The 72089-nt window shown below is 40.0% G+C and overlaps 3 protein-coding genes across 3 annotated transcripts; 2 read left to right on the top strand and 1 right to left on the bottom strand.

Annotated features, from left to right (window-relative positions):
• Positions 1-53100: 53100 nt before the first annotated feature.
• On the top strand, positions 53101-55579 carry LOC145107909 (O-fucosyltransferase 36-like). Its single transcript, XM_079044868.1, has 3 exons — positions 53101-54814; positions 54907-55156; positions 55266-55579. Exons 1-3 carry the CDS (start codon positions 53562-53564, stop codon positions 55440-55442), a joined length of 1680 nt encoding a protein of 559 aa, XP_078900994.1. The 5' UTR covers positions 53101-53561; the 3' UTR covers positions 55443-55579.
• Positions 55580-57023: 1444 nt separating this feature from the next.
• LOC145107908 (26S proteasome regulatory subunit 7 homolog A-like) lies at positions 57024-60176 on the top strand. Its single transcript, XM_079044867.1, has 10 exons — positions 57024-57222; positions 58107-58188; positions 58274-58365; positions 58463-58540; positions 58617-58678; positions 58786-58930; positions 59019-59237; positions 59316-59497; positions 59569-59744; positions 59820-60176. Exons 1-10 carry the CDS (start codon positions 57136-57138, stop codon positions 59975-59977), a joined length of 1281 nt encoding a protein of 426 aa, XP_078900993.1. The 5' UTR covers positions 57024-57135; the 3' UTR covers positions 59978-60176.
• Positions 60177-62156: 1980 nt separating this feature from the next.
• On the bottom strand, positions 62157-66646 carry LOC145107907 (protein STRUBBELIG-RECEPTOR FAMILY 7-like). The gene is made up of 14 exons (XM_079044866.1): positions 66042-66646; positions 65549-65681; positions 65384-65455; positions 65227-65292; positions 65069-65140; positions 64916-64987; positions 64755-64826; positions 64614-64679; positions 64464-64526; positions 64078-64388; positions 63430-63991; positions 62878-63147; positions 62615-62771; positions 62157-62504 (listed from the first exon to the last, which is right to left on the bottom strand). The coding sequence occupies exons 1-14, from the start codon at positions 66121-66123 to the stop codon at positions 62364-62366; spliced, it is 2139 nt and encodes a 712-aa protein (XP_078900992.1). The 5' UTR covers positions 66124-66646; the 3' UTR covers positions 62157-62363.
• Positions 66647-72089: the final 5443 nt, after the last annotated feature.

Genomic DNA, 72089 nt, shown 5'->3' with positions numbered 1-72089 from the left:
GCGGGCCCACCAATTCTAAGTCGATTTCAATTCAATTTCATATAACTCTAACATGTACACTCAGCAATTATAACTGAAAACTAACAATTCTAACGATATGTAGTTTTAATATCATAAAAACCATTTTTGTGTGAACCCGGTACTTTGTATTTGTACCCCGTTTTGTATAAATCTGGTACTTTGTATTTGTACCCCTTTTTGGTGTGAATCCGGTACTTTGTACTTGTACCCCTTTTGTGTGAACCTGGTACTTTGTATTTGTACCCCTTTTTATGTGAACCTGGTACTTTGTATTTGTACTCCTATTTGTGTGAACCCGGTACTTTGTACTTGTACCCCTCTTTGTAAATCCTTTGTAATGAGTTTGAAATATAAATGAAACATAAACTATACCTATTATAGTTTATCAAAATGTTTGTAATGTATATGCAACCTAACTATACCTATTATAGTTTAGCGTGTTTGTTTGTGGTGTATAAGAACTCTTTTCTATGAAAGTCGAATGTATAGCAAAAATATAACCATGTTTATCATGCCTTGTTTTGTAATATTGGTAATGGTGGAGAATTCTTACAATTCAGTGAGTATTTTCTAATATATATAATTATACCACAACAAGAAACACATGTAAAATATGAAATCCTCAAAGATTAACACTTTGCTCAACAAGTTACAAAGGGTGATGAAAGTTATAAGTTGTTATCTAAATTTTGACTTTTCTACACTGTTTTAGAAAAATCATAGAAAAATCATACGAAGTTGAAAACTAAATCCGTGAATTCTGAGAGTTCATAAAATGTGTATAGTTTATTCATAATTTTCATTATGATTTTGAGAAGTCTTTAACTTGTGTTAAAATGTTCATATTCACAGACTGTCCGAATTCGTTTCTGAAATGGTAGGCAGTTTTGTAAAAATCACCATAAATCGTAGAAAAATCGTATGGTGATGTGAAAATAGTCATTTTAAAGGTATGAACCTCAACTATTTGCACCTAATACAGTTTTGAAAACTAAAATGTTTAAGTTGACCAAAACAGTCCGTGAATGGAGTTAAACTTTTCTGATGAAAGCTGTTAAATGAGTTTAGTTGTGTTCTTGGTGTTTTAACTTGTATTCTCCCCCCCCCCCCCTTTAAAACTTAAGAAAAACATGAAAAGATAGGGGTATGAACTCACCTTTTGTGTTCTTAGTGGATGGATATTGAAGAAAAGGAAGTGTTCAACTCAAGAACACTTAGAAGATGCCTTGAAGGTTCGAAGATCAAAAGTGAAAGAAAACTTGATGATCAGCCCTTGAATCTCGAATTTGAGAGAGAGAGAGAAGTGAGAGAGAAAGGTGTTTGTTCTTTGGTGCAAATGAGAGAAATGAGAGAGGAGAGATAATGATTCTACCTTTTGTTCAAGTGTATGGTTGGACGAAAATGATGGGAAGGACAATGGAAGTGACTAGGTATGGTGGAAGGACAATGGTTGGTCATGGAGTGGGCATGGGGTGGTTGCTTGTGTCATACACTAAGGCAAAGTCAACACTCCACCACAAGATCTAAATTAATAGATTTTTATTCTTAAATAAGGATTTCCCTAAAAATATGCTTAATTTATGAATATATGGGGTCTTATATGTCAAAATATAAGTTTGGGTGAAAATCCCTCGTTAAAATAATTAAAAACGGGCTTAAAACAGAGTCGTGGTCGAAAACCGGGTGGAAAATGGGAAAATCCGCAGTCAGGGGCGAGGTTCCGGTCTTAGTAGCCTTAGAACCGGAGGGATGGTTTGGTCGGTGTATTGGAACCGAGGGGGAGGGACTTCGGTCCGAGCAGGTACCGCATGCGGACTCATCAGAAGGGACCGCAGCTGAAGGTCAGATGCGGTGCTCCAGTTTCGGGTTCGGTTCAAGCTTCGGTCTTCATCCACCTCGGTCCTCAGCCGTTCCGGTCCTATGGCTGCGGTTCCTTAAGAGGCCTTCGGATTTGGTCCTTGGAGCTTCGGCTCAAGGAGGGTTTGGTCCCTATAGAGAGACTTCGGCCCTAATAGGCTATTTTTCAAGGTATCATCCCATTTCGAATAGTTTTTCACCAAGTCAAGTGTCGGGATGCCCCAAATGATTACAAAAAAATCAAAAGAGGTTTTGAGAGAGATTTGGGAGAGATTTGACATACTTGGAGAGATTTGGGAGACATTTGTCATACTTGGAGAGATTTGGCATACTTGGAGAGATTTGGGAGAGATTTGACATACTTGGAGAGATTTGGGAGAGATTTGAGACACTTGGAGAGATTTGGGAGAGATTTGAGACCGAGAAAGATAGAGTGAAAGAGATTGGGAGAGACTTCTTTTGTGGCCTTTTTGAGTGTTTGGCTTTGTAATGCAAGGTTTGCTCATCTCGTTATGTCTCGTTATGAATGTTATATGCCCCCGAGGGTTAAGGAATAATGTTTTATTGAGTAGTTTCGTCTCTTGCCCTGATTAGGGTTCAGAATTTCCGAACACGTGAAAACTCTAAGTGATACTTTGTATTAAGATTGCGAGTTGTACAATAAGAAACATAATGGAAACCCTAATGTACAAGGGTTAGATGAGTTGATCGGTTTGACTTGTTGACTTTAGTTGACTTTGACTTGGCCAAAAATTGACGGTTGTCACATTATCTGTTATCGATTGAGGTAAGTCTCATCACTATACTGTAGTACACTAGGTGTTATTGGATTGCTCTTGTCTTTGTGACTCTTGCATGTTATGTATGTTGTGCGGGGCCCATTATGTATTCCAGGTGGGACGTGTTAACCGGGCGGGGCCCGATGAATGTCGAGTGGGGCCTGATGAATGTCGGGCGGGGACCGATTTATGTATGATATGCGTTATTTTGGGGAACTCGGTAAGCTTTGTGCTTACGGTTTATGTTTATGTTTCAGGTACTTTTGGTTCCAAAGGGAAGAGCTCAACGTGATTACATTGCATCCATCGGTGTTCCGTATTTTATGACTTCTTTTGTACTCTGATAACTATTTGATACATTTCTATACTTTGACGGGCTTTTGGAATGAATGAATGGTTTTTTTGGTTGACTTAAAAACAAAAAGTTTTACTTTGTATTTTTTGGGACGTTACACGTTGGTATCAGAGCCTTGGTTTGATGGATTCGGGCACACTCTCGAGTGTTTCTAAATTCAAAGTGAGGAATTTTCAAAAGAAAATGATTTTCTAAAGGGTTTTTTTATAAAAGAAAAGGAGGTATGATGCATGCAATCAACTGAGCTCAAGTAAGTATTTCCCAAAATATCCACACATGTTTATTTGTTTCAGTATGTGTATATATGTATAACATGCTATATTAGGGCTAAGGATCTTCTCAGAATTGCATGGTAGAATGCTAGGAGAGATGCCTTTGTATGCCTGTTATATGAACCTTTAGAATTGCATGCTAGTATGGGTTGCAAAGTTGGAAGGATAGGATTGCCAGATTAGGCGATGCACTAGTTTAGATGACTCGATGCTTGAATGTTGCTTGCTTTGTGCTTTTAGAGACCTCCATTAATATCATTGAACTATTAAGCGAATATTCTAGGTTACATGTTACATGGATTAGATCATTTTAGAATGTTAGGTTTAACTCTATTGCACAACTCTTATTTGAGTCCAACCGTTGTAGCGTGAGACCTTGCAGTCGACGAATTATATAGTGTTTGTTGCAAGTAATTATATTCGTAAGGTAGGTACCGAATATTATTGGGAGTTTGTTCTACAGCTGATGGCAGAGAGAGGTGTCAAGGGAATCCTATGAGAACCTAGGAAGTATGTCAGCATGTCGGATGCATTGTTTAGCAGGATTGGCGGGTGTTCGGCCGGAAGGGAGTAACTTAGGGAATCGGGGTGATCCTTACAGATAGGTGTGGAAGGTAGTATTGGGGCATACTACTGAAAGCACAAGATTCGTACTCAAGTCAAGGGAAGTCACGAGGATACTAAGGAAATCGTAGAGTGTGGGATTGTTCAAGTGTTTTCTAATTGTTTGCATTGTTTATTTTCAGTATGGAGGTCACTCGAGGAGGTTCTGGTTCTGGCGATGGGTCGGCTTTGGGCGCTGTGGCCGAACCGATTGATGAGCGGATGCAAGAGTTCATCTCATTTGAGATTACTCGTCGTATTCTGAAGCAGACTCCTATGATCTTTGGTACGATCAAGGAGGGCATTATGGAGATTCTGGATGAGCGTCTTGGCGCATTCCGTACTGATATGGTGACTATTTTGGGAGCACACACTCTTACTTTTTGATAGTTTCATGCATGTGGGGCTCCTAAGTTCTTCGGGAAGTAGGACCCCAATGTTAGCAGGAGATGGTTGGCAGACATCGCAAATGCCTTCCATACTAACTTCTTCCTCGAGGGGTCGAAGTCAGATTTTCATCCTACCTTCTGAAGGACATAGCTCATGATTGGTGGGAGGAAGTAGACCCTACCTTGGGAGGTGAGACGATTGAAACGGTGACATGGGAGGATTTTGTGACGAGATTCAGTGCTGAGTTTGCACCGGTGATCGAGGTTCAGCAGCTGGCAAGGACCTTCGTCAGACCACTGAGACTATGGTGAAGATCACCGCCATGTTCCGTGAAAGGGATTTACTGGTTCTTCATGTAACACCCGATTCCCGTTACATATTCTAAATTTAAAAGTTGTATGTTTTTACACTAGGACTCGGCGAGTTGGAGGCCCAACTCGTTGAGTAGACTAGACTTTGGACGCGGGTTTTAAGTGACCTACTCGATGAGTGGGGAGCCTGAATCGGCGAGTAGGACTGTCTGGATGAAACCCTAATATTTAGGGTTTGCGCCTTATTTAAGCACCTTATCTTGTCCCAACCCAGCCTCCATCGTTCCTCCCAGTCCAGAAAAGCCCTAACTCGAAACCCTAATCATTTATTGAGTGTTCTTGAGCTTTTTGGTGCCATTTTTGTGTATTTGAAGTTTGAGAAGGAGAAGGAAGCTTGAGAGATCAAGAGGAAGCAAGAAGATCCAGAGGTTTTGGCACATTTCAAGCTCATTTGAGGTATAAAGCTGAAACCTTAACCATCTATCTCTTAGATCTCTATTTAGGGTTCATTTCTACCTTTTCTAAGACTTAGAAGTTCCATTTTCGGGATTTTGTGGTTATAAAGGGGTATGACTTCAGATTTGGAACCATTGAGGGTTCTTATAGCATAAAGGTGCCAACTTTATTGCCATAAGAGCCCCATGCATCTTGCAGACTCCATTTTAGGGCCATTTGGGCCAAATACCCCATGCATAAACGTCAGGTTTGTAACTTTACATGTATTATGGACCCTAGGAGGCCAGATCTATGTTTTGGATGTGTTAAACCCGACTGAAATCAACTGTATGGACATGGATTTTGGGGGACTTGGCGAGTTGTTCTTGGGACTCGACGATTCGCGGTATGGTTCCCCAACCCTTTTCTGCTTGGATCGAACTGGTTGAGTCTAGAAGAGGACTCAACAAGATAGATGTGAAACTGGACCTGGAAATCATGGAACTCGGCGAGTTCAAGAATAGAACTTGGCGAGTTCAAGGCAATATCCCAAAAATATGAAGATGAACTCGACGAGTTCAAGGATGAACTCGGCGAGTCAAGGACTAAACACCTTAACTCAGATGAAGATGCACTCCACGAGTTCAAGGATGAACTCGGCGAGTCAGTTGTAGAAGGTCCCGACTTTGTTTGAAGGAGAACTCGGGGAGCCCTTGTAAGGCTAGGCGAGTAGGATTGAGTCTTGGCGTTTTCATGATTTAGGAACTCGACGAGTTGTGGGGCCAACTCGGAGAGTTGAGTCAACTGGATGTTAATTTTGACCAAGGTGTTGACCTTGACTTTGACTTTGACCAGAAAATGGTAATTAAGGAAGATTGTTATGTGTAGGATCTGAGAGGGGTTGATTCCGGCAGCAAGGACAGTTCATACACGTTACGACATCGAGTGAGTTACCTTCCATTAGGAGTGGGTCTATGGCCACAATGCCGGCCCACTAGTAGGGATTGGTTGTCGATTAGTTGTCTTTGTGATAATTACTTGGGTCTGTCACTATCTGATGTGTTTTACATGCTAGTGTAATATGATGTTATGTGATAGAGGTAGTAAGGGGAATAGTCCTCGGTTACCGGTCGATAGGGCCGAAGGGGTAGTATAGTACCCAGCTATGCTAGACAGTATGATTATGTTATGGTATTATGTGGTAGTAATAGGGGTGAAAAAGTCCCCGTAACCGGTTGACATAAACTGGAGGGGTAGGTCGGGCCCCCCGGTATGTCTGACAGGGGTATGTTAGGCACCACGGTATGCCTAGCAGGGTAGGTCGGGCACACAGATATGCCTGACAGTATGTTTATAGTATGGTATGTGGTATGGTGAGGGAACTCACTAAGCTTCGTGCTTACAGTTTTTAGTTTTGTTTCAGGTACCTCTTCAGCGAAGGGGAAGGAGTCGGCACGGTAGTAGCGCATCGCACACTTATGATTTTCGCATTTTGAGATCCATAGTGACATTATTACTATTTCATGTTATGGTTTTTGAGACACGTGACTATGGTTTTATTAAATGATATGAATCGTTGATGTTTTCCAGTAAACTGTTTTATAAGTTACTTAATTAAAAACAAAATTTTTGGTCTTGAAAATTGGGATGTTACAAGTTGGTATCAGAGCCCTGGTTTGAGGGATTCGGGAACACCTTCGGGGTGTCTGAACTCAAATTGAGGGTATGAAATATTTTTACAAGAAAATAGTTTTCTAAAAGTTTAAAAATAAGGAGTTTTGAGAAAGAACAAGGTGTGTGATGCGTGCAACCGGCCGAGCTCAAGTAAGTTTTCCCCAAGATACCCATACATGTTATGTTATGATGTGATATGATTATGAGAACTGCATGCCAGATTAGGGCTAAGGATCTAGGAAGGATGCCTTGTATGCCTATTATATGTGTATGGGAACTGCATGCAAGCTTAGGACTAAGGATCTAGGAAGATGCCTTATGTGCCTGTTATATATGCCTACTGAGTTACCGACTAGAACTGATTAGTCAGTAATATGATGGCCGAATAGGACATGCTTGGTATGGTTACTCAATGCTCGAATGTTGCTTGCTTTGTGATTTTAGGAGTTCTAGTTATCTTTAACAAACTAGTAAACGAATACGTTAAGTTACATATTGCGAGGATTAAATAATTTCAGAAGGTTAGGTCTAGCCCTATTTCGCAGCTCTTGTTTGAGTCCAGCCGTTGTAGGGTAGGACCTCTCATTCGAAGAATTATCTGGTCTTAGTGATATGTAATGGTATTCGCAAGCTAGTTAGGTAAAGGTAGCAGGAATTTCTTATGCAACTGATGGCGGAGAGTACGTCGGAGAGCTACCCTAGGGTAAGCCTAGGATGAGATTAGTGTAGAGGACAGTAGCAGTAGTAGGTACTTGGTAAAGTCAAGGCAAACCTTGAGGAAAGTACGGATAGATATGGAATGTAGTATGGGCCCGTATTACTGAAAGCAGAGGATCCGTACTCGAGTCAAGGAGGGCCGAGATAGAACCAGGGAACTTGTAGTATGAGAGACCTTCTGAGGTTATGTATTACCCTGACGATTATTTGTTTTGTTTCAGAATGGTGATGATTACGCGACACGAAGGAGGATCAGGTTCAGGATCGGGTTCAGGATCAGGTTCGGGATCAGGTGCCGAGCCCGTTGATGAGGGACTACATGATTTCATTGCTTCTGAGATCACTAGAGGCATCCTTGAGTTGACCCCGGTGATTTTCGGGTCGATCAAGGAAGGGATTATTGAGGTGATGGAGGATCGCCTCAGTGCGTTTAGGAGTGACTGGGCGGCTAGCCAGTCAGGGGCGCGCACATTGTCCTTTAAGGACTTCAGGGGATGCGGCACGCCAGACTTCCATGGGGTGAAGGACCCCATTGTTGCCAGGAGATGGATTGCGGACATGGAGTCTGCTCAGTTGACTAGCTTCTGCCCTGAGGGGTCGAAGGTTCGGTATGCTGCTGGATGTTTGAGGGACAGGGCTAGAGATTGGTGGGAGTCAGTTAGTGATTCTTTGGGAGCCTCAGCCATTGAGGCTATGACCTGGTCGGACTTTGTGACCAGGTTTAGGGCTGATTTCATGCCGGATGTGGAGCTTCAGCAGCTGGCCAGGGAGTTTCTTGATATGAGACAGACTACTGAGACGGTGGCGGAGATTACCGCCAAGTTTTGGGAGAGGGCCCTATTGGTGCCTCAGTATGTAGGAGATGAGGAGTTGCGTAAGACCCGCTATCATGACATGTTGAGAGCTGATATTCGGGAGCATGTCAGTTACTCAGCGTGTCCGACCCTAGATTTCATGATTTCCAGGGAAAGGGAGAGGGAGATCGATATAGAGCACATCCGGAAGAGGAAGGTGGAGACTGAGCAGGGTGTTGGGGTTTCGGGGAAGAAACCCAAGGGATTCGACTCTAAGTCGAAGGGCCATCAGGGCCGGAACGGTTGCGGGAAGTGCGGTAAGCCACATGAGGGGGCACGTAGACTAGGGTCATCGGGCTACTATAAGTGCGGCAAGACGGGGCACTTCAGCAAGGATTATACAGCCCCTACCCCCATCATTCTGACATCGGAGTTTTTGTGTTTTCACTGCAACCAGCGAGGCCATAAAAAGGCCAACTGCCCGAGATTGATAGCAGCAGCAGCGCCAGTAGCGGCGCCAGCTCCAGCGACCCTGCGGATCACGGATGGCCGACAGGGCAAGTTAGAGGCTCCAGTGGTGAGGAGCCAAACCTTCCAGTTGACTACCGAGGAGGCACGCGTCGCACCCAATGTGGTGACGGGTAAGATTTCTTCTCCCTAGATTTTATTATATGTCGTTTATGATATTTATATGCCATGTTATATGTTTTATTTAGGATCGTTCCATGTGAACGGTATTCCAATTCAGGTGTTGTTCGATTCGGGTGCTACCCGATCATTTGTCTCTCTTGCACTTAGCAAGAGGTTCCCTGAGTCTTCGGGCATGTTGGATTGCCCTATAGAGGTCGAGATTGCTGACGACCGATCAGTTCGAGCATCAGAGGTTTTCAGAGATTGTGTTTTGAGACTGTTCGAGGAGCGCTACCTGGTAGACTTGGTTCCCATACCATTGCGTGGGAACAAGGTCATCATCGGGATGGACTGGTTGAGCCCTAATGGGGCTGTAATTGACTGCGCGCAGTAGTTGGTACGTGTCAGGACTCTAAGTGGGGGAGAGTTGGTGATTCAGGGCGAGAGGCCACAGCGCGGACCCGCTTTATGCTCAACAGCGAGGGCTAGGCGCTACCTTCAGCAGGGTTGAGCCGGATATGCCGCCTACGTCATGGATACCCGGGAGGAGGGTAAGGCGACTGTGAGTGATGTGCCGGTGGTGCGAGAGTACCCGGATGTGTTTCCAGAGGAGTTGCCTGGAATACCTCCGGAGAGACAGGTGGAGTTTAGGATCGACCTGGTTTCTGGTGCGGCCTCGATAGCCAAGGCACCGTATCGGTTGGCTCCTCCCGAGATGCAGGAGTTGTCTACACGGCTACAGGAGCTGTTAGACAAGGGATTCATCAGACCGAGCAGTTCACTCTGGGGAGCTCCGATTCTGTTCGTGAAGAAGAAGGACGGGTCGCATCGGATGTGTATAGATTACCGGGAGCTGAACAAGGTAACGGTGAAGAACCGTTACCCACTCCTGAGGATTGATGATCTTTTCGACCAGCTACAGGGGGCATCATGGTTTTCCAAGATAGATTTACATTCAGGCTACCATCAGATGAGGGCTAGAGACGACGATGTACAGAAGACTATGTTCTGGACTCGCTATGGCCACTACGAGTTCGTGGTGATGCCCTTCGGGCTCACCAATGCTCATGTCGCGTTCATGGACCTCATGAACCACGTATGCAGACCAATGCTGGATCGGTCTGTGATAGTTTTAATCGATGACATCTTAGTTTACTCCAAGACGCAGGAACAACATGAGGATCACTTGTGGGAGGTGTTGGATACCCTGAGGAGGGAGAGCTTGTATGCCAGGTTCTCCAAGTGTGAGTTTTGGTTGTGCGAGGTGCAGTTTCTGGGGCACCTTGTCAACCAGAACGGGATTTTGGTCGATCCGGACAAAGTAGAGGCCGTGATGAGATGGGAGGTTTCGAAGTCTCCATCTGAGATTCAGAGTTTCCTGGGATTGGCAGGCTATTACCGGAGATTCATTCAGGATTTCTCCAAGATAGTCGTACCCTTGACCCGGCTGACGAAGAAAGTCGTTGTATTTCGCTGGGGGCCTGAGCAGCAGGCAGCGTTTGAGACATTGAGGCAGAGATTATGCGAGGCGCCGATTTTAGCCCTGCCATAGGGCGTGGAGGATATTGTGGTGTACTGTGATGCGTCCATTTTGGGTTTAGGCGCAGTATTGATGCAGAGAGGGCATGTCATCGCCTACGCCTCGAGGCAGCTGAAGCATCACGAGGCGAACTACCTGACGCATGATTTGGAGTTAAGGGTGGTCGTCTTCGCCCTCAAGATATGGCGACATTACCTTTATGGGGTTCGTTGTACCATTTACACGGATCACAAGAGCCTGAGGTACCTCATGGATCAACCGAATCTGAACATGAGGCAGCGTCGGTGGCTAGATGTGGTGAAGGATTACAACTGTGAGATCCTCTACCACCCGGGGAAGGCCAATGTTGTGGCTGATGCTCTTAGCCGCAAGGCAGCCCCGATCAGAGACGTTTGCTTGCGGATGACAGTAGTGACTCCGCTTCTGGAGCAGATCTGAGAGGCCTAGCAGGAGGCTATGAAGGAGGAACATCGGAAGAGAGAGCGTATTGTGGGTCAGGTTTCCTCCTTCAACTACGATAGTCGTGGGTTGCTGACACTACACCGTAGAGTGTGGGTTCCATATCATGGATGGGTACGCGAGATTTTGATGGAGGAGGTGCACAAATCCCGATTCTCGATTCATCCCGGGGCGACAAAGATGTACAGAGATCTTCATCCTGATTACTGGTGGCCCTGCATGAAGCGGGATGTGGCCTGGTACGTCGAGAGGTGCCTGACCTGCAGGAAGGTCAAGGCGGAGCACCAGCGGCCTCACGGCAAGATGCAGCCGTTGGACATCCCCATGTGGAAATGGGAAGATATTACCTTGGATTTCATCACCAAGCTTCCCAGGACCGCATTGGAGAGCATTTCCACATTTCCACATTGGTCATCGTGGATCGGTTGACCAAGAGTACCCATTTCATACCGATCCAGGAGAGCATTTCGGCTGAGAATCTGGCCGACATCTATATTCGAGAGGTTGTAGCTCAACACGGAGTGCCAGTCTCCGTGATTTCTAACAGGGATGTGCGGTTCACTTCCAGATTCTGGAAGAAATTCCATGACGAGTTAGGTACTCGTTTTCACTTTAGCACTGCTTTTCACCCGCAGACGGATGGCCAGAGCGAGCGGACCATCCAGACTTTGGAGGATATGCTGCGGACATGCCTTTTAGATTTCGGTGGTAGCTAGGATACCTCCCTTCCCTTGGTAGAGTTTTCCTACAATAATAGCTACCACGCGAGTATCGACCGTCCTCCCTTCGAGATGATATACGGGAGGAATTGCAGGACCCCGATTTGCTGGAGTAAGGTTGGGTAGAGAGTCACGAGGAGTACCGAAGTGGTACTCAAGACGACGGAGAGGATCCAGCAGGTTCGGATCAGGCTTTAGACTGCTCAGAGTCGGCATAAAAGTTATGTCGACAAGCGTCGTTCGGACCTGGAGTTCGAGGTCGGGGATATGGTTCTCCTGAAGGTGTCTTGGAAAGGTGTCATCCGGTTCAGGAAGAGGGGCAAGGTGGCATATAGGCTGGATCTGCCAGCCGAGCTTAGTCAGATTCATAGCACCTTTCACGTCTCCCAGCTGCAGAAGTGCCTGGTAGACGACTCTGCAATGGTGCCTCTAGAGGATATTCAGGTGGACGACAGCCTGAACTACATTAGGCGACCAGTAGCTATCATCGACCGGAAGTCGGAGGACTTGAGGAACAAGAGGGTTGAGTTGGTGAAAGTGCAATGGCAGCACCGTAAGGGCTCATAATGGACTTGGGAGTCGGAGGACGAGATGAGGGAGCATTACCCCGAGCTTTTCCTAGACGCAGCAGCAGACTTCGAGGACGAAGTCTAAAATAAGTGGGGGAGAGTTGTAACACCCGATTCCTGGTACGTATTCTAAATTTAAAAATTGTATGTTTTTACACTGGGACTCGGCGAGTTGGAGGCCCAACTCGTCGAGTAGACTAGACTTTGGACGCGGGTTTTAAGTGACCTACTCGACGAGTCGGGAGCCTGACTCGGCGAGTAGGACTGTCTGGATGAAACCCTAATATTTAGGGTTTGCGCCCTATTTAAGCACCTTATCGGCGAGTCCAAGGCAATATCCCAAACATATGAAGATGAACTCGACGAGTTCAAGGATGAACTCGGCGAGTCAAGGACTAAACACCTTAACTCAAATGAAGATGAACTCGAGGAGTTCAAGGATGAACCTGGCGAGTCAGTTGTAGAAGGTCCCGACTTTGTTTGAAGGAGAACTCGGCGACCCCTTGTAAGGCTCGGCGAGCAGGATCGAGTCTTGGCGTTTTCATGATTTAGGAACTCGACGAGTTGTGGGGCCAACTCGGCGAGTTGAGTCAACTGGATGTTGACTTTGACCAAGGTGTTGACCTTGACTTTGAATTTGACCTGAGTTGACCAGGAAATGGTAATTAAGGAAGATTGTTATGTGTAGGATCTGAGAGGGGTTGATTCCGGCAGCAAGGACTATTCAGACACGTTACGAGATCGAGGTGAGTTACTTTCCAGCAGGAGTGGGTCTACGACCACAATGCTGGTCCACTAGTAGGGATTGTTTGTCGAGTAGTTGTCTTTGTGATAATTACTTGGGTCTGTCACTATCTGATGTGTTTTACATGCTAGTGTAATATGATGTTATGTGATAGAGGTAGTAAGGGAAATAGTCCATGGTTACCGGTCGATAGGGCCAAAGGGGTAGTATAGTACCCACCTATGCTAGACAATATGATTATGTTATGTTATTATGTGGTAGTAATAGGGGGTGAAATAGTCCCCGTAACCGGTTGACATAAACCGGAGGGGTAGGTCGGACACCTCGGTATGTCTGACAGGGGTAGGTTAGGCACCCCGGTATGCCTAGCAGGGTAGGTCGGGCACCCAGATATGTCTGATAGTATGTTTATAGTATGGTATGTGGTATGGTGGGGGAACTCACTAAGCTTCGTGCTTATAGTTTTCAGTTTTGTTTCAGGTACCTCTTTAGCGAAGGGGAAGGAGTCGGCATGGTAGCAGCGTATCGCATACTTATGATTTCCGCATTTTGAGATCCAATGGATTGTACTCTGACATTATTACTATTTCATGTTATGGTTTTTGAGACACGTGACTAGGGTTTTATGAAATGATATGAATCATTGATGTTTTCCAGTAAACTGTTTCATAAGTTACTTAATTAAAAACAAAATTTTTGATCTTGAAAATTGGGATGTTACACTGCAGTATGTGGCAGACGAGGAGATGAAGAAGGCGGGGGTACCACGATATGTTGAAGGATGAGATACAGGAGTTTATGAGCATGTCCAGGTCCAAGACCCTGGATGACATGATAACGAGGGCCTATGAACAGGAGATTGATTTGGAGACTGTGAGGAAGAGGAAGTCGGTTCAGACTCAGGGATCATCGGGCTCAACAAAGAAGCCTTAGGTTATTTATTCTCGATCGAGGGGAGAACAGGGTTGGAGCTGATGTGGCAAGTGTGACAAGATGCACGAGGGGTTTTGAAGGGTGTGTGGTTTTGGCTGCTTCAAGTGCGCCAAGACTGGTTACTATAGTAGGGATTGTACCGTTACCACCACCACCCATGAATCGAGTATGATTTGCTTCCATTGCAATCAGAGGGGCCACAAGAAGACTGGTCACTATTGCAGGGATTGCATTGTTTCTCAGGTACATTTCTTTATGTTTTAAGTGTATTATTTTGAGAACTTTGGCTCTATGGAAGGGCATAGATAGCCATGTATGCAAGGTGAATTCATTAATTGGACCCGGGGGTTTTATACCCTACGTGGGGCGTAACCCAAGTTATGCAGGGAATAACCGCACAGGGTGAAAACCATAAATTCAGGGTCTTGAGCCCTATTTAAGGACATTAACCCCCTTGAGGCTGTTCTTATCATCATCCTCCACCCTCTTGAGCAGCTAACTCGAAACCCTAGTTACATAGAGCAAATCTTGCACCTTTTTGTGTGTTTTTGGAGCACGTGAAGGAGAAGTCTATCATTGAGGTTTGGTGTGGCTCAAGCATGAAGACCCAGAGCTTTCATCTCATTTTCCAACTTCAGGAAGTATAAAGTTCTCACCTTTATGTTTCCTTAGGTTAGATCTAGGATAGCTTACAAATGTGCATGCTTTTGGTCCCATGAGTTTGGCTTTGTGAGTAAGAGCTACTCCAAAGCTTAAGTTTGTCTTTTCTTGTTGCTTCTGAGGTTCATATGTCATAAAAATGGGATCTTGGTTGCAATCTTTCACACATGCAAGGGTTTGAGTTCATTAGAGGATGTTATGGAACTAGGGTTTGGTCTGGATTTCCATTAAGCCATGCAAAGATATAAAGTCAGGAACTTTATCAATCTAGACATTTATTAGGACCATATATGAGATTTATATGGGTTGTCTTTACGGATTAAGAGATAAAATGGAAAAAAGGACTTATCAACGTCTACGCAATGCGTAAAATAGGCTACGCACAGTGTAACCTTGTTTCTTCTCGACATCTATTAAGCCCTCTATGCATGGGCGTAGAGGCATGGTGAACGCAGGGCATAGGACCAAAAGGCATGTTTGGTTACTTTGGTACATTAGGTCATGTTTGGAAGGGTCAATCCTTGAACGGGTAAAATGGTATTTACGCTACAGAGACAAATTATGTAATGGACCCTTGATTATGGATTATCACCTTAATTGCTAATTAGGGTTGTTTTGGATATGTATAGTGTGAACAGATTCCCATACCAGCAGCTCAGGTGTGAGACTTATCTATTATCGATTGAGGTGAGTCTCCTCACTATACTGTAGGAAACTAGGTGTTATTGGATTTCTATTATCTTTGTGATTATTTCTTGTTATGTATGTTGGGCAAGGCCCAGTATGTATTTCGGGCGGGGATAGTTAGTCGGGCAGGGCTCTATATATGTATGGTATGCGGTATTTTGGGGAACTCGCTAAGCTTTGTGCTTATGGTTTATATTTATGTTTCAGGTACTTACGGTTCCAAAGGGAAGAGCTCAACTTGATTGCATCACATCCACCGGTGTTATGCATTTTATTACTTGTTTTATACTCTGATAACTATTTGATACATTTCAATACTTTGATGGGCTTTTGGAATGAATGAATGTTTGTTTTGGTTGACTTAAAAACAAAAGTTTTTACTTAGTATTTTTGGTACGTTACACTCTGCTTGTTCTTTTCTGATGAAGGCTCTAGGGTTCGAAGCATGACCCGAGCGCCTGATGGGATCTAGCAGGCCGAGGGTTTCAGCTTGTTCTGATTTTTTGATAGATATTCTTGTGCGTAGTGGCAAGGTCATGGGTTGGGCCCATGACAGTGGTGTAAGTGTTCTAAGAATACAGGGTAGTCGTAGCATTCACTAGGTTGGTAGGTAGTTGTGGAAGTGTTGTAAGACTTTGGGGTAGCCGTAGCATTCACTAGGTTGGTAGGTAGTTGTGGAAGTAGTTTAAGTCTACAACATGGACCGTAGCATTCACTAGGATAAGTTAGGCCATTGCAGAAATGGTTGTGAGACTATAGGTGGAGCACAACATTCGTAGTATTGGGATTGATCATAGGCCTATATGGGGCCGAATGTGAATTAAGGCTATAAATTAGCCGCAACAGTTACGTGGAGTGCAACGGACTTGTTGATGGTGCGTATGCTGGTCGGTTGAGTCATTATTTGTTTTGAGAGGATGACGGTTGGATCTGTATTGGCGGATAGGATAGGGTAGCCTTTGTCAGTTAGGCTCTTGGTCGGGGTCACGTTGTGCGATCGTGTGTGATGTTGTCAGCTCCAACAATCGGTCAAGGATGCTGCATTGTAGGGCAACGTGGAACTAAGGAGAATTTAGATAGATCGAAAATGCAAATGTTTGGTTAGCAAGATGTAATTTATATGTTTGTGTGGCACCAATGTTTGAGACTCATGTTGGGAGTCGCATTCATATTCAAGTGCAAGGTTTCCGGGATCGGCGAATGGTCATGTGTTTTGTTTTCCAGTTATCGGTAAGATATTCAGGGTCAGAGGGGTTTTGTTCGAATATGTAACATCCATAAAATTTTGATAAAATTTAAACTTTCCAAAACAATCCTTTATCTATAGAAGTGTTTACAAAACCATTGTTTCCAAAAACATTTATTTAAAACCGGAATCATTTACACATAGTTTTCAAAACATTCACATTATCAGAGTTTCCCAGAACCGTAAGTCCAAAACACGAGGATGTGTACGGTCACGCCTTCGCCTTGCCAAAACATCTGAAGCACCTGAAACAATAAACTGAAACTGTAAGCACAAAGCTTAGTGAGTTCCCCCAAAGTACCAACACACAAACAGATAACATATACCAACAAACAACATACTATGGATCCAATCATCCATCGGGATGGAATACCCCAGGCCCTCAACCATCGGGTTGGAATGTCAACATACTATGAGTCCAATCATCATCGGGATGGAATACTCTCGGCCCACAACCATCGGGTTGGAATGCCCACATACTATGAGTCCAATCATCCTCGGGATGGAATACTCTCGACCCACAACCATCGGGTTAGAATGCCCACATACTATGAGTCCAATCATCCTCGGGATGGAATACTCTCAGCCCACAACCATCGGGTTGGAATGCCCAGGTTTGTTGGCTTATGCACAAAGCAGTAAAGCCTCAACCACCAATCACACGTATGCACATATACCAGATAATCACATAACAGTCTACAGACAGTCAAACCGATCTACAGATCACTAAACATAGTAACATCCTATCTACTAGGATACCGATCTAACAGATCATAACAACATAGAAACATCCTATCTACCAGGATACCGATCTAACAGATCATAACAGCATAGCAACATTCATAACAGAATATCAATTCACTGAGTCGGCCTTGGTGCCTTCGACTAGCAAGTACAGTGAGGAAAACTCACCTCGAACGGCAGATAAATCCCACAATTATTGCAGCTGCTACGAACCGGCTTCCACGAACTGAACCAAACAACCAAACCATTCCTTAATATTTACCCATGGCAAACCACCAAGCACTAATCCCTTAAATGGTCCAACTACCCATGCCCACAATTGGCCCAAGCCCATTGGGCCCAAACAAGGCCCAACTCCATTGGGCCCACTAAGGCCTAATTCACTATTCAAGGCCCATTAGGGAAAGCCCAGCAAGGCAAGCCCAACTAGAAATCCATTTCCCTGAAAATCCTTAGTCCATTATGATCCCAAACCAAAGGATAAGTCCAAGACCAAGCTAGCCAATAATCAAAGAGTCCAAACTTGCACAAGAGGTTCTCACGTCGTGAGCACCTCATGCTCACATCGTGAGGTCGTGACTTTTGTCCAGAAAATTCCTCGAATACACTCTCACATCGTGAGGTCTTATCCCTCACGTCGTGAGTCTAGATCTGACGAAAAATGAGCATTAAGCTCCTAATTCATTAAGCCTTAACATGGGACAGTCTAGAGGGCCTTCCTTGACCCCAAGGACCATAAAAATCGAAGCTTTTTGGACATGCAAGTCCAATACATGTCCCAACATCAACCAGGGCACAAATGAAGAAATATGACATCAAATCTTATGCAAGAATCATAAAACTCTACCAAACTAAAGATCTAGCATTTATCACACTCAAGGGACCCTGGAGATCCATAAAGTTGGCAACTTTATGGATTCCAATAACCACATCAAATTGGATCTAGAGAAATAAGCACCAAAAATCTAGATCTAGGCTTATGGACACATAAATCAATGAACTTGAAACTCACAATAGGTCCATAAGGTGTCAAAATGGATTTTGGTGATGCTTGAATGAAGAAATGATGGACTAGATGCTCTTCATCTTCTTCTTTACACCTCCAAAACTCCACCAAATGTTCAAGAACACAAGGAGAGGCTAGGGTTAGGGTTTTACTGAGTTTAGGGGTGAGGGAGGCTGGTTTGGAACCCTAAAAAGGAGCTTATGGGGTTTAAATACGATGGAAACCCTAAAAGATCGTGGGCTTGGGCTGCAGTGTTACTCGCGTCGTGAGCCCTTAATACTCACGTTGTGAGCACAATTTAAATCAACATTTATGTTTAATCTCTTCTCACGTCATGAGCTCTAACTGCTCATGTCGTGAGCTCAGTTTTTCCCAGATCCTTTCCAACTTCGAACGACCATAACTTCTCTGTTTCAACTCCGTTTTCGACGTTCTTTATATCCACGAAAAGGTGACGGGAAGCCCTACACTTCTAGCAACTCATAATAGTCTTAAAGCTTCCCGAACGAGAACCCAAAATTCATAAAGGCTCAAACTAATAAATTACGATTATACCCTTGGCTCCGAAACGCCATCGAACACTCGGACTACTTAGACTTCAACACCTTCATCCAAAAAGGTCCAACTCCTTTCTTTCCCAAGGACTAAAAATGGCCTAATCACAACCCAGGGAATGAATTTGAAAATACATGAAAACCGGGGTGTTATAGAATAAGGTTGCGGCTGGAGTTTTTATGGATGTGGTTTAAATAGTTCTACCCGTTTGGAAGTCAGGCAGGGTATCAGTTTTTCAAATTTCGGGTAGAGTAGTTGTGGTTACTCTTTGTTGGCTAAGGTCGGTGTGTCACGGTTCACTTCTCATCAGGGTATGTGATGTCTTCTAAGATTTAGTTTTGGTAGCGATATGAAAGCAATCGTCTATGTGAGATGATTTCTTAGTTCTATTTTGAACTCAAGAATTCCAGACAGGGTTGGCTGGTGTAGTATAGTAAGTGGTAAGGAATGATTTTGAGGACGAAATCTAATTTAAATGGGGGAGAGTTGTAACACTCGTATTCTAGATGGATCGGTTTAGGGCATTAAGGATTCAAAAGCATGGTTTTTAGGGAAAACCAGGTGTCACAACATGGCAATAAGGTGGTCGTAATGTGACAATTCAAAGTGAAGAACACATATCTGGACTGTAGTCACAACGTGACACGTATGTAGTCTCGATGTGACACGTATGTGGTCACGGTGTGAGGATAGCTGCAGTCGAAGCCTGTGATCTTTTAGGGTTTCCTTCGTATTTAAACCCAATAAACTTGATTTTAGAGTTCATTATCAGCCTCCATCACCTTCAAACCTCAGAAACCCCAACCATAATCCCTATTGGTGGTTCTTGGCTCATTTTGGTGCTTCTGGTAGCTTAAAAAGAAGAAGAAGGTGTTCTAGTGTATTGATCCGGCAAGGAAACCTCGTCATCATCCTCTTGTGCACATTCTAAACCTTTGGAAGTATCCAAGATTCAAACTTTATGCTTCTAGGTTGCTAGATATAAGTAATTGTCCTTTTATCTTCAAGTGTGAGCAAGTTGAAGAGATGGTATTCCATAAAGTTAACAATTTTATAGATCCTTGAAGCCATTTGAGTGTTATATGGTTCAGATCTGGAATTTGGTTGTTTATTGCACCCTTGCATGAGTTTTGGGTCATTTTCTTAGCTTTTTACCTAGATTGGATAGAGGACATGCATGGAGAATGCATGTCCATAAAGTTGTCATTTTTATGAACCTTTGGAGTCTTTTAAAGCTTTATGGAAAGTGACAGTTGAAGACTTAATGTATTAAGGATTCAAACCATTAGGTTGTTGTCTCAGACCATGGTCATGTCGTGAAATTAGGGATGTCACGAAGTGACGATTGAAGTTTCAACGATTATCTTGTCTGTTTGTTCTCACGACATGAAAAAGGAAGGTTCATGTCATGATGCTTGCCGAGTGGATTATCGGTGACCGAGTTGGCTGAGTTGGAACATGACGAGTTGGAATCGGGTTGAGTGTGTTCTCACGATGTGACCAAGGGTGGGTCACGACATGAGGCTCAATGGTTGATATTGTCAGTTGTTTACTTTGACTTTAACCGTTGAGTTGTTGTCTTAGGTTGACTTTTGGTTAAGAGTTTGTTGGATTTAGTGTGTAGGGTAAGGTCGGGCTATGTATGTTTTGATAGGAGTGTGGTAGCATCTGTTGTGGGGCTTTGAACTGTGGTTTAGCTGTGTAACACCCCGATTTTAAGGTATTTTCAAATCCCTCCTTTGGTTTTAATTTATGTCATTTTGGTCCTTGGATTGAAAGGAAGTACCCTTGGGAAGCCCTAGGGACAAGATTGTAATTTTGGAGCAGGAGGTGCACGCTAAGCGTATATGTGGGTATGCAAAGCGTACTAGGGCGCGCCCTAGTACGCTGGGCGTACTCATGTCCGAAGGAAAACCCTATTTTTTATGGTTTGTGGAGTATTTAAGCATCTTTATGGACCATTTACCCCCCATCTTTTCAGCCTCCAAGCCCTTGAGTCGTTTGTAGCAAACCCTAACCCCATAAGAGTGTATTTTTGAGTTAAAAGTGTTCCCTTTGTGTGCTTAAGGAAGAAGGAGTTGCATCAAGGAGTTTAGAAGTTGAAGCAAGCTTGTGGATCTTGGATCATCACCTTCTTGGGAAGCTCCATAATGTAAAAAGTCTTCACCTTGATGTTTTGTTTGCTTGGATCTCATTTTGGTAGCGTTTTGTGCTTCTTCTTGTCCCAAAAGTTCCATTTCTATGCATCTTTGGTTTTGATCGATTTGGGTTGTCCTTTCAGACCCTAGGAAGGGTCCCAAGCCATAAAAATGAGGTTCCTTTAGCTAGTTTGTATCCATGTTTCTTGTAGAATGTCTTAATGGATTAATACCTTGCATTAAGGACTTTATGGACATGAAAAGTCATAAAGTTGGAGACTTTATGACTTTAGAGTATATTTGGACCATGGATCTAAAATTTGGGCTTAAGTGCTTAAGCCATTAAGCACTTAATGAAGATTTGAGGACTGCGAAGTTACGCCCAACATAGGTGGGAGTACGCGCCGCGTACTTGGTCAGCCACCCCGTAAGCTGGTCAATGTGAGGTTCCTTGTACGATCAACTTACCTCCGGATTACGCCCCCCGTACTCGCATAGGTCAGCTCATGTTGAGTTAACTCGGTTGGGTTGAATCGGCTGGGTTGACTCAGTGGGTTTATGGACTTTGACCAGTTGACTTTAAGTTTGACCAAGTTTGACTTTTGAGGGTATTTTGGGTATTGTTGGGATTTTGATGGAATTGATCACTTGGTGATTGTAGGAATTTGGGTTGAGAGCTGAGATTTGGAGTCGGGCCTTATCAGTTTTGTTCAGTCGTGAGGTGAGTTTTTCTCACTGTACTTTCGGATCGAAGGCACCAAGGCTGGTCCATTGGTTTGATAACATGATATTGTTGATATGCTGAGTATGGAATAGATATGCTATGCTAGTCTGGTAGGTCTGTAGGACTACCTGTGATACTGTCTGTTTATCTGTATATGATATTATCTGTTATATGTCGACATATTGTGTGGGTTGGGTTAAGGTTGTACTGCTCCGCACTAAAGTCAAAAAACACTAGAGCATACCAGATATGAGTTAAGTGTCGGGAAGGGCATTCCAGACTCATATTGAGGGCTCATGAGCATTCCAGATATGAGCTGAGGGTCGGGAAGGGCATGCCAGACTCATACTGAGGACTTAGTGATATTCAGTCTGAGGACTGATCAGGATGGGGAGCAAGCGAGACATAAGTTGTGGGCCTAGGGCAAGCCAGACTTATGTTGTGGGCTCAGGGGTAATCCAGTTTGTTAGTTGTGGACCCATTGCATGTTGTTATTATATTTGTGTTATTTGTTTGTGTATTGGTATTTTGGGGGAACTCACTAAGATTTGGGCTTACAATTTTGGATTATGTTTCAGGTACCTCAGATGATCGTGGGAAGGCAAAGGCTTGATTTTGGGAAAACTCTGATATTAAACATATTTTGAAAACTATAATGTAAACAATTATGATTTTTGGGTTGTTTGAAAAAGTTTAAACTTTTGTGAAATTTTATGGATGTTACAAGTTGGTATCAGAGCCTTCGTTTGAGTGAATTGGAGAAACACTCGTGTGAATCCAGTCCCAAACTAAGGAAAATGATTTTTAAAATGATTTTTTTTCCAAATGGTTTTCAAAATAATCAAGGAGGATGCGATGTGTACGAGCAGCCGGAGCTAGTAAGTAGACCCCAAAATACCATACTATTATTTGAGATTGTGATATGTAACACAACATGCTAGCGATAGGCTAGGAATCTTCAGGATTTTGCATGATAGAATTGCCTGATTATATGATGCCTGATAGCCTAGGGTTCTTCTCTAATGGAATTAACATCATTACAGTAGTTGCTTAGTGTATGCATCATGGTCATGCATAGCTAAGATTTTATAGCCTGAGAATGTTTGGTTTGGCCTTATTTACTGTTCTTGTTTGATGAAGGGCTTAGGGTAGGATCAGATATTCGACTGTTTATAGGGTCCAGTGTTATATATGGCTAGCATACACGAGTGCTGCAGGGTTGGTGGAAGTTTCATGGATGAGTGGTGTGGGGTCAGCCGGCCAGTTTTGAGATGCATAGCTTTCCTCTAGGGTGTAAGGAATGAGTGTATGGTTTTGTTAGAGAGTATTATTAGGGTGTTGTAATGATCCTCTGAGACAAATACGGGTACGTGTGGAAGGTAGTATGGGCACGTACTACTGAAAGCACATGACCCGTACGCGTAGCAAGGAAGTCACAACCCCTAGGGCTTTGTTGGGAGTTGGTTCCCCATCTTGATAGTGTGTTATTTGATATCTTCGTGCTTTATTTTCAGTATGGTGAAGACGCGTCGAGTTGAGGCTGGGTTCGGTTCGGGATCAGGAGATGGCCGTCAGGGTGAGTCAGCTACGTTGGATGACAGGATCAGGGAGATCCTGTAGGAGGAGGTTGTTGCTCGTTTCCGAGCTCATTTTCCAGAGATGTTTGGGTCTATCAAGACTGCCATGATTGAGTACTTTGATGAGCGATATGTTGCTTTGTCTGAGGTTGCTACTATTGCAGCCACTGCAGCCGTTGCGGCTGCAGGAGTTGGATCGGGTCGGGTTTTTCAGTATCGAGTTTCGACAATACGAAGCCCCTGACTTTCGATGGGGTGCAGGACCCGTTCATCTCCATGAGGTGGCTATCTGATGTGGAGGGATGTTTCTTCACTTGCTCTTGTCCAGCTGGCCAGAATATCATGTGCACTCTGAACCTTCTCAGGTCCGGAGCGAAGGATTGGTGGAGGCTTGCCACTAGTTCATATTCTGCTGAGCAAAGGGCTGTTGTGTCTTGGGAGCATTTCTCTGAGATGTTCCGCTCCCGATATGTGCCGCTGGTGGAGGGAGATAGGTTGGCCCAGGTGTACCTGGATTTGAGGTAGGGTTCTGAGACGATGACGAAGATCAGCAAGATGTTCACGGAGAGGGCTATGTTCTGTCCTGAGTTTGTTGCATCTGAACACGCTCAGATGACCCGTTACTTGAGCATGCTCAAGATGGAGATCAGACAGTTTGTTTCTACTTAATGTTATGGTTCATTCTTGGAGATGCAGGAGGCCATCAGGCGGCGTGAGATTGAGATGGATTTGCAGACGAGGGATCATAGGTCGGCCCCAACGTAGTTGCAGCCTGCGCCAAATCGGTTTAAGATCGCTGATGTCAGATCTAGGGGCCGGAAGGGCCGCACTTGTGGGAAGTGTGTCAAGGTGAATGAGGGTGCTTGTCGATCATCATTGGTTATATATGTAGAGGGCACCATGATGGGTTCATGGTTTTGTTCTACAGCTAGGGCTCAGCAGTATATTTAGCACGGGTGTGCGGGTTATTTGGCGTATGTGGTAGATACGCGTGTTGGGGATCGAATTTCAGTGTCAGAGGTCTTGGTTTTCAGGGAGTTTGCCGATGTGTTTCCGGAGGTGTTACCCAGTGTGCCTCCCGAGAGGCAGGTTGAGTTCAGAATTGACCTCGTGCCAGGTGCAAACTCGATTGCCAAGGCGTCGTATCGCTTGGCACCGCCTGAGATGCAGGAGTTGTCATCTCAGCTGTAGGAGCTGCCAGGCAAGCAGTTCATCAGACCGAGTAGTTCTCCATGGGGAGCGCCGATTTTATTCGTCAAGAAGAAAGATGGTTCACACCAGATGTGTATTGATTACCGGGAGTTGAACAAGCTGACGGTGAAGAACCGTTATCCCCTTCCACTGATTGATGATATCTTTGATAAGTTGCAGGGTGCATCTTGGTTCTCCAAGATAGATCTGAGGTTCGGGTATCAACAGGTCAGGGTGAGAGAGGAGGACATGGAGAAGACTATGTTCCGGACTCGTTATGGGCACTACGAGTTCGTGGTAATGTCATTCGGGCTCACCAATGCGCATACGGTATTTATGGATTTGATGAATCGGGTATGCAGGCCGATGCTCGATCGTTTGGTTATTGTATTTATTGATGATATCTTGGTATATTCAAAAACCATAGAGCAGCATAAGGAGCATCTTCACGAGCTTCTGGGGGTTTTGAGGCGAAAACGACTTTATGCTAAGTTCTTGAAGTGCGAGTTTTGGTTACGAGAGGTTCAGTTCCTATGATACCTCGTTAACCAAGACGGGATATTGGTCGATCCGGCCAAGATCGAGGCGGTGATGCAATGGGAGGTTCCGAAATCTCCCTCGGATATCAGAAGTTTCTTGGGGTTGGTAGGGTAGTATCAGATATTCATTCATGATTTCTCCAAGATTGCAGTACCCCTCACTCATCTGACGAGGAAGGGGTGGATTTCCGGTGGGGACCTGAGCAGCAGTCAACATTTGAGACCCTTCGGCAGAGATTATGTGAGGCCCCGGTCTTGACCTCCTAGAGGGAATTGAGGATTTTGTGGTATTCTGTGATGCATCCATCACTGGTTTGGGGGCGGTCCTCATGTAGAAAGGACGAGTGATATCTTATGCTTCGCGACAACTGAAGCCGCACGAGACGAGATACCCCACGCATGATCTGGAGTTAGGGGAAGTGGTTTTTGCCCTCAAGATTTGGAGGCATTTTCTTTATGGGGTCCACTGTAGTATATACACGGATCACAAGAGTTTGAGGAATATTATGGATCAGCCAAACCTGAACATGAGGCAGCGCAGGTGGCTGGACATAGTCAAGGATTATGATTGTGAGATCCTTTACCATCCAAGTAAAGTGAATGTGGTGGCTGATGCTTTGAGCCGCAAGTCGACTGGGTCTTCAGATGGGGTATCGTGTATGAGGATATCAGGGGTGAGATCTCCAGTTTTGTTCCGGATAGTCATGGATTGTTGACCCGTTGTGGTCAGGTATGGGTTCCTATGTCTGGTGGGGTCAGACAAATTGTGTTGGAGGGGGCTCATAAGTCTCGTTTTTCTATCCATCTTGTCACACCCCCGAACCAGAATGGCAGAAACGTCCGGAGGCGGGTGACTTCATTGTGCAGTATCATAACAATTGAATATAATTGGAACATAGCAAATCCAAACATCATACATTGAGATAACAAGCTTACATTGTTTTACATCTTGTTCATGTTCTTGAATTACACAAAAGAGACAACATTGAGTACATATCAAACTACTTCAAAATAAACTTGGTTCCACGTTCCATTAACCTGCTTGTTGCTTTCCTGAGAATACAAGTCGTTTGAAAAGCGTCAACATAAAATATGTTGGTGAGTTCATAAGCATTTTCGTATAAAATTTGATGATAGTTTAGAAATCCAGAAAATCCAATATTTTCTTATCAATGGTTGTAAGTCTTGTTTCAAATCGAGTATAGTTGCATGTGTGTCTTAGATTATCGTTTTCGAAATCGTAATAAATCGTTTTCTCCAGAAAATCCTATATTTTCTGATATATAAAATGGAGGTCTCAGACCCTAAGACTGGTGTGGTAAAAGCTCTGTTTGTAGTATCCAAATCAATAGTCGTTTATAATCGAGAGGTGTTGCTTGAGTAAATTTCTAAAATCATACTGTTATATTCTAAGTGAGTCGTTATAACCATACTAATATGACGGAGTGCCTGTTCTGACGTTCTTCAGGCGTCGGTTTTGTTTAAGACATTTGTCACCCTAGACTGGCCAGTCTAGCTGTAGCGAACAGCGAAGGTGCGGGGTGTCAACCCCGTATAGATCTATACACAAATTCCCGCTCCCCCTCCAGGAGACTCTGGTTATAACTCTTACAGGACTTAAAGCGTACACTATTGTTTATATATACAGGTACTGTGAAGATTCGTCTGACTAGAATACTAACAGATTTTTCCTTGGTGCAAATCGTTGAGATTCGTTATTTATTAAATAGATAACAATAGTTGTACTTGTTGACTATATATTTCGTTTCATTTCACTTGGTTTATCGAAAATTATCCACTTTGAGTATTTATCAAAATGACCCAATTTTGTCTGAAGGTGTCAAGTTATGACTTGTGTAAAACCATGACTTGTGTAAAGCTATGACTTGTGTGAAGTTATGACTGCAGTTTTATGACATGCGTTTTTCACCTTTATGACATCCAGCTTATTACTTGTGTTTCTGAAAGTTTTATGACATGTAATTATTTATGTCATAACCGCCCTATTTTGTACATTTTCTTGATAAAATTATTTATGTTAAATAGTTATAAAAAAATATCACTAATAGTTTGCAAGCAGAATATTCCTTATGTTGTGACTAAAATATTGTCCTAACATCATGGGGTTTGTAAAATTTCAAGTTTATGAGAAATTATCTTGAAATAACGTTTTGACACACACACACACTTAAACATACAAATACATGCAATTATCCAAGGATTTAGACAAGATTTGACTTGTATTCTCCCCCAAAAACAATAAAAACTCGAAAAATAGGGGTATGAAGCTCACCTTGATTTAGCTTGTTGTGTGATTTGAAGAGGTGTTAAGGAGTTTCCAAGTCTCAACACTTGAAAGGTTTGACAACTCTTTGAACTTTAAAATATCCTAGGAATATATAAATATAATGGAGTTTTAGGAATAATGTGGAGAATCACTTGGTCAAAGGAGAGGAGATGCTTACCAAAATTTCTCAAGAGGAACTTGAGCTTAGCCTTCTTTGAAAGTTGGGAGAGAGAGAGCTTTTGGGAGGTAAGGATAAGTTATATGTAGAAGATGAAGAGATGGTCGGGTGTTTTAAAATGGACGTGTCTAAGTTGGAAGGGTGAAATGAATTAATGCTTGCCTTGGTAATCTAGTGGTTAAAAAATTGATATTTGGTGGGTAAATCATGAGTGACTATGAACTGCATTGGAAATAGGAGATTACATCCCATCATAAGGTCAACCCCTTATCTCTTTATACTTTTAATATAATACTTTCATAGATATTAATTATTATTTTATGTAATTTTGTTTAAAATAATTAAATTTGGCATAAAATAAGGGTTTAGGGGGGTATAAGTTATGAAAATTTCGAGTTTGAAGGAATTCCCGACGTCAAAATCTCCTAAAATGGAGAAAAGTTCCGGAATGGACAAAATCCGGAGCCCAAATAGTGATTTCCGGAGTCCTTTTGAAGTTCCGAAGTGAACCCTCAAAATCCGAAGTCAATGAGGCGAATTCCAAAGTCAGTTCTTCAATTTCCAGAGTAGGTCGGCAGCTTTCGGAGCGGATCAGAGACTTCCGAGGCGTGCGAGATGGTCCTGAGTGAAGGTGTTCTGAATCAGCGAAGACTTTCGGTCCGGAGCATGCGAGGTCTTCCGGAGCAAAATAGGAAGTTCCGAAAGGGGGGATTCCGGAACGAGATTTCTCGGTTCTTTAGGATATCCGAAACATCTCTTCCCATTCTGGACCAAGATGGAGGGTTCCGAAGCAAGTTTGTCCGGAGCAACTCAAAGGCCTCCAGATGCGAAATGGTTCGGATGAAAGGGTATTCTGGAATGGGTTTGTTCTTTTGAGTTTTCTCCTCTCGTTTTGAGTTGTTTTTTACTAAGGAAGATACATAGAGAGACTTTGGAGAGATTTGAGATACTTAGAGAGATTTGGGAGAGATTTGATATACATGGAGAGATTTGGGAGAGATTCGATATATGGAGAGATTTGGGAGAGATTTGATAGACATGGAGAGATTTGGGAGAGATTTGATATACATGGAGAGATTTGTGAGAGATTCGATATACATGGAGAGATTTGGGAGAGATTGAGAGATACATAAATACTTTGCATTATAATAATACATGGTTCATTTGGACCCATAATATAACCCTTAATGCATTGATACAAGCCTTACAATAATCGGTGCTTACATGAGAGCAAAATTTCCTAGATAAAAAGGCTAGTTGTGACACATCTGGGGGCCACGAAGATGTATCGGGACCTGAGATTGAGTTATTGGTGGCCGTGTATGAAAAGAGAGATAGCCTGGTACATGGAGAGGTGCTTGACCTGCAGGATGGTCAAGGCCAAGCATCAGAGGCCGCATGGAAAGTTGCAGCCTCTGTAGGTTCCCATGTGGAAATGGGAATAGATTTCATAGGATTTCATCATCAAGTTGTCGAAGACGGCAAAAGGTTTCGATGCTATTTTGGTCATCGTGGATCGATTGACCAAGAGTGCCCACTTTCTGGCGATTCGGGAGAGCTCTTCGGCCGAGAAGTTAGCCGATGTGTATATTCGTGAGATCGTTGCTCGCCATGAGGTTCCAGTCTCCATTGTTTCAGATCGTGATGTTCGGTTCACCTCCTATTTTTGGCAGAAGTTCCATGAGGAGCTGGGCACGAGGTTGCACTTCAGTACAACTTATCATCCGCAGACCGACGACCATAGTGAGCGGACGATACAGACCCTTGAGGATATGTTGCGGGCCTGTGTTATTGATTTTGGTGGGAGCTGGGACTCCTACCTACCTCTTGTGGAGTTCTCCTACAACAACAATTTTCACTCCAGCATTGGTGCTCCGCCTTTTGAGCTCTTGTATGGGCGAAGATGTCGTACCCCGGTTTGTTGGGGCGAGGTTGGTCATAGGGTTATGGGGCAGACCGAGGTGGTCCTTTAGACTATGGAGATGATTTAGCAGATCAGACAGAGATTGCAGATTGCTCAGATTCGGAAGAAGAGCTATGCCAATTGGCGCCGATCCGAGTTGGAGTTTCAGGTTGGCGACATGGTGTTACTAAAGGTCTCGCCTTGGAAATGTGTGATTCACTTCAGGAAGAGGGGGAAATTGGGTCCCCGATATATTAGGCCATTCCGGATTATTGTCAGGGTAGGCAAGGTCGCCTACAGATTGGATCTTCCTGAGGAACTCAGTTAGATTCACATCACTTTCCATGTTTCGCAGCTGCGAAATTGCGTATTGGATGAGGATGCAGTGGTGTCCTTGGATGATATTCAGGTTGATGAGCGCTTAAACTATGTTGAGAGACCAGTAGCTATTCTAGAGAGGAAAGTAAAGGTTTTACGTAGCAAGGAAGTACCTTTGGTAAAGGTACGATGGCAGCATCGGAGGGGCTCCGAGTGCACCTAGGAGCCGGAGGCTGAGATGCGGGAGCATTATCCAGATTTGTTCTCCGTAGCAAAATTTGAAGACGAAGTATAGTTCAAGTGGGGGAGAGTTGTAACACCCTGGTTTTCAGGTATTTTCAAATCCCTCCTTTGGTTTTAATTTATGTCATTTTGGTCCTTGGATTAAAAGGAAGTAGCCTTAGGAAGCCCTAGGGGCAAGATTGTAATTTTAGGGTAGGAGGTGTATGCTAAGCGTACACGTGGGTACGCTAAGCGTACTAGGGCACGCCCTAGTACGCTGGGTGTACACATATGTACCCTAGGCGTACTCATGTCCGAAGGAAAACCATAATTTTTAGGGTTTGCGGAGTATTTAAGAATCTTTATGGACCATTTACCCCCATCTTTTCAGCCTCCAAGCCCTTCAGTCGTTTGTAGCAAACCCTAACCCCATAGGAGTGTATTTTTGAGCTAAAAGTGTTCCCTTTGTGTGCTTAAGGAAGAAGGAGTTGCATCAAGGAGTTTAGAAGTTGAAGCAAGCTTGTGGATCTTGGATCATCACCTTCTTGGGAAGCCCGAGAAGGTAAACACTCTTCACCTTGATGTTTTGTTTGCTTGGATCTCATTTTGGTAGCTTTTTGTGATTCTTCTTGTCCCAAAAGTTCCATTTCTATGCATCTTTGGTTTTGATCGATTTGGGTTGTCCTTTCAGACCCTAGGAAGGGTCCCAAGCCAGAAAAATAAGGTTCTGTTAGCTAGTTTGGCTCCATGTTTCTTGTAGAAGGTCTTAATGGATTAAGACCTTGCATTAAGGACTTTATGGACGTGCAAAGTCATAAAGTTGGAGACTTTATGACTTTAGAGTACATTAGGACCGTGGATCTGAAATTTGGGCTTAAGTGCTTAAGCCATTAAGCACTTAATGAAGATTTGAGGACTGCAAAGTTACGCTCAACGTAGGTGGGACTTGGGAGTACGCCCCGCGTACGCGGTCAGCCACCCCGTAAGTTGGTCAATGCGAGGTTCCTTGTATGCTCAACGTACCTCTGGAGTACGCCCATCATACTCGCATAGGTCAGCCCATGTTGAGTTAACTCGGTTGGGTTGACTTGGCTGGGTTGACTCAGTGGGTTTATAGACTTGGACCAGTTGACTTTAAGTTTGACCATGTTTAACCATGTTTGACTTTTGAGGGTATTTTGTTGGGATTTTGATGGAATTGGTCACTTGGTGGTTGTAGGCATTTGGGTTGAGAGCTGAGATTTGGAGTCAGGCCTTATCAGTTTTGTTCAGCTGTGAGGTGAGTTTTCCTCACTGTAGTTTCAGGTCGAAGGCACCAAGGCCGTTCCATTGGTTTGATAACCTGATATTGTTGATATGTTGAGTATGGAATAGATATGCATGCTAGTTGTGATATGCTAGTCTGGTAGGTCTGTAGGACTACCTGTGATATTGTTTGTTTATCTGTATATGATATTATATGTTATATGTCGACATATTGTGTGGGTTGGGTTGAGGTTGTATTGCTCCGTGTTGTAGCCAACAAACCATGGATCATACCAGATATGAGTTGAGGGCCGGGGAGGGCATGCCAGACTCATACTGAGGGATCATGAGCATTCCAGATACGAGTTTAGGGCCGCGAAGGGCATGTCAGACTCGTACTGAGGGCTTAGTGGTATCCAGTCTGAGGACTGATCAGGCCGAGGAGAAAGGGAGACATAAGTTGTAGGCCAAGGGAAAGTCAGACTTATGCTGTGGGCTCAGGGGTAATCCAGTATGTTAGTTGTGGACCCATTGCATGTTGTTATTATATTTGGGTTATTTGTTTGTGTATTGGTATTTTGGGGGAACTCACTAAGCTTTGGGCTTACAGTTTTGGATTATGTTGCAGGTACCTCAGATGATCGTGGGAAGGCAAAGGCTTGATCGTGCACCTCCTCATGTTGTGTTTTGTGATTTTGGGAAAACTCTGATGTTAAACATATTTTGAAAACTACAATATAAACAATTATTATTTTTGGGTTGTTTGAAAAAGTTTAAATTTTTGTGAAATTTTATGGATGTTACAACCTGATTTCGAGATTGAGGTGAGTCTTCTAACTATACTATGTAGAGTGTTAGTTATCTTTGTGATACTTTTATGGAAGAGCCCGGGGGCAGCCCATGGCATTTGCATGAAAGACCATGGGGGCAGCCCATGGCATTTATATGAAAGACCATGGGGGAAACACATGGAATTTGCATGAAATACCATGGGGGAAACCCATGGCATTTTCATGAAAGACCATGCGGGCAGCCCATGACACTTGGACATAAGACCATGGGGCAGTCTGTGGTATTTCAGGGGAATACCATGGGGGTAACCCATGGTAATGTATGTATGGTATGTGGTATTTTGGGGAATTCACTAAGCTTTATGCTTACGGTTTTGTGGTTTAAACATTTTCAAGTACTTCTAGTTCCAAAAGGGAGGGTCCGGCTTGACTGCACTGCATCCCCTGATGGATTTTTCACCATGGATTACTTTTGATATACTCTGATGTTTGAAAATACAGTTCACTTTGTTTGGTTTCAGGAGCAATTGGTTGTTTGACTCGATGATTTAAAATGAAAATTTTTATTGGCATTTTTGGGATGTTACAAGTTGGTATCAGAGCCTTGGTTTGAGGGATTCGGGAACACTCCCAGAAGAGCATGTACTCAAACTGAGGAATTGATATTCTTTTTGAAAGAAAATAATTTTTCTAGAAAGCTTTTACAAAAGAAAGGGGTGTGATGCGTGCAATCAGCCGAGCTCAAGTAAGTGATTCCCAAAATACTCATACATGTTGATATGTTATGGAATGTTTTCCTGCTAGGATAAGGCTAAGGATACCGTAAGGAATTGTATGATAGAATGGACTGATTTGTGATGCCTTGTAGCGTAGTAGGAATTGGATGTTATGCCTTATTTGGAATCTATGTTGGTGGAATTATTTGGTAAGTGTATGTTTAAAAATTGTATAGGGTTAGGATTATATAGCCCTAGAATAACTGATTTAGCCTTATTTCATGTTCCTTGTCTGGTTGTGGGCTTAAGGTAGAACATCTATTCGACAGTCTATTTGATCCAGTATTGGGTATAATTTGCATGTATAAGGCAACCGACAGTGTTGGTAGTAGTTCTTAGCGTCACAGAAGTTAGTGAGTTGGGGGATACCTTTTTAGGTTTTGTGGCCTATTGATTGTTACTGCTTGAATCTTGTTTGCTTTGTGCTTTGTGGGACTCATATTGATGTGAGTTAACTATTAAATGAATATGTTAAGTTACATGCTAAATAGGTTAAATAATTTTAGAACGATTTATTCGGCCCTATTGTGCAGCTCTCGTCTGAGTCTAACTGTTTTAAGGTCGGGTCTTTTAGTCGAAGGATTATTTAATTTTTGTTGCATGTAATTTTATGTATGAAGTAGTTAACTAACATTAGTAGGAGTTTTTCATCAGTTGATGGCAGGGTGAGTTGGGGATCGTAGGAGTGCCTAGGAATTGCTTAGTGCGATTGGTGCGTTGTTTAGCGGGTTTTGGGAGTATCAATATGAGAATGTGACTTAGAGGAATCGGGATGATTCATATATAAAGTATAGATAGGTTTGGAAGGTATTATTGGGCCCATTCTACTTAATACACATGATCCGTACTCGAATCAAGGAAATTTGCGAGGATTCTAAGAAGCTCGGATATCTTGTATGGTTGCTTTTTTCAGTATGATATTAAGCACTCGTGGAGGAGGTTCTGTTAATGTTAAGGCTCTAGTATTGACCCGGCTTATGAGAGTATTCGAGAGTTCGTTTCATCTGAGATCACTTGCAGTATTTTAGATGCAACTCTTGTGATGTATGGTACCATCAAGGAGGGGATCATGGAGCTGCAGGATGATATTTAGGAGTTTGTGAGCCTGTCGATATGCAAGACCTTGGATGATATGATTACTAAAGCCTAGGAACGGGAGATTGAGATGCAGTTTCGGACGAGGCGCGGGCTGGAGTAGGTCTAGACCGTGGTGGGCTAGGCGAAAAGGCCCAAGACTCATGATTTGCGATCGGGAGGCCATTAGGGTCAGGGATTTTGTGCCAAGTGTGGTAGGACTCACGCGGGGAGCTGTCTTGAGAAGGGAAGGGGTTGCTTCAGTTGCGGTTAGGCTGCTTATTTTAGAAAGGATTGTCATCGGGTTTCGAGTTCGATTTGTTTTCACTGCAATTAGGTGGGCCACAAGAAGGCCGACTGTCCGAGGTTGATGAGTGGAGCGGTGAGGACACCTACTCCATCTACTTTGAGGATTATTGATGGCTGCAAGGGGAGGGCAGAGGCTCCAGTGGTGAAGAGCCAAGCATTTCAATTGCAGGCCGATGAGACCTGAGTTCCATCATATGTTTTTGCATGCATGTATCGTGTTCGCTTCCTTCATGCTTTGATTATTTATGCCTATGATCATGTGGTTGTGTGTGTGAGATGTTATATTCGGTTTAGTCAAGTCTCCACCTAAGGATCGTAGTTTCTTTATGGTTGGCTGGTTATTTTTATTCGAGGGTTTATCATATGCCATTTTGCATGCCGATGATCATGGTTGAAGGGTATTTGGTTGAGCCGGTTGTAGACGTTAGTTCAGGAGGCGACTATCAGTGATGGCGTAAGACCTAGGTGGGAGTCAACTGAGTGTTTTACTTCGAGGATCAGCAGTTGGATTGATTTTGATGGTTTCAGTGCATTGGGTCCGAAGAAGGCACAATATAAGTCAATTGAATTTTAGTATTCGGGATTGAAGATATTTTTCATGGCTGTGAGGCGTAAGAGATTGGTCAGGACGTGAGTGTAGGATTAGTTGCTCACAGGTTCATGCCTTTAGTAAAGTGAGTGTGGTCCTTGCATTAGAAGGTGATATGCGAAGATCTCATTGTGGTTACTTGCTCCTTCTGGGTTTCAAAGGATAGGGTTAATAAGTGCTTGAGCCACTCATGTTGAATGTCAGATGAGTGGTTGGTTAGCTCGTTGAACCAATCACTATCTTTAGCATGGGGAAGAGTTTTTATTGAGCTATCAACCAACTTTAGGTCGTGGTCGATGCATTTTCCCATGAGCTTAGGTCAGTAGTTGAGATTGTTCGAGGTTTTTTGAGTTGTCTCAGTTGACGGCACTATGGGTACATCGATCTTTTATCAAGGGTGGGAGCGGTGAATGTTTTGACACCTAGCTAATGGTTGGATTAGTATTGTTCAGATTTCAGGAAGGGCCACATATTTACGTAGGGTTCCTTTTCAGTAGGTCTCATCAGTAATGTTGGTAAGGGAGTCGATCTGGTCGCAGTTCTGATAGCATTCAGGTTAATTTTGGAGTTTTCTTTCGAGCAGGAAGTTATTCGATAAGTTGTGCATTTGAATGATCTATCCGGTTAATTAACATTAGGATATTGCTTTCAGTTGAGAGGGTTTATGGTTGGGTTGCTAATTGATATGGATTGTGAACACAAGTTGGACATCGTGCGGTCTTTTCGCTTTGGATTGTGGATATATAGTCGAATTCTTGAAGTTGTTTGAAGAATTTGGATTCTCTTGTGGCCATAAGTGTCAGGCGTGGATGTTAGGAACGAAGTGGTGAAGTTTTGGGTGATGAAATGAGAAAATTCAGTAAACCTAGACTAGAAGAGTCCAAGTGTTGAAAATACTGAAACATAGTTTCAGAATCGTCAAGTGGCAAGTAATGCGGAAAATAAAGAGTTGTGAATCACCAAGTTAATGATAAAAACGTTTTTGTATGTTACAGATCAATGATTCAAAAGTGTGTCATGTTCATAAAGATTCAGTTACAAGTGTTTAATGTAAAACACATTAAAACTCTCAAGTGGCTCTCTGAAAACTAGTCTAAACAGTAAATGAGCAGAAATGAAGCAGGAAGAGCTACTTTATAATGGATCCCAAGGGGCCTATTTATAGGCTTTGGAAAAGCCCATGACATGGCTTGACCAATCAGGTGTTGACACGTCATCATGACTTAGTCATCAGTTGACACCTTTCCCCTACTTAAAGGAGAATGGATGGAATATTCTAATTCCATTAGTATTCCGTTAGGGTTCCATCCAAGTTTTGAGTCTTCATAATTCTAGATCCTTCTTGATCAACATTGAAAATGTGATGAGCAACATGAGCATCATGTTGCTCCATGGTCTTCTAAGATGTCATTAACTTCCAGAAGTGTCATTGATCAAGTTGATTTGTTTCTTGAATGTTGGAATGTATCTTGAACTTGAAGATGAAAAACTACGTGTTCATGATGGATCATAGACAAAATATATGTGTCATTGAGTATTTGGACGTTCCATGATGTACATGATGTGCCAGGTGCAATCTTGTTGAGCCATCAATGTGATCATGTTGATCCATTGACTTGAGTTGAGCCACCAGATCCATGTTGATCCATCAACCTCTTGTTGAGCCATAGAGTTGTGAATGACCCAACAATGTTCTGATGAGCCATCAATATTCCAAATGAACCACCAATATATTAATGTTGCACATATGATCAAGATGTGTCATCTGAGATCATGATGATCCAACTTTCTTTCATTAAGTGCTCCACGTAAGCTGCAAGTGCTTCATGTCCAACAAGTGCTCCATGTCAACAGCAAGTGCTCCAAGTGAACTTCAAGTGCTCCATGTTCACTTCAAGTTCTCCAACATCTGATTCTTCAAATACTTGTTGAATCTTTAGGATCTTTCCAACCTGAAACATTTTGATAATGTTTGTTAAAGAGATATAGACATAGATCAACTTATTTCAAGTGATAATCACATACAAATATTTTCCAACATTGGGTTGCCTAGAAAAATCAAATGGTTATGGGGTCGTTAGTGAGTACCTGATTCCAAGTGGGGGAGAACCGTTTGCAAGTGATGGAAATAATTCCAAGTGCAGATCGACTTGGAGTTTCATACCTAAGGGCAATAGGGTAGCTAGTTATGGTTGTGGTATGATCTGAGGCTTACGCAGGAAATACTGTTCTTTGGTCTGTTGTAATCAGGGAATCATATACTAAGGATCCAAGTTATCTCGTTCGAGGACGTGAAGCATTGGTATGGGCGCATTTTGGGTCTGTGGCTAGATTCAGGTTGAGGGTTGTGGTAGGACCTCTCTACCTGTTCTTTTCTGATGAAGGCGCTGGGATTCAAAGCACGACCCGAACACCTGATGGGATCCAACAGACCGGGGGTTTCAACTCGTTCTGGTTTTGGCTAGATATTCTTGTGGATAGTAGCAAGACCATGGGTTGGGCCCATGGCAGTGGTGGAAGTGTTGTAAGACTACGGGATAACCATATCATTTACTAGATTGGTAGGCAATTGTGGAAGTGTTCTAAGACTCCGGGATGGTCGTAGAATTCACTAGGTTGGTCGGTGGTTATGGAAGTGTTGTAAGTCTACGACTTGGCTCGTAGCATTCACTAGGATAAGTTAGGCCATCGCAGGAATGGTTGTGAGACTATGGGTGGACCACATCATTCGTAGTATTGCGATTGATCGTAGGTCGGTTTGGGACCAAATATGAAATAAGGCTACGACTTACCCGCAACAGTTATGTAGAGTGCAACAGACTTGTTGATGGTGCGTATATTGGTCGGTTGAGTCATTCTTTGTTTAGAGATAATGAATGTTTGATTCGTGTTGGCGGATAGGCTAGGGTATCCTTTGTCAGTTAGACTCGTGATCGGGGTCACATTGTGCGTATGGATGTCAAAAAGTCATGTGGGACCCCGTTCCCATTGGGGCCCCTTCCCGTTTGAGGGTATTTATTAAAAAAATTGGGGACGGGGACGGGAGCGGGGGCAAGATTAACCCCCGTTTTAATTTCGGGGGCGGGGGCGGGGGTGAGCAATCCTGCTGTGAAACCACATGGGGCCCCCGTTAATAAATTATACATATATTTACATATATTAATTGTATAAATATAATAAACAATAACATGATTTTGAGCTTCCAAAATTCAACAAATAACATGTTTTTAAGTTGTTAGTATAATGTTTTTAAGATGCGATAACTTTTTTTTAAACATGTAAAATTTTGCTATAAAAAAATACTTGTTACCCAAAAAATAGTTTCTTTTAGCCCAAACAAAAACTTCTTTTAGCCCAAAAAATGGCATCCCAAAATCAATCGGGGGCAGGGGAATGGGGGCGGGGGTGGGGGTAATAAGGGGAATACTGTTGGATTAGTGTCTAAGTCCATAACTATTTTGGTATGTACTTGACCCGATTATGAGCATGGTCCTTTTGGGTTGCCTTCACCATAGCAATATGTAGGATGAATTAAGGAGAGAAAGGTTTAATTATGATTTATTAATATATTATGAGAATAATATATTAAAGGAGAAATCATATTGTTTAATTAATATTAGTCAAGAATTAATTAAGATTTAATTTTGTGGCTAAAAGATATTAATTAAACTTAAGGGACTTATTGTGTAATTATAAGATAATTACATAATTGGGCTATGGATCACCTTGGAATAATAGGTTGGACGAGTTCTATGGGGAAACCCATTAGAAATCGTCCAAGGCATGTTCCAGAAGGGGTCCATGGGCTGCTTAGAGCTTAAGCAGTCAAATTAGGGTTTCCTTGTTAGATAACCCTAATTGCCTACCTATTTAAGTAGCCCCTAAGCCCCAAAACGTGGATAACTAATCCTTTAGGGTTTCCAGCCGTTTTTGGTGCCTCCCCTCTCTTCTCTCCTTCATCCAATTGCTTAATGGTGTTTGTGACTCCATTAGAGGTGCAACACTTGAGGCACTAAGCTTTCTGAAGCCAATCAAAGCAAGGAATTGATTGTTATTGCTATATAACAATCAAAGGTAATTACTAAACCCTTATTTCAGTTCTTATATGATAGATCTAGGGTTTATAGCTTTGGATATTCAATTGCATGTTCATTAGACAAACTAGATCCAAAAGCTATTAGGGTTTGCATGTACACCATAGGAATGATGTATTGCTTGAAACCCATCAGTGGTATCAAAGCCTAAGGCTGTTTGTTTGATGTATTTGATGCTATAGTTGATTATTCATGCTTAAAATCGAAAATTTTTGGTTTCTGGGGGCTGGACTCGCCGAGTCCATGGCTGAACTCACCGAGTCCATAGTGAACTCGACGAGTCCAAGCTAGACTCGACGAGTCAGAGTCGCAGATGGAGCAGATTTCGGGATTTTGACCTGTTTTGGTTGTGGATAATTACCTAAAACGTTTTTTATTAATAAAATCCGATTTTTATCAATATTTGGAGATTATCCTTGCCAAAATAGAAGATAATTGTCAATATTTAGATAATCTTTTGTTTTATTAGATAAAGATTGATTATTTGTAATTTAGATTTGAATTATCTTGTGAAAAGTTTCAATTTTCCCCTTTAGGTTTTATAGTTTAAATTTGAACTTAAAAGTTTTGTTTTTGAAATTTGAATAGTTAAACCCTAATGTTTTGAAAAGTTTCAAAACTTGCCCTCAAGTTTTGGAATTTGAATTTTAAATTAAAAGTTAATTTTGAAATATTTAAATTCTAATCCCAAATGTTTTGAAAAAGTTTCAAAACTTGCCCTCAAGTTTTGGAATTTAAAATTTGATTAAAAGTTTGATTTTGAAATGTTAAATTCTAAATCCCTCGCACTTTGAAAAGTTCAAATTACACCCTTATGGTTTTGTTAATTAATTAAAGTTTATAATTAAAAGAGAGTTAATAAATCCATAAAGTTTTGGTTTACATTTAATTAAATTAAAAGTATAATTTATTAAATTAGACCACCTAGTATTTTAAAAGTGTAAAATACACCCTATACTATGTATATTTGACATTAAAAGTCTAATATTATATATGTATAAGTAAACAGTCAGTCTTACCGTTAGTAGGCCTCATTCACGAAGCTGGTCTATAAGGGGTGTTTAAGGAAATTGCCTATAAAATGGCGATTGAATGGGTATCCACTCTTACCCACCACACTCTTGACTAGTGGAGGGTCGTTAGCCGAACGGGTAGGATAGGACGAAACCTTCCATTATAAGTATAATGAAGTACAAAGTAACCACATGCTTTTACAAATTCCCAAATTCTAGTTACTTTAGGCAAAATGTGAAATTGTATGCTAATCCATGGAATTACACTTCGTACCCTTTTCAAACGTTAGTGGAGCGTGCGTGGTTAACCGGCACACTAATTAGGGGTTGACATTGGTTGTGAAGGGTGGCTCGATGTTTATCATAGATCAATGGAGCGTGTGTGGTTAACCGGCACATTGATTAGGTGATAGTATCATTGAGTGCATCACGTTGATTCGTATGGTTATTCACACCTTGTTTGTGATCCTCGGCATCCCAGTCGCAAATTTGAAAGGCATAATCGAGATTAAACATGCCATTGAAAAGTTCAATGAATCTCAAAAGATCTAGGAGTTTCAATTCATTTAAAACTTAAACTTCATTTTTGTTTTTCATGGTGGGAATTGGTAAATCGTCATTTACCTACCTTCAAATATTCTGCAACTAGATTACGGCATCCCTCTTCTAGGTTGTAGAATGTTGTGTTGGATCCTAGCCATGATGTTTAATTTGGGTGTTACATCAAGGATTCTTATCAACTAACTTGAATTTTCTCCCGTTTTGTAGATGTCTAAATCTTACAATGGTCTTCCCAAGTCCCTTGGGACAAGCTTTCCAAATGAAGATGACGTTCCACGATACGATCAAGGAAATGAGAGTCATGCTTCACTTCCTCCACCTCCTCCAATTATTCTCCCTAACCCACAAGTTCAAAGGCTTGAAAAGTTCAAGCTCACTCAAGCCCTATTGGCAAGTAAACACGAAGATGGGAAACCTGTGTGTGCACACGTCTTGGAGATAAAGTCACACATTGACAGGTTAAGGATGTTGGGTGTCGAGATTTCAGGTGAGTTGGCTGTTGACTGGGTTCTTCAGTCACTTCCTGAATCATATAGTGAGTTCGTAAGAGAGTACTATATGATGGAACACGACGTGACCCTCATTGATCTCACCTATTTGCTTATAGCTGTTGAATCAGCAATGATTTGGCATGCTGGTCAAGCAAATTTGTCTGGTGAATCAAACTCCCAAACTTCAATGGACACTGGCAACATTGGAAGTCCAGAAAGGACTAAGCATGAGATTGTCCCATGTGTTGTGCCAAAGGAGTCCATTTGCTTTTATTGCCTAGAGAAGGGGCATTAGGGACGAAGCTGCCCAAACTACCTGAGAGATCTAAGAGATAGGAGAGTCAAGGAATATGGCTCTACTTCCGGTAAAATCCATTAACTAACTCTATAAGTTCCTAATCTTTGATTCTTAATACATGATGTGATAAGATTACATTTTTGAAGTTTTGCAGGATCAAAGAAAAGAGAGGAAGCTTAAGGAAGAAGCGTGTTGAATCTGATCATGAAGAAATGGATTTCGATCGCATGGACTCGAGGATCAGATTTTTGAGCTGCTACTCTAGAGTTAGGATAGATTGATAAGAAATATGTAATAGCATAGTTTTTCAGTTGAATTGCATTGTAAGGACAAATTTTTCCGCAATAAAATAAATTTTGATTTTGTCTTATTTATTTATCCTTGCAATGGTGTGTATGAAAAATTGATGTTTGAATTTTTCTACTATTAGCAATAATGGATTTGATTCTTAATTATGTTATTTGAGGAAATGTCGAGAATTTGCCAAATAAAGGAAGATTCTCATCGCCCAAGTTTCAGTTGGACAGAAACTTGGAGCCATGCAACTTGGTTGCGTGATGAATGAGAAACTTCATATTTGGAAATTAGACTAATTCTTTGACAAAGTGTCAAGAGAAGGACTAGGAGATCGATTACACTAGGTTGTGCATTGATCAAGTCCACCACAAGAGTGATAAAGATATTCGTCATGATTTACTAAAGTTTAGTAAATATGGTTATACTTATAAGATTAAGTATAATTCTGAGTTGATTGAAAGAGTTTCAATCAATAGCAGAACGAATAAAAAGAATCAAGTAGGCAGAAAGATAAAAGTTTCTCTATTCTAAGAAGAAGGGAGAGTACCTTTTATTGTGTCTTATGATAAGTCTTAATGATTAAGAACCATATCTCAATTGATCTTCCAAGTGAGTCTTAGTGCATTTGTATGTCTAAGAAGAGGAATCGAGAATTGTAGAAATGGTTAAAATCAAGAAGTCAATCATACTTCGTTCCAATATCAAGTCTTAGAGTTATATTCCAAGATTGTGAATTAAGTGACACGTCTTTAGTAGGTTTATAACACTCAACAAATGTGGAATTGGAAAAAGTCTTCTTATTCCTGCACATTTGAGATTGGTAAGTTGTGATGTCTTAGATAAGACAAAGACCAACTAGAACCAATTATGTGAAGTGATAGTCTTGATAAAAACTACACTAACTCTTGAATATTTGTTTTGTCAAGGAATGTTTCTTACTCTTGTCAAGGAGTCAGTGGGAGTCTTAATGGTCTTGAAAAGTTTCAAGAACAAATCAAGAGTAAACCTAGTTAATCATCACTAGCGCACGACTTGAGGTTTCTGTGCCATTCCAATTAAGCTAAATATGTATGTGAGTTCTATGAGTTCTCATTTGAATGCATAAAGACAAAGCACCTTGATCAATGGAAAGTACATTGATATGTAGGGGTGAGTTGCTTGGAAGACATGGTGGGCACTCGTGTTACCATGAGGCAAGAAATCAAGATTGAACAAGTTCAGTCCATATGGTTTTTGGATTTGTTGCAAACTTTTGTTTTGACGAATTCGCATGGATAGGAACACATACATCATAAAATCTAAGTGTTATAAGGTTTCTCTCCTTCATGAAATGATTGTGTGGAAATGCTTTCACTAAGAGAGATTTTAAGAATATAGCAATTGTGAAAATTGTATTCTCAAATTCGATTATGATTACGGCATCCCTTTTCATAGTTCGAATTGTGAGATTTGGCAATTGGTCTGAACATCTGGGACTTAGTAACATAAATTCTGAATTGTTTAGACACACATGTGAGCTATCTAAGGCAAAGGTGTATGACCTTAAAAAGCTTAGATAAAGGATTATCAAAACATAAAGTGTTAGAAATATGAACTTAAGGAAGTCAATAAGCATTGTCTTCTAGAAGTTCAGCTGTTTTCTGAATACATGTCAAAGCTAGTGGGAGCATAAGTGTTATGCTTGTATTATAATAATCATCATGTTAGTGGGAGCATGATTATTATGGTATAGTACTGGATGGACTATATTGACATTATTATGAATAGATAAGATTCTATTAAGAATGAGTTGTCATATGGCAAATATGGAAATGTTTCCATTAATGGGAGTTGGATATTAAGAAATATGTCTATATTAGAAACTTTTATGCGAGAAGGATGTTCACAGGAATGTACTTTGAATGTGAGACTTCACGTCTATGGAATTGTCTTGTAACAATTTCTGATAGAATACCTTGTAATTTCATTAGCCGGGTCTTGGTGACTTTTGTGCTGTGACATTATGAAAGAATCATTGCATAAAATGTTAGAATCTGACATATTCTAAAAGTGGCAAGAATTTGGTATTCTTATACTAATAATAAGGATTGAGGATTGTGAAATGAGTTACATTGGAAAAGTTTTTCAATTGATCTATTTCACAAAGTATGGACCATAGGAAACCAAAGTGTGCATGCTTGGAGCATGGGACAATTGTGGTTATAATTCGAGTAATAAGTTGATTTTCTGAAACAGTAAGCAATGAATAATGAGTAATCAATATGGTGTTTAAATAAAAGTGTTTTATTTACGCTCAAAAGTTTTGGGGCCATATAGGATTAATATTATTATTGCGTTTCACTCTGCATGTTTTGACTTCCAGAATAACTGGGTTATTCAAACCTCCACAGTCGGTTATACGTTGGAAGTAGGTATGAAGGAAGACTGTCATGAATTTGTCTGTAGATTGTCTAAAGTGTTTAGACATAGCACAAGTTTTCTGCAGAGTTCATGAGTGCTTTGATAAGATTAAAGTATTGGATTAAACCCACGCTCACTTGAATCACTTCATGGTTTTATCACAGGTGATTAGTGAGACGATAACATTGTATATTCTTGAAACCGAGGCGTGTGAGTTGTCATTTGTTGGTCGGTTGCACATTGATGATAAGTAAACGAACCAGTAACTTGGTGTTATAAAACTTATTGTTGTGTGTGATTCGATTAGTAGGTGCAAGCAAGCATTTGAGTCGAAGTTTATCCATTCCTTTTACCCAAAGTGGGATAAAAGCGATATTTGTAGGCCTCTCGAGACTTAGTGATGACACCTAAGCGCTTGGCGAAGCCGGGACTAAGTTGATGTGTTTAATTGTAGTTTGTTGTCAATCGTCATAAATCAGAAGTCGGGAAACAGTATAGAGAGAATGATCAAATTCATGTCTTGTGTCTATACGTTATCTTGAGAATGGAGGAATATATGATCCCTTATCTAAAGGACACGCGTATCTGATAAGATCAGAGTTGACAGCGGCTTTTGAAAGCTACGATTTCTGATCAGGTTCTGAAGTTATGCAAAATAGTTATTAGACTTATCCAAGTGGGAGACTGTTGGATTAGTGTCTAAGTCCATAACTATTTTGGTATGTACTTGACCCGATCATGAGCATGGTCCTTTTGGGTTGCCTTTACCATAGCAATATGTAGGATGAATTAAGGAGAGAAAGGTTTAATTATGATTTATTAATATATTATGAGAATAATATATTAAAGGAGAAATCATATTGTTTAATTAATATTAGTCAAGAATTAATTAAGATTTAATTTTGAGGCTAAAAGAGATTAATTAAACTTAAGGGACTTATTGTGTAATTATAAGATAATTACATAATTGGGCTATGGATCACCTTGGAATAATAGGTTGGACGAATTCTATGGGGAAGCCCATTAGAAATCGTCCAAGGCATGTTCCAGAAGGGGTCTATGGGCTTCTTAGAGCTTAAGCAGTCAAATTAGGGTTTCCTTGTTAGATAACCCTATTTGCCTACCTATTTAAGTAGCCCCTAAGCCCCAAAAACATGGACAACTAATCCTTTAGGGTTTCCAGCCGTTTTTGGTGCCTCCCCTCTCTTCTCTCCTTCATCCAATTGCTTAGTGGTGTTTGTGACTCCATTAGAGGTGCAACACTTGAGCCACTAAGCTTTCTGAAGCCAATCAAAGCAAGGAATTGATTGTTATTGCTATATAACAATCAAAGGTAATTACTAAACCCTTATTTTAGTTCTTATATGATAGATCTAGAGTTTATAGCTTTGGATATTCAATTGCATGTTCATTAGACAAACTAGATCCAAAAGCTATTAGGGTTTGCATGTACACCATAGGAATGATGTATTGCTTGAAACCCATCAAATTCGTGGGTGAGGGCGAGGGTAGGAAGGCTATACATTTAGGGGGCGAGGACGGGGGCAGGGGAATGGGTAAATTTCGGGGGCGGGGGCGGGGGCATGGGATGCACTCTCCGTCCCGTTTTCCCTTGTTAACATCCCTAATTGTGCGACCGTGTGTGAGGTTGTCAGTTCTAGCAATCGGTCATGGATTATGCATTGTAGGGCAGCGTGGAACCAGGGATATCTCAGATAGATCGAAAATGCAAATGTTTGGTTAGCAGGATGTGATTTATATGTTTTTATGACACCAATGGTTGAGACTCGTGTTGGGAGTCACCTTCATATTCTAGTGCAAGGTTGTCGGCATCGGCAAATGGTCAAGGGTTCTGTTTTCCAGTTATTCGTAAGATATTCAGGGTCGGAGGGGTTCTGTTCGAATACGATTGTGGTTGGAGTCTTTATGGATGTGGTTTAAATGGTAATGCTCGTTTGGAAGTCAGGCATGGTATCGAGTTTTCAAATTTCGGGCAGAGTGGTTGTGGTTACTTTTCATTGGCTAAGGTCGGTGTGTTAATGTTCGCTTCTCGTCAGGGTATGTGATGTCTGCTAAGATTGAATTTCAGTAGCAGTATTGGAAAGCGGTTGTCTGTGTGAGATGATTTATTAGTTCTACTTTGAATTCAGGAATTATAGACAGGTTTGGCTGGTGTAGTAGAGTAAGTGGTGAGAAATAATTTCAAGGGCAAGATCTAATTTAAGTGGGGGCGAGTTGTAACACCTGTATTCCAGATGGATCGGTTTAAGGCATTAAGGAGTCAAAAGCATAGTTTTTTGGGAAAACCAGGCGTCACAAGGTGACGATAAGGTTGTCGCGACGTGACAATCCAAAGTGAAGAACACATATCTGGACTGTAGTCACGACGTGACACGTATGTGGTCACGATGTGAGGATGGCTACAGCTGAAACCCGTGATCTTTTAGGGTTTCCTTCGTATTTAAACCCCACAAACTTGATTTTAGGGTTCATTATCAGTCTCCGTCACCTTCAACTGAGAGTGAACACACATGTAACTCTCCTTGGTTACCTTCAAAAGCGACGTTACGTGCGAGAGCCACAACATAATTCATACTTACATTTCTGCCCCTCCAGTTATGTAACATCCCAATTTTCAAGACCAAAAATTTCGTTTTTGATTAAGTAATTTACTAAAACCATTTACTGAAAAACAACATCAATATCATATCAAACTCATAACCTATAAGTCAAATGTCATAAAAACATGTCATTGAATAATAATAATGTCAGAGTACAATCCCAAGGACATTATAGTGCGGAAATCGGGTGTGTGTGCGATGCGCTGCTACCGTGCCGGCTCCTTCCCCTTCGATGAAAAGGTACCTGAAAACAAAACTGTAAACTGTAAGCACGAAGCTTAGTGAGTTCCCCCATCATACCACATACCATACAACATACATACTTCCGGACAATTCTGGGGTGCCCAACCTACCCTACCAGGCATTTCTGGGGTGCCCGACCTACCCATGTCAACCAGTTCTGGGGTACTTGACCTACCCTGTCAGGCAATTCTGGGGTGCCCGACCTACCCTCAGGTCCTTACGACCGTGTCACGAGGACTATTCCCCCTACTGCTACTATCACATATCATCATATCATGCTAACACATAAAACATATCAAGTAGTAGCAAACCTAGATAATTATCACAAAGACAATCATCTAATCAAACAACTCCTGCTAGTGGGCCGACATTGTGGCCGTAGACCCACTTCTTCTGGAAGGCGACTCACCTCGTAAAGCTGAGTGTCGAATCTCACGGGAAGTAACCTCTAACAGCTGCTCCGATGGCTCCCTGCTATCATAATCATAATAATACTCAATCAGAATCTAAAACACTACTTAGGGTAAAATGACCATTTTACCCCCTTGGCCTAACTTTAACCATTCCTAAGGCCCAATTTCTAACTTATTAAACCCAGTGCACCTATGGCCCATCAAAGGCTCCCTAAGGCCTACTAATGGCCCAATTTTCTAAATTGGGCCCAACATTTCAAATGGGCATTTCCACAAGTCCAATAAGTCCTTACCCCAAAATGAATAATCTCGAATGGACCAATATGGCCCAAAAGGCCCAATACTTCTAATTCCAAATTCACGGGCCCAGAACTATGCTCCACAGTGGGCCACATGGCCCAATAATCCAAATCCAGCCCTCTAAGGCCCAAAATACAAGGTATGGGCCAAACCGAGGCCCAAACACGCCAAGCCCATATCTATTGAGTACGCGGGGAGTACTCCTCTGTACGCTAAGCGTACTGGCTAAATGGCGTGTACGCTGCGCGTACCTGCATGTACGCCCAACAGTAACACCCGTTTATTTATTAGTTAAATAAACAAATTAATGAACAAATGGTAGCCTAAAATAAATAATTATATATGCAGGGTGTTGGGTTCGAGGAGTTAATTGCCACATTTTTAGAAGTCGGGGGTTAAAAGTGTGAGTGCAGGACTCATTTTATAAATATTTATGAAGACAGGGGCTCCGTGGTACTTATTGGAACTTGAGTTGGAAATAATGTGAGGATGAGGGACTAATAATGTCAACATGGCTGAAACTTGATCACTCCGACCTAATTTGTAATGGATTTTAGATGGTGGGGTTCAAATGGTAAAATTTGGGTTAGCTTGAAAATAATTTTGGAAGGGAGGGACAATTTCTGCCATTATGGCATTAACCTTCCTAGGGCACGGGTATATAACCCATACTAACCCTAACCCTAACAAAAACCCTTCCAGCCGTCACCCCTTATGCCCCCATCGGCCACCCTTGTTCCTCCGACCACCAAGCCGCCGCTGTGCTGCTGAGCCGCTACCGTCGCTAACCGCCACTTCCTACTTCACTTCCGGCGTTGCACCACCACGATTGGGACCGGTAACCACATAAACCACCTTCACGAAGCTGTTGCGGCAGTTCCGACGTCAACACCAGCCGCCACCGTCCCTTCGCAACTTCTTCTTCTTATGTTGCCTCTAGCCGCCGCCTCCGTGATGCCATAGTAGATCGTCGGCTGTGTGAATCCGACGACAAGAGTGAGAATCGAGACAGCGGTCGCTGTTGCTGCCCTAGACCACTGCTGCCGCCGTAGTGTGCTTCTGCCTTATTCCGCCGCCACCAGCCACCATGGGAGGTGGCTGTGGGTGTATTCGTGGATGTGTGTTGTGTTGCTACGTGTTGGAAGCCAAAGAGACCGCTGCCACCACGAAGAGTGGTGGCTGCCATCGAGAACCGCCTACTGCCGAACACCGCAACCCGTCGCCATCTCATGTTGCTGCTGCCGCCACCCACCTCAGGTGGGTGTTGGGTTTATTAGTCCGAGCCAAAGGATGTGTTTGTTGTGTATGGTGGTGTTCTGAATCTCGAACAAGGGCTTGATGTGCGTGTTGATTGATTGGAAACCAAAAGGGACCACCGCCACCACCGCGAGGTGGTGGCTGCCATCGTGAAGCAGCCTTTGCCGCCACCCGGAGGGTGGCTGGATGTTTGCAAACAGAAGTTTGGGTGGGTGTGTTTCTATTTTCTTTGGGGTGTTTGTGTGTATAGTCCAGATCGGCCGGAAAAGCCGCTGCCACCACGTGTACCGCCACCGACCACCACAAGAGTGGTTGCGTGTGTGTGCGTTTATTATTTTCATTGTAAATTGTAAAAAATGAAATAATGGAAAGAAATTGAGAACCACCACCTTAGGGTGGTGGCTGCCGCCACCGGCCGCCGTGTCGGGTGGCGGTGTGCTTGCCTAGTCGAGTTTGATTCGTTTGGGGTGCTCGAAACCCTAATGGGGCTTGTAAGCCTAACGGGCCCAATGAAGCCTAATGGGCTTAGTGAAAACCCTAATGGGTCTAATGGACCCTAATTGACCTAAGGAAAACCCTAATGGGCTTAAGGATCTAGCTAATGGGCCTATTTGGCTAATATGGGTTGGAAACCCTAATTAGGGTTTAGAAAACCCTAAAGCCATAAAACCATAATTTGGGATTATCGGAACCGCATGAGAATTGTCTAATGAACATAAATTAATAATTAATAATCATTGCAAATTAACCTAAGGTTATGTGGGACTAAATGGATTAAGTCCTTAATGGGTTAAGTAGGAAGCTTAACCCTAATCATCATTTTATGAGAAACCCTAATTTCACTTGGGTTTTATTGTTGGGCCTTTCGATTGGGCCTTGATTGGATTATTAATGGGCCATCCAAGATCGAGCAAATGGACTAGAATAATTAATGGGCTTTGAGGTAAGGCCCATATGAGGAGTTGGGCCTAATTTGGAAAATTGGGCCATAGATGGGCCACAATTTGGGCCTTAATGATTATATGATGTTGGGCCTTAGAATAAGACCATATATAGGTTTGGGCCCAATTTGGAAAATTGGGCCATATGTTGGGCTTTGACTCATAGTTGAATTTTGGGCCTATGGATTGGGCCTTGGGCTTGCATAAAGCCAAGCTTGGGGTAATGTAGTAATTATCCAAAGTATGTACTCATAGTTATGTAGTGGAACCCAATTATTAATTGGGTGATGTTTGTTATTGACAGTTCGAGAATTTGTCATCCAGCAGCTGGGGTTGAGTCTGCGGGACTTCAACAGTGTGAGGTGAGTTACCTTCCAGTAGCAGTGGGTCTACGGCCACAATGTCGTCCCACCAGTAGGAGTTGTATGTTGGATGATTGTCTTTGTGATATCATCTAGGTTCGTTACTACCTGATATGTTATGTGCTGGCATGATATGTTATATGTGATAGTAGTAGAGTTCGGTTGTTAGGACCGAAGGGTAGGTCGGACACCCCAGATATGTCTGACAGTATGTTATGATATGTTTATATGCTGGCATGATATGTTATATGTGATAGTGGTAGTAGGAGGGGAATAGTCCCCAAGTTCGGTTGTTAGGACCGAAGGGTAGTTCGGACACCCCAGATATGTCTGATAGTATGTTTATGTTATGATATATGTGATAGTAGCAGTAAGGGGTGGAATAGTCCCCGAGGTTCGGTTGTTAGGACCGACGGGTAGGTCAGCACCCCAGAATGGCTTGACACGGGTAGGTCAGCACCCTAGAATGGCTTGACACGGTTAGGTCGGCACCCCAGAATGGCCGGGCCGGGTAGGTCGGGCACCCCAGAATTGTCTGGCAGTATGCATTGTATGTGATTGTATGGTATGTGGTATGATGGGGGAACTCACTAAGCTTTGTGCTTACGGTTGACAGTTTTGGTTTCAGGTACTCGTTTTCAAAGGAAAGGAGCCGGCTTGATCGCAGCGCATCACACTATGTTTTCCGCACATGAGATCTTTGGGATTACACTCTGATATGGTTTTATGATAATATGTTTTGATTATTGACACTTTAGTATTGACACGAGATACTATTATGAATGTTTTTATACTGATGGTTTTATGTAATAACTCATTTAAAAATGAAATTTTTGGCCTTGAATTTTGGGATGTTACACCAACGTACTTCCCTGTTAAGTCACTTTTCCCATTAAGTGCTTAATACTCTAATACAAAGGCTATAATTACAGATCCAAGTCCTCCTTAATGTCTTGATCCATAAAGTCGATCACTTGGTGGCTTGCAACCCACCAAATGAGCCCAACATTGAATAATAGCAACTAACTCCATAGAAATGGCTGGATCTCATGCATGGTTACATAAAGGCCTTAAAGGTTGAAACTTTATTGCTAAAGGAAGGCTTTGAGCTCCAAGGGTGGCAACCCTAAGCTCAAAAACGAAGTTGCATGATAAAGATCCAACCTTTGGACCTAAAAAGGTCCAAATCTCCATAATCCTAGATCTAAGCTTCTAAGAGGAAAGTTAGGAGCTTTATACCTCCTTTGAGTGCCAAAAGATGAACTAGCCCCAGATCCTTGAGCTCAAGATACTCAAGTTCTTCTTCTTCAACTCTTCTTCCAAGCCTTTCTTCACCAAAAATGAGCTCAAAAGGTCAAACACACACAACAATGGAGTATGAAGGCAAATTAGGGTTTTCTGAGGGTAAGAGGCTGGTAAGGAGGCCAGGGGGGCTATAATGGGGTATTTATATGTCTTAAACCCTAAAAATTAGTTGGCATCTGCTCACGTACGCTGCGCCTACGTGTGCGCGTCCCCACATCCTTGGCGCCTCTACGCCCCACGTACACTGAGGCTACGCCCAGCGTACGTCTTATGGGCAGCCCAAGTTCTCGGCCCACTTGTTTAAGGTTCAATCCTAAAATCCACTTGTCCCATTATTAGTCCAATTAACAATTATTAATTACTTAAATTAAATAATACCTCGAGAGACGGATGTTACAAGTTAATACCCTTTTGTAGGAACTTTACTAACTTTTACACATATTTACAAAAATGCCACCATGTTTTTGTAGAATTTTACATTTTCCAACATTAAATCTCAACCTTTAAATTTCTAGGATTAGTGGTTCTGATTTGTCCTCGTGGTCCTCACCGAATTTTTGAGTCCTCACCCGAACCTATATATATATATATATATATATATATATATATATATATATATATATATATATATATATATATATATATAAGGAACGTAAATGCAATATTTAATTAAACATTTTTTCGTATATAAATACGATTTTTCTGCATGAATACGTATAATATGAAAAAGAAAATACTTAGGGTGCGTTTGGTTGGCAGGAAAGGAATGTAATTCGAGGGAAAAGGATTTCAATTCCCTCGAATTCATGCGTTTGGTTGGACTTAGAGGAGAGAAAATGATTCCTAAATGAAATAAACTTTCCACCATATGGTGGAAAATGAATTCCCTCCAAAGTTGGATGGAAAACATTCATTCTCATCAATGAAAGTGACAGATTACAAAAATATCCCTTGTACTTATCAAAAAACCCACCACCGCCGCCACCATCACCACCACCGCCACCACCACCACCACCACTGCTGCCCTACCAACCACCGACCACCACCACCACCACCGCTACCACCACAACCACTATCATCGTCGTCGTCGCCGCCACCGACCACCACAACCACCGCCATGACCACCATCGTCGCCGCCACTACTATACTGTTTTTATAATTTTTATAATTTATCTTTACATATAAGTTAGAAAACAAGGTAAAATTAAGCAAAATAGGCAAAAAGGGTAATTATGTCATTTTACATGAATTCCAATTCTATTTCCTGCGAACTAAACAGAATCTGAAATTAATTCCAATTTCATTTCCTGCCAACCAAACAACATATGGTATTGGATTTAAATTCCTGACAGATTCATTTTTCAATTTCAATTTCAATTCCTTCAACAACATTTTGCGAACCAAACAACACCTTAGGGTACACGAATAAAAAAAATTATAAACTTTAGGGTAAAATCGTAAAAAAAACTATAAAATTAAGGGTTTTTTTTATGCGAAGTTAATATAATAGTAACCTGGAAACCTGTTATCTCCAGTAAAATGATAAAACCGAACATTTTTTGGAAAATATGAGGTTAAAAACGGACATAAAATTCAACTTTGGATAAAACCGATAAAAATCTAAAAACTTAAGAGTTTTTATGACATAGCGAAAGATTATATATATATATATATATATATATATATATATATATATATATATATATATATATATAAATAAAAAAAATACGTGAACATAATCTAGAGTTTATTACCGTGCTAAGTTATTTTCCGTAATAAAAACCCTAAATTTACATAAATTATAAAGCTGACATAAATTGGTATCAATATTTTGTTCTAATTAACCCCAAATCCAGTAGAAAAATACAAAAGTATATAAACAAATACGCCATATTTATACCAAGCACAATTGCCATCGGATTCCAACTTTTAAAAAATTCAAACCAAACCATAAGCGCAGTCGGTAATCTACTACAATTTTGTTCACGCAAAATGATAACTGGATTCCAATTCTTTTTGAAATATTTTAATTCCGCCCGTAATTCGCTAACGGAAAACCCAAGAATCTAAGGCGGTCGCCGCCTCGCCGGAGACGCTTGCTTGCCCTGGCTACCGGCCCTGTATATGGAATAAAATTATAGATTTTGTATTTATTTTTTATTTTTTTGAAGATGCTACGAATACGATAGCAACGGTTTGGTTGGTTGGATGGCAGAGAAGAAATTACCTAATAAATTTCTTGATTTACACCCTTTCTAGCAATGATGATGCGTAACAACTCAACCGGATCTCACACTATTAACCACCTTCCACCTCCCTCCTCCTCCTTCGTCGGCTACCCACCACCACTGTGACACTACTCACTAATCAGTCTCAGCAGCTTCTTCACTCGTTACAGCAATAATGGATAGAGAATCTTCCGACGACGAAGAAGATCGCCGTCATTTAATTCATCAAAATGACATAGTTCCTAAATCTCCACGCCCTTCCACCTTCCAGATCGACGAAGACGATCACCACCAGTTCAAGAGCCCCCGTCATTCCTCTCAATCTAACAATGTTCGCAATTTAATCTTCAATAAAAGGTACATCTTCGCTATCACTCTCCCTCTCCTCATCATCTTCATTTATTTCACCGCCGATTTCAAATCCCTATTCCGCACAAATCCCTCTTCCGATTCTTTCCAAAATGGTGCGGTTGCTTCTAATTTGATGCGTGAGTCCGAATTACGAGCTTTATACTTGTTAAAACAGCAGCAATCAGGCCTAATTGATTTATGGAACCGTACTTCAATGCCTAATTTGAACTCCACTTCCTCGAACTCAATCCAAGATCTTAGATCTGCTCTTATTGATCAAATTTCATTGAATAAGAAAATTCAGCAAGCGTTATTGTCGTCTCATCAGTTTGGGAATTGGTTAGATTCCAATGACCATAATGTTACAGACCCTACTCTTTCCGGTTTAACTGCTTGCCGGAAAGTCGACCAGAGATTATCAGAAAGAAGAACAATCGAGTGGAAGCCCAAACAAGATAAGTATCTGTTCGCCATTTGCACATCAGGCCAAATGTCCAACCACTTGATTTGCTTAGAGAAACACATGTTCTTCGCTGCTGTTCTCAACCGTATCTTAATCATCCCCAGTTCCAAAGTCGATTACGAGTTTAACAGAGTGCTAGACATCGATCACATCAACAAATGCTTAGGAAGAGAAGTTGTAATCACATTCGAAGAGTTTTCCGAACGCAAGAAAAACCATATGCACATAGACAAAGTCCTCTGTTACTTCTCATCACCCCAACCTTGTTACGTTGATGATGAGCATGTAAAGAAGCTGAAAGCCATAGGCGTCTCCATGAGCGAGCTTAAAACAGTATGGACTGAGGATGTAAAGAAGCCAACAGACAGAACTAAACAAGAAGTAATCGAAAAGTTCTCCACCAATGATGATGTTCTTGCCATTGGAGATGTGTTCTTTGCTGATGTGGAGAAAGAGTGGGTGATGCAGCCAGGTGGCCCTATTGCTCATATATGTCAGACATTAATCGAACCAAGCAGAGTAATCTTGTTAACTGCTCAACGATTCATCCAAACATTTTTAGGAGAAAAATTCATTGCCCTTCACTTCAGGCGACATGGGTTCTTGAAGTTTTGGTAAGCACTATTTCAAAACTCAAAATATATTCATATTAATTATTGGTTTGCATAAATGTTGTATAACAGTAACACTATAACTGTCTTTTCAGCAATGCGAAGAATCCAAGCTGTTTTTTCCCAATTCCTCAAGCTGCTGAATGTATTACACGACTTGTTGAAAGAGCCAATATACCAGTAATTTATTTATCTACAGATGCTGCAGAGAGTGAAACTGGTTTATTGCAATCACTTGTTACATTAAATGGGAAAACTGTGCCACTTATTACACGTCCACCTCGTAATTCAGCTGAAAAATGGGATGCTTTATTGTATAGAAAAAAACTTGATGGAGATCCTCAGGTTAGTTTATGTTTATCAACCCTTTTCTCTTTATACCATATATCTACTTCTACTTATAATATAAAATAATGATTAATTACATATGGGGTGAAATATTTGATGTTTTCAGGTGGAGGCGATGCTTGATAAGACTATTTCTGCATTGTCTGGTGTGTTTATTGGAGCACCAGGGTCAACATTTACAGAGGATATTATTCGGTTAAGAAGAGGGTGGGGGACAGCTTCTGTATGTGATGAGTATTTGTGTGAGGGTGAATTGCCAAATTTTATTGCAGGAGATGAATGAAGGGTATTTTAGTAAAAGTTACTTATATTGTAAGATATGATGAGGATAGTGTTAGATTTAGAAAACTTGTTATTTGGTGTACACTTGTTCATTTTTTGATTCAATTTGGAGCTTGGTTGAGTGTTTTTGTGGTGCAACCTGGTTTGGCTTTAAATCAAGTTCAAGAATCTAGAGCTTTTTAAATTTGGGCTAAATAAAAGAAATAGCAATGTACTTTCTTTTTCTTTTTTCTTATTATAGTGTTGTACTTTCATTTTTCTTTTTTATAGCATTTTCATTTTCAACTTCTATGTCATGGAATTGGTAGTATTTTTTATATTTGAATGTGTTTTATAAATTTTATTTTAACATATTACATGTGGAAATCCTATGTGGACGATGGCATGTCATTAAAATTTAAAACATGTTAACTTGTGTCATTTTGTTGTAGTTTAGAGCAACATGTTTTTAATGGCTATAATGGCTATATTTCCCAAAGTACAATGACCTAAATAAAATAATTTGAAAGTATAATGAAAGTACAATGATATAATAAGGAAAAAACAAAGTATATTGCTATTTCTTGCATTTAGTACTTTCATTTTGCTGAAAAAAACTGTAGGGACGTATGTCTTAAGGTGGATAAAAGGCGGTGTTTGTTACTCTTCAATAACATTATTTACATTTTTCTCCAATATCAAACAAATCTTTATGAATCTAAACCAACATATCTAAGGATTTAATTGGAAATTCATCACTTTTTTTTTTCATTCTTATTGACTCAAGAAGACAGGAAAAAAATTAAGACATACAATTTTATTGTCATTTCTTTCCACTCAAGAACATGTAAGTGAAAATTGCTTATTTTTTTCTCCTAAAGTCCAAACTGCATATGCAATGTATTTTTCGGAATAACACACAACATTTTAGGGGGTGTTTTGGATTTAGTTTATATGGTATCAAAATGAAATTCAGAAAGAAAAAAAAATGTTTAAATTAGTTTAAGCGGTAACAGAACACAATAAGTTGATAAGTAAAATAAATGATAAATTTGTATGTTTGTCGCTTGGTAATGAAAAAGAAAAACAATGCTACAACTCATATGACTTTTTGGGGTTAAAACAGTGGTAAAATATAATGTGGTTTCCACCTATAATACTAATAGGCATTTTCAAATAAGTGAACTAACCTATTAAAAATGTTTATTTAAGTCAATACATTAAAACCATTAAAAAAAAAACTTATTAGCGGTAGCAATTCATAATTCATAATCATAACATGCTAATAAACATTTCTTACAAATGATTTTGATTTATAAGCAGTAACAAACTCCAATGCAATCTCAAAGATATTAGAAATCTAGACTCAAATGAATCTTTTCCAAAAGCACATTACACTCACCATTTTAATTTATATGAAAAAAAACAAGAGTTCTTGAATTTATATGAAATAATAGCTACATTTGTTTTAGGATGGATGGAGTACTTAATTCACATTAGAAACAGGAGTTGAGGGATCAGAATGAGAAATAACAAAATTCAAGGGGGTATACATGTAACGTTTCTAATTATAAATAAGAATACACAATGCCCAAACTTCAAATCAAGTCCCTCTCTGTCTCTGAGTTTATTTGTTTCTCAAGACAAGTATTTGTTCCACCTGAGATTGGAAAAACAGACACTCTTTCCGGCGAGAAGCGAGAAGAAAAAAAGGGATGCCGACTGACATAGAAGATGAGATCAAGGACGAGAAGAACCCTCGACCTCTTGATGAAGACGACATCGCTCTGCTCAAAACTTATGTGAGTAAAATCTCATTTCTGTAAAATTTGACCTAGTTGCTCTTCGATGCTATTTATGCAGTTCCTCAATAGTTTTATTACTTATCTAGCAATACTATTTCACGAAATTCTGCTGTTATAGATTCAGGGATTTAGAACTTCTTTACCCAAATGCTCAAAGTAGATAATCTTTAATTTTCACTGTATCCAAATCATTGTTGATGGGACGAAGAGTTAGTTCTTTGTTTTTTTTTCACTGTATCCAAATCTTTAATTTTCACTGTATCCAAATCGCTTATCTGACATTAGTGTTAGCAATTGGATGAACATAAGTTCTAGTTAAGGCTGCCTTTGTTTTTAACCCGTTTTCATGTGGATAGCAGCACGGCTTTTGTAATATTTTTGTTGCAAATTGTTGCATAAATTATAGATTTTGTTTTAATTCTGTAAGAATTAAGCTAAAGGGTAAACAGAATGAACATTTTGTTTGTGTTGAGACACCTTGTGGTTTGATTTTGGCTTCGGTTGTTGGGATTTGGGATTCATGTACCATTATCCAAAGTGTATTCAAATTAGTTTGACATTGATTTTCTGACTAGAATTTAAGGGCATAATGGTTGTGGCTTGTGTATATTATATTAAAAACTCCTGATCTAATGGTTCTTGGTGCATTGTGGTCTCCCTATTGTGTTAAATACTTTTTGAAGTATTTAAAACATAAAAACAAAGCCTTTGCAATGACTTTCATACAAGTAGGCTCCTTTTAAAGCCTACAGGAGTACAGGGGTAGTTTGTTCACTAGAGCTCAATAGCATGCATGCACTTTTCCCCATGGATTTCATTTATTTGTTGATTAAAAATATCCAAGGATACTTAACTGACTTCAATGAGGAATGTAAATGCAGGGACTCGGGCCTTATTCCAATAGCATCAAGAAAGCAGAGAAGGATGTGAAAGAAATGTCCAAAAGGATCAATGATCTATGTGGTATGTTTATTATAACTCATTTCTGATACTACTGATCATTATATCAGATTTAGCCTGAATTGTACATCTCTTTTAACTTTGGTAGGTATTAAGGAGTCTGACACTGGTTTAGCTGCACCTAGCCAATGGGATCTTGTTTCTGATAAACAAATGATGCAAGAGGAACAACCTCTTCAGGTTCACCTACTATAACAATCATTAAAAAAAAGTTTACATTTTCTTAATTTCTCTTTTCACTTAATAACAATAACCCTTATTGTCTTGTTGCAACCAGGTAGCAAGATGCACAAAGATTATCAACCCCAACACTGAAGATGCCAAATACGTTATAAATGTCAAACAAATCGCAAAGGTGTGTACTTTATACAACTTCTTAAAGAAATATTACAAACAGAAATTACAAACATTATGTTTCTATAAATCTGCAGTTTGTTGTTGGATTGGGAGACAAAGTTTCACCCACTGATATTGAAGAAGGCATGCGTGTTGGGTAACAAATACCAGATTCAGATTCAATATTCATCCAATTTCTCTTCTTCACCACAATTTCTTATTCTTTTTTCATATTTTGACTTTGATCTCTATTTTCTCTTGCAGTGTTGACCGAAACAAATACCAGATTCAGATTCCCTTACCTCCCAAGATTGACCCCAGTGTAACAATGATGACAGTGGAAGAAAAGCCAGATGTCACATACAATGATGTTGGTGGATGTAAAGAACAAATTGAGAAAATGAGAGAGGTATGTTTATAACTGTTTATAGTACATTCCCATTATAAATATTAAATACAAATCAAAAAATTTTACTTTAATAATTTATGATTTGTAGGTTGTTGAGTTACCCATGCTCCACCCTGAGAAATTTGTAAAACTTGGAATTGACCCTCCAAAAGGTGTCCTCTGCTATGGCCCACCTGGAACTGGAAAAACACTTTTGGCAAGAGCAGTTGCTAATAGAACTGATGCGTGTTTTATTCGTGTAATTGGAAGTGAACTTGTTCAAAAGTATGTTGGTGAAGGTGCTCGCATGGTTCGCGAATTATTTCAGGTTTACATTTATGGTCCCTGTACTTTTTAAATTTGTTACCAAACACACCTTTTTTTAATAACTCTTGTGATTTGACAGATGGCAAGATCCAAAAAGGCTTGCATTGTTTTCTTTGATGAAGTGGATGCAATTGGTGGTGCTAGATTTGATGATGGGGCAGGTGGGGACAATGAAGTTCAAAGAACCATGCTTGAAATTGTGAATCAGCTTGATGGATTTGATGCTCGTGGTAACATCAAAGTTCTCATGGCTACAAATAGGTATATAGTCGATATTTACAGTTTACACCCTGTAACTTTGTTGTTGCTCATATTTGGTTGAATACTTTCAGACCTGACACATTGGACCCTGCACTTTTGCGACCTGGGAGACTGGATAGGAAAGTGGAGTTTGGGCTTCCGGATATGGAAAGTAGGACACAGATTTTTAAGATTCATACACGGACTATGAACTGTGAAAGGGATGTTCGGTTTGAGCTTTTGGCTCGTCTTTGCCCGAATTCTACAGGTATGTGTTTTTTTTTTCTTTTGGGGGTGATTTGTGTTAATTAGTTAAAGTTGAGGGATTGGTTTTGTGATTTAGGTGCTGATATAAGGAGTGTGTGTACTGAGGCTGGAATGTATGCAATTAGAGCAAGAAGGAAGACGGTGACTGAGAAGGATTTTCTTGATGCGGTTAATAAAGTGATCAAGGGGTATCAGAAGTTTAGTGCCACACCCAAGTACATGGTGTACAACTGATTTGGCTGCTGGAAAGTGGAAACCAAAGACATGGACATGAACTTGTTATATGTTTTTTAAGGTTGTTGAGATGTTGGATTGTCTCTTGTGTTTTTCATATTGCCTATGTTGTGGTTATTTGAACATTTTTTTGAGGCAAGATGGGAGCAAACAAACTACAAACTGTTGATTAATGTTATATTTGTGTTTGCTTGGTGAATTTTGTCTTGATAGATAATCATATGCCCCTTTGATTGCTTGAAATCTAAATGGCTATTTTTTTACTTGATTAAAGATAAATAAAGTTTAACAAAGTCCCAAGGCTTGAAGAAATAATCCTCAAAAATCACGATCTTTACTCCACCATCATCTCTTAAACAATGTCAAAAATCAAATGGTAAATTGGTAAGCTATCAAAGTATTACTACAGCACCGTTTATTTAAGATTTCTAGTTCTTATTTGGATCATATCAGGAAGATTTTAGTGAATGGACACAATCAAATTGCCTATCGAGTGGTGATTTTTTCTGGTTGTTTAGGAAAACGTTTGATTTTCATGGATTTTATGTTCTTTGGTTACAAGGAGGGCAGTGAAGAAGAGGAAGGGGGGGGGGGGGGGGGGGGGGGAGTTAAGGGTCTCCCTAATGTGGCTAAAGGGCGTGTGTATTTGATTTAGTTAGAAAAAGGAGAAATTAGAAACTATTATATTTGTATACGTTAATGTTTGACGTCTATAGATATTTTAATCTTTGATTACGTAGGAGGCAAGGAAGATGCGGTGGAGAAGACGAAGTGAGATGACAAAGGAGTCTGGTTAATTTTGACTAATGAGATTGGTGTATCCATAAGCTTTTTTTAGCATAAAAAATGAAATTATTTCATTAATAATTATTATATACTAAAAATTTTGTTTCACTGCAATCCAATAATTTTATCATTTTGTTAAGTCTTGTTTTAGTCTTGCCAAACATTATTATTGTAATTTCTGACACATAATACATCTAGAAAACATCAAATTGCCATTTGGTGGTCAGTTTGAAGATCGTGGAAGAAATTCTTGACAACATCAAATCGACAGTTGGTGGCCACTTGAAGTGGTCATGATTTGGGTTTTGTGAAATAAACCAGAATCGTCACCACTTGAAGTGGCGATTTTTGACCGAATGGCGGCCTGGAATGAAGGCAGGTGGCCATTTTCTCCTAATGTCTTTTCTTTAAAAGACGGAGTTTAGTTATTTTAGGTCTAGTTCTTTTTCTCTCATATACAATTTTTGATGATTTTCTTGCCTTTGATCATCATTTGTGCACTTTGTAAGTGTTGTAATCCTATATGATTGTGTAATATACATGATGTCATCTCTTCGGTTGTAGAACCACGTTAAATCTATTGTCTCGTTATTGTTTATTTCCATATTGTTTGTTTGTGTTTGTTGGACATTGTTATCTTAATATTTTTGCATCCTATTTGTTTTGTTTGGTTATTGGGTAAAACATTAAACAGCCACCTTACCTTGCTTACCCTTCTTCCTTATTTGCGTACTAGATGAAGTTTTTTCTTGGTTATCGATCTTCTACTGTCAAAAGGTTTTCGTCTGTTGGATTAAAGTGAAACTGCGTGATGTCAAATAAAGAGAGGTACGTGTGTGATAGGTTACCTGTTGGTAACCGGTTTCCCCATCAATTAACAAGGAATATGTAAAGTTAGGTTTATTTTGGAAAAAAAAAATCTGGCCTAAACCAGAAAAAAAAAAATACAAAATGTAGGGTCTTTTATGAATTTAACCTTATCTGATTTGGTCTTTTATGAGTTTATGTTGACCACTCCCGAAGAAGGAGATGAACAAGGTAAATAAAGTAACCAAACCCTAACGCATATCAAAATCAATAACAGGGTTTTTGATTGTGTTCGATTTGGATTTTGGATACCCAAAAACATGAAAGTCATTCTTTATTGTGTTACAATAGTGAGCTTTTCGTAGACAAAACATTGCAACTAAACAAGAACAAAGCAATCGCTGGTAAAATAATATAATTCAAAGAAAACCATTGAACTCATAGAACGTAGAAGGTTATATAGCCTTATACCCGACACTTGGATTAAGAATAACATCCAAAAAGATTTCTATATTGCACACTGCTGATGTGAATATCCATCCAACATAACCACAGGGTTCAGAAACAAACAAACAAACAACTCAAATTTACCGATGAAGTTAACTTGGTGGTATATAAACAATTCGTTTCACTATTTTACAAAGAATCCCATAAAATCCAACAACACAATATAATTAAAAGAAACCGACACAGTAGACAAAAGAGATACAACAACAAAGACAAATGAGCAAACTCCATTTCCCCAAGAATTGTCCTCCATAATTAAATCTCAATCTCATTTGCACAACTTCAATTAACCCTCAAACTCCTGAGCATCCTGGCTATTATCAGATCGATCATTACCAACAGTCCTCTTGCTCATGTTTGCCCTCTGAACAAGTCGAACCAACGCCTGAACCACTTCAGACATTGGTGGCCTAAACTCCGGCTCAGGCTGTCACATCAATCCACAATCAAACACCATCAGTCTAAATCTATATAATGCCTCATGTCTTAAACTTGACATAAAAGTTACAAATATTTATAAAAAAAAAAAAAAATTACCTGTACACATAAAGCAATCACATCTGCAAACCTAGAGAGGGATTTAACCGGATACAATCCTTTGAGTGAAGGATCAACCATCTTTGCAAGAGCATCAATGTCATGTAGCTGAGGTGTCGCCCATCGCACCAAAGACTGTTCAGATCTTGTCCTTGAACTGTGCAAATCAAATACCATTATATATAATTATACACACAAAAAAAAAAAAAAAAAAAAAAGAATAAGTCTATCATCATTATTATTATTATTATTGATAAGTTTACCTATCAAATGGTTTTCTTCCAGTGAGCAGTTCCAACATGGTGACACCAAAACCATAGACATCACTTTTGATCGTGTACTGACCAGACATGGAAACCTCTGGTGCACTGTATCCAGAACCACCATTGTTGTCCAATTCCTGGTCTGCATTTGGAACAAGGCTTGCTAAACCACAGTCTGAGAGGTGAGGATTGAGCTCTGAGTCCAGTAAAATGTTGCCTGATTTTATATTTTTATGAACAACGGATGGCGAGCATACTTCATGTAGATATCTGCAGAAAATCATGTCAGTGTTGAGTTTTGTTGTCAAAGTTCCATTCACATTGGGTTGAGAGATATGCCAATGTGATTGTAACAATTTGTTATATAGTGAATATTTCTATCTGGATGCCCATGGTTTTTCTCCGGTTTTGGAGTTTTCCATGTATATTCTTGTGTTCAAGTTTTCTATTATTTTTTATTAGGCGGGTTGTTGGGGATCTTTAAGACCATTTTCCCAACAGTCAGAAAGGCATTAGTAAAATTTTCATACTAAACGAGGAATAAAAACTTACTCCAATGCTCGTGCTGCCCCTAAAGCAATCTTCACACGGCTATTCCATGTTAACGGTTTGCTGTATTCATCTGAGAGGTGCAGAAAATCATACAAAGAACCATTTTTAAGAAACTCATATACTAGAAGATGCTGTCCATGTTCAGTGCAATACCCAACAAGCTCTGTTACATTTGGATGGCGTAACCTTGATACATCTGAAACTATATCAATAAAATCTTCCGATAAACGACCAGGTAAAGCAGATGAATTTATCTTCTTCACAGCAAGAACCTTTCCATCTTCAAACTGAGCACGAAATACACGTCCAGTAGACCCCTCTCCCACAAGGTTATCAGCACTAAAGCTATCCGTAGCTATTTGAAGATCTGCTATTGAATAGGATGTTGCATTCGTTGGAGCTATGCTTACTTTTTTAGGAACCACGGGTTTTGCCGTTGCAGTGTAATCATCATCATCAAATGATTTGTGGCGTTCCATTGGTGGTGGTTTTAGGTTTATGGTTGATGGGATTTCGAATGCTTTTGTGTTGGCTGTTGAGGAAGCTTGAACAGACTTCAGTTCTAAAATGGCATAAAAAAACTATCAGAAGATGATAGAGTGTAGAAAGTGTTAGTTAAAACTTTGGAGAGTGTTGTCTGTGGTGTACCTTGAACTCCTTGTGGCTGTACAAGAGGAGCAAAAGGCTGGTTTTCGGTTTTTTCAATGTCAGTACGTGACTTTCGGGATCTTTTCTTTACCAAAAAGAATGCAATAACTCCACCAACAACCAGAATGGAAATCACAATTCCGGCTATGGCTCCACCACTGACACCGGATTTCTTCCCGCCATTACCGGAGTTGCCTGTAGACGGGTTTCCGTTTCCACTCGGTTGGCGATTCCGATTCCCACTTCCAGATGCAGGTGAACCAGGTGGAGGTGGGGGTGCATTCCCTGAGTTCCATGAGTTTCCATCTTTTCTGTTATACAAGTTATAAAATTAACATTCGAATTCGATTTTATTACAGAAATGCCATTCATGATCAGATGCTTACTGTAGATTTATGTTTTTCAAACGACTAGGAACCCAACCGGAGAATTTGTTATTTGCAACATTTCTGATTAAAAAAAAAAAAAAAAAGTCAAATTAATGTTCTACAAAAACCAGATTATGATATTAATAGAGGATAATATTCATTACTCACAGGTTCTTAAGAGGAAGATCAGCAAGAACATCAATTGTTCCTGTAAACTGGTTGTTTTGCAAATACCTGAATCAAAATAAGATGATGAGGATATAATAAATTTCATAACAAAATCCAACATGAAAAACTGTTTAATCTTACATATCGTTTGCACTAGATAAAGAGCTGAAGCTCTGCGGAAGATTACCCGTAAGAGTATTGAAAGATAAATCCCTGAAGCATAACAAATTGTTAAAGTCTTTAGATAAATAATAGTCATGAAAATATAAAAAAGGATCGAGCTTGGGATCTTGAAGCTTTACAGTGTAGATAAAGATGGAAGATTTCCAAACATGTCGGTCAATTCACCATTAAGTTGATTGTGAGCAGCATTTCTGGTTAAAAATAAGAATGAAAATATTATTAATATATCCATAACCATATAAGAGGGAAAAAGATATAGATTTCCCACTAACAAGTATTTTAGAGGCTTCATTAATGATATAGAATATGGAAGGCTGCCACTGAAACCACATCCAGCAATATTTCTGCATTACAAGATGGGAACCATGAGGATTGAAACAAAAGTTAAAGATGAAATTTTGAAAGGGTAAAAATGTAAATAAGAGCATACAATCTCTGCAAATTTGGAGGAAGGTTATAAGGTATCTGGTTGCCAAGATTATTGTTGCTTATATCACTGCAATCCCACATAAAAACACAATATATCAGATTTTTCTAAAAAAAAATCATTAACATTGATTTTTTTTTTAAAATGAAATGGCACTTACAAGCTGTTTAATGATGTTAAACTTGTAAGCTGGTATCCAATTCCTCCAGATAGCCCGAGACCTGATAAGTTTCTGAAAAAGAAAAGCTCAAAAAAGGTTAAAAGATTTGCAAAACAAAATATATAAAAAAAAATATGAAGATTTGGGGATTGAAATTTAGCATACATTTCTGTGACTCTTGAACCTGAACAGGTAACACCTTTCCAATGATCTCCACAAGGATCGCCGCCATTTGCGGTCCATTTGGTCAACTGTCCTGGAGAATTTAAACTCTGATACATAACCCTCAGAGCAGAAGCTGCAATTAATAAAGTCAACCATAAGATAAAATTAGAACATGAACAATGATATCATACATCCATATAGCAAAGTGGCAATAAAGCATCATAAATGATAAAGCTTTAAAAAATATTCTCTTTTTAGCAATCACACATCTGCAAACACTGCGATGGTGATCTAGAAATCTTGAACTACTTAATCAAATACCTTATAAAGAAATACCATTTGATTAAAAATGCCTGATGATGTTGCAATTAATCAAACACTTTGGTACAATGTCTTGAAAACAATCAAAACCAATATATACCCAGAGTCGAAATATACAAAAAAGTAAAGTTTAACTGGAGTTGGGTAGGAAAAATGAACAAAATATACAAACCGTCATTTGGATCTGTGTCGCCATTAATGGAGCTCGAACCCAAAACAAGAAAGATGAACAACAATGGTATTGACACCCTCATCTCATCTGTGTTTTTGTCTCCCGTCAGAAAAAACCAAACTTTTCGCAGCTTCAAGAAGGCTTGATTTATCCTTTTCCCCCTTTCTTTTTTCTGGTATTCTTGTGAATGATTTAAAAAAAAAGGAAGTAATGAAGAAAAAAGATGGGATACTAATTTTCTAGTAAAAGATTATGGTACCCATTCTTCATTCTTGGGAAAAGCTGGCAGGCACGATCTTTTCTACGCCTTCAAGAATCCAAAGCCATTGAAATATACTCTACTTTTTATTGATCTAGATACGGTATATAATATATATTATACATAATTACATACTTTCATTCTATCTATAATCTATTATTACTGTCACCCACCAGAAGCAGTATTAATATATCAATAAATAAACTCCAAATTACTGACACAATGAAAATAGGAATGGAATCTTGAGAATTGAATGAATAAGAAATTATTTGGGTTCCCAATATCTTGAACGTAAATAAAGATTTTGAAGGTGAATTTGATTTTAAGAAAAAGAAATTTTGGGTGAGTTTGATTGGTTGGTGAAGTGGTTTTGAGGGGTTTAATTATAATTTATTTATGTAGTCGGAAAATTTACAAGTTACTCGTACAACCCAGGGTGAGTTTGGTCACGGGAATCCTGTAAAGAAAATGGTGTTTTGTTTGACTGTGACAGGTGGGAAAGGACGAATCTGCCCTTGCCCTTTTCTTCTTTTCCTATTGAAAGTTTGACAATCCCTAGCCCTACACCGACAGTTGCTGCACTTTTTTTTGTTAGATACCAAACAAAGTAACAAATCGCATTCCATTGCTTTCTTTAGAGTTCAAAAAATTACTTTACAGTTGATAAGGAAATGTCATACGTGAAGATGAAATAATATGACGTTTTGTTTTACTTTATAACTTTTTATTATTATTCAAGTTTTATTTTTTATTATTATATATATATATATTAAAGTTGTGAAGAAAAAGAACAGTAAACCTGAGACATTTTTACCAGTTTTGGTCCCTTAAATTACATTTTCGGTTCCTCCATTTTTGTTTGTGTGTCACTTTGTATATATTAAGGAAATGAAAGTTATGAACAATACCTGACCAGGGTACTGTTCCTCGGGTTACCGTAGACTGTTTATTGGGTTAACCGCTTCACCACCTCTATAGTCTATAATGCCTCATTCTCACCAATCTATATCACCGCCTACTGCTTGCCTTCTCCATCCATTCTTACACAAAAAACATATGACTTTACGATCTCCGGCGCTCCCCTACCGCTCATCGCTTTCAATCAAATCGGCGCCACCGTTAAATTGGCGCCACCGTTAAACGAAATCACGTCGGCCGATGAGGACGACGATTGATCGGATTCCGATATTCACTCTGAGTCAGATTCGTATTCGGACTCGGGGGTATCGACTGTATTCTTCAGCCGATGAAAGCGATCACGACGACGAGATGCGGCAGTGACAATCGACCGATGAGGTCGACGCCTGCTACCCCTTCTCTGTATTTCACTTTGTTTTAATTTCGTTCTATTTCGACTTTTAATTAGGGCTTACTGAATATTTGCTTGCTAATTGCAGACCCTTCGAAGATCGATTAAGATGTGTTCTTTTTTCTCATAATCTTCCTTTGCTCTCTATAATCTTGGTTTTTTTTGGTTTCTATGCCTTAGGTTAGTTCTGATTTTCACTGCTCAGTCGTTCGATGTTCGAATTGGGATTGGAAAGAGCAGTTCTGGAAGAAATAATCAAAGTAGTTTCGTCGATTTCTTTCTTCGGCATGCTCAACTTTCTTTTGATTTCTCTGTGTTCGTATGGAATTGTTTCCACAGAAAAAAGAAAAACGATGGGCTGACAGATTGAGAGAGATGACAGAATCAATCAAGGGTGGTTTAGAGTTTGATGTGAGTTTGATGAAACAGAGGGTCGGCATATGAAAGAAGGTTGCAAATTGAAGCATCTGATCGTTTAATTTGACAATGCTTGACCTTTTTATTGCCAGGTTTGGGATTTTTCTGTCCTAATTTGTAATAATCTAATTTTGTCTAACTGTACATTTTACAATTTTCCTTCATCCTTATTGCTTTCTTCTATGTTTCTTTTCACTTTCACCCTTCAAATGCTTTTTACCCAGGTTATTGTCACAACACAAATCCTCTCCTATGTTTCGTCATGTATACTTTGTATTTGCTGTTTTGGCTTTTCAGATTGATGATCTATAAAAGATCAGAAAGGTGCTTTGTTGCAATATGTATGTTTTAATTTATGTCAACAAGCTTTTGGTAACAATATTCAGTTTCAGTTTATTATGACATTGCATAAGATGAACCGAATCGTTCATATTTTATCTACCGTAAGGTGAAAGAATATCATGATGAAAAGACTTGGATCACAAACGAAATTATTCACAATCCTGCTATTAATAAGGTATTATTATGATTGATTTCTATATGATCTGTATCTTTATTTTAATCTACGGTGTGAAATTTTCTTTAAACTAGATTTCTGTAATGCTAGAGATAAGAAGCAATTGTTGGAGATTAAGCTGATACTTTTGGAAAGGGGAATATTTAGATAGGTCAAAACTTTGAATAATCCTCTTTTTTATCATATGGTTCATTTTACTTACTTTAGCTTTTCATATTCGTTACATTAGTTTATTTTTTAAATTAATTTGATGTTGTTTGGTTTATAGATGATGTGCTCTTCTCCTTGCAACACATGCTCTCTATTTGACACCTACTGTGTTCATCCTTTTATGTTTATCTACTCAACTTTAAATCCTTACCCTGCAGTTAAAAATTCAAAAACAGAAGGTAATCACTCTCTGCCACGCACTGACGGACCCTCTTTCTTTATCTATGTACACGCCAGTACCACTATTTTCCTTTGTATGTTGATAGAGAGATGAATTTAGGGTTTAACTTTAGATTTGATCAAAGCTATAGTTAGATTTTGGCTTAATTTTTTTTGGACTTCCATTTCCTCCTGTATCACACTTCATAGTAAAAGGTGAGTTTTCTCATTAATGTCTTAATTTTTTATCTTTTATTTTTATTAGAAGTCATCTTTAAGTTGTTTTGTTGATTCAAGAGATCTAAAGAGTTTCACAAAGAAGATGTGCAGAAAGAGGCGGGCATAAATGGAAGCTTTTCCTAGGTATTATTAAAAATATGTTAAGCTATAACATTGTTATTAAAAATAATTAAATAAATATATGAGTATTTATAATCTAGGATGCAGTATAAGAGTCAAACAATGACCTCTTGCAATTTTGGTGTCTATTTTCAATTTCTGTAACAATTTGATCCTTATATCTTCACCAGGAAGAAAAACTACATAAAGTACAATTTTCAGTAAATTACACAAATGGTCCTTGTGGTAAATTGAAATTCCTACTTTAAGTCGAAGTTTCAAGATTTTGGCACCATCAATCGTCATACTTTCAATTTGTTCCATTCAATTTATTTGTATATGTTTGTTGTACCACAAATAAAGCAATTCATCACTAGAATTGGAGTTCTATTATTTGTACATATTGTTGAATGTTTGATTATATATGATTATTTTTATTTGGTATGAGACCTACAATAAGGCCTTTTTCTAATTTCTTTTGTTTTAACTCATATATTACCATAATGCAGTTGAAGTTAAACAACCTGGAGAACATATAAATGAACCGACTAATTGAACCAAAAAATAAGGCAGGAGCAAACTTGCCCGACAACACCCACAAACCTCTATGGGAAAAAAGAGTGTTGTGCGTATGAAACTGTTGTATTTGAAAAGATAGCCCTACGAAAGTGAAGCGATCATCATATGAAAAAGATAAGTTTACCCTTTTAGCAAAATTATGAGAAACAGTTGTAGTCAGAGCTCGAAGATGAAAAGTTCTTACTATGGACTCTCAATTTGAGGTAAATCAAGCAACAGTCCTTTTGTGTTCTTATTCTTTACATATAGAGCAATCTCAAGCAACGGTCTTTTTTCTTTCTTTTTCTAATTTCTTTCATAATTTTCATTTTTTCCATACATTGTATTCTTATTTTTTAACATTTTATGGATTTAACAAGTAAAACCGAAATAATTGGCTGATGTGAAATGGTTTTTCTTTTTAGTGAGACAAAATAGCAACATAATTTCATTGAAATGTTTATTATACCATCCTACTTTCAGTTTTTTGTATTGCAATCGTCTTAATAAGAAAAGAAATATTAAAATACAATGCTATAATTGGACAGAATTTTCATAGCCATTGCTTTATTTAATATTCGAGAGGTAATACTTTACTTTTTTTTAACAGGGTGTTGCTGCCGCACTTGCTATTTACTTTGCAACACAAAGGGGTCATTATATTATAACATACTACAATATATTTGTGTATTTGTAAATGGACGAAACGTAGACAATAGCAACATACTTTACTGTAGCTACCAATTAGAAGAATGTACTATACTTCCACACAAAAGCGACACCTTCCGACCCCCGCGTTAGCTACCAATTAGAAGAATGTACTATACTTCCACACAAAAGCGACACCTTCGGACCCCCGCAACGCGGGGGTCACCTTTCTAGTTATTATTATTATTATTATTATTATTATTATTTTGTAACTATTATATAAAATTGGCTGTATTGGTTTTAGTAAATATATAATTTTACATTTAAGTTAATTTTTTACATTTAATAAGCATTGTATTGAATTATGTATCATATCATAAGTTATAACTTTTACAGAGAAATTGTTATATTTGATACCATTTTTTAATTAATTTGAAAGTACTTCGTCAACCCAAAAAAGTTCAATGTCTTTAAATAAAATTGTTAATGAGATGATGGAATACCAAAGAGTTTGGTAATGAATGATTCTCTTAAATGAGAAGTTATGTGTACAAACATCTTAGGATACATGGGTTTTAAAAAAAATGATTTTTTTCACGATTTGCTATTAAAATGCCATGTTAGGTTCATTAGTTTGACAGTATAATACATGTTATCGTTTATTTAGCATCTATGTGGTTGTGAGTAACTTGGTATGTAATTGGTAACTTATATATTGTGCTTCCTCTTCCAAACATGTATATTTTTTGGCATTGATATCGATTTAACAAGGAAAATTAAGGTGATGTCTTCATTCTATAACTCAAATACAAAGGCGCAACATGAATATCCTTGTGATTGTTTGTACATTCCCGATTGATGACACCTTGGACGTAGGAAGAAGGTTTAGGGCATACACTAGTTGAATATGCTTTGGTGCTCTAATTTTCATTGGAAATATATTTTATGTCTAAGTAACTTTTCCAAAAGTTTTACATTAACAGGTGTTGCATCTGATTTCAGGTTTCCTATTTATGCAATGTTTTTTTAGTTACGTTTACGTGATAGTTTTAGATTTTCTGTAGGGATGACAATGTTACAGGTTTGGGACGTGTATTGTTGATCTCAATCTCATACCAGATTATAAAACCATGTCCTAAACTTAGTCTCGTCCCATCGGGTTTGCAAAGTATACACGCAAACATCGAGCTTCCACTCTAGTTTTATCCCTACCTCTATAAACTATAAAGACCAATGTAGTTTAATGTGGCACTACCAATTAGCCTATATGAGTAAAATTGGATTAACATAGTTGAACAAATGGGGTCTAAACGAGGACAAAGAAAATAAAAAATAAAATTTTGTGAATATTACATCTTCGTCAAGCATAAAATGTAAAGTTCGACATTGGAAAACACACTACCAATGTATTATTGATTATATACATTTGGATTTGTAGGGGCTTCCCCAAAATAAATCATTTTGTGTTAGTTTTTTTTTTTAAACGGCAAACTAAACTACTCATAAATGCTATTTATGTCTCCTAACGAGATTTGAACCTATAACCTCTCATTTGAAAGAGTCACTCGTTACCGCTATACCAAATGTCATTTGATAAATATATGTTGTGGTGTTAGTTACATGTTGAAAATT

The sequence above is a fragment of the Lactuca virosa genome, chromosome 4 (assembly GCF_052849685.1).
Source record: "Lactuca virosa cultivar CGN04683 chromosome 4, Lactuca_virosa_CGN04683_v6, whole genome shotgun sequence".
Taxonomy (NCBI): Eukaryota; Viridiplantae; Streptophyta; class Magnoliopsida; order Asterales; family Asteraceae; genus Lactuca; species Lactuca virosa.
This window is presented reverse-complemented; position numbering and strand designations above follow the sequence as displayed.

Bases quoted from the DNA above. Each gene is read 5' to 3' on its own strand.
- LOC145107909 (XM_079044868.1), top strand. From the start codon at position 53,562: ATGGATAGAGAATCTTCCGACGACGAAGAAGATCGCCGTCATTTAATT. The intron at 54,815-54,906 runs GTAAGCACTATT...CTGTCTTTTCAG, and splicing joins CATGGGTTCTTGAAGTTTTG to CAATGCGAAGAATCCAAGCT. The intron at 55,157-55,265 runs GTTAGTTTATGT...TGATGTTTTCAG, and splicing joins AACTTGATGGAGATCCTCAG to GTGGAGGCGATGCTTGATAA.
- LOC145107908 (XM_079044867.1), top strand. From the start codon at position 57,136: ATGCCGACTGACATAGAAGATGAGATCAAGGACGAGAAGAACCCTCGA. The intron at 58,679-58,785 runs GTAACAAATACC...TTTCTCTTGCAG, and splicing joins GAAGAAGGCATGCGTGTTGG to TGTTGACCGAAACAAATACC. The intron at 59,238-59,315 runs GTTTACATTTAT...GTGATTTGACAG, and splicing joins TGGTTCGCGAATTATTTCAG to ATGGCAAGATCCAAAAAGGC.
- LOC145107907 (XM_079044866.1), bottom strand. From the start codon at position 66,123: ATGAGGGTGTCAATACCATTGTTGTTCATCTTTCTTGTTTTGGGTTCG. The intron at 65,456-65,548 runs GTATGCTAAATT...TTTCTTTTTCAG, and splicing joins GGTTCAAGAGTCACAGAAAT to AAACTTATCAGGTCTCGGGC. The intron at 65,293-65,383 runs GTAAGTGCCATT...GTGGGATTGCAG, and splicing joins TTAACATCATTAAACAGCTT to TGATATAAGCAACAATAATC.